General features: G+C 35.6%; 3 protein-coding genes across 3 annotated transcripts; 2 read left to right on the forward strand and 1 right to left on the reverse strand.

The window, feature by feature from the left end:
- The first annotated feature begins 11,730 nt into the window (after nt 1-11,730).
- LOC130465437 (uncharacterized) lies at nt 11,731-17,832 on the forward strand. Its single transcript, XM_056834190.1, has 9 exons — nt 11,731-11,793; nt 11,919-12,048; nt 12,662-12,747; nt 13,023-13,779; nt 13,868-14,050; nt 14,145-14,225; nt 14,310-14,405; nt 15,032-15,253; nt 17,797-17,832. Exons 3-9 carry the CDS (start codon nt 12,674-12,676, stop codon nt 17,830-17,832), a joined length of 1,449 nt encoding a protein of 482 aa, XP_056690168.1. The 5' UTR covers nt 11,731-11,793; nt 11,919-12,048; nt 12,662-12,673.
- LOC110801864 (protein FAR1-RELATED SEQUENCE 5-like) lies at nt 17,770-21,108 on the reverse strand. The gene is made up of 3 exons (XM_056834724.1): nt 20,679-21,108; nt 18,749-19,699; nt 17,770-17,875 (listed from the first exon to the last, which is right to left on the reverse strand). The coding sequence occupies exons 1-2, from the start codon at nt 21,008-21,010 to the stop codon at nt 18,754-18,756; spliced, it is 1,278 nt and encodes a 425-aa protein (XP_056690702.1). The 5' UTR covers nt 21,011-21,108; the 3' UTR covers nt 17,770-17,875; nt 18,749-18,753.
- A 36,513-nt stretch (nt 21,109-57,621) lies between these two features.
- Nucleotides 57,622-62,797, forward strand: LOC130465489 (uncharacterized). The gene is made up of 5 exons (XM_056834265.1): nt 57,622-58,200; nt 60,917-61,607; nt 61,692-62,233; nt 62,318-62,410; nt 62,499-62,797. Exons 1-5 carry the CDS (start codon nt 57,622-57,624, stop codon nt 62,559-62,561), a joined length of 1,968 nt encoding a protein of 655 aa, XP_056690243.1. The 3' UTR covers nt 62,562-62,797.
- The last annotated feature ends 9,292 nt before the right edge of the window (nt 62,798-72,089 follow it).

Consider the following 72,089-nt stretch of genomic DNA (forward strand, 5'->3'; position numbering starts at 1 on the left):
GTACATGTTAGTTTTGGTGAAACTCAACGATATAAGTAAGGAGTCCTTTTATGTCGTGGAAAAATCGATAGGTTTACCTAATAAGTCCTTAGACGTACCTATCAACCAAGAGTAGTTTCTAGATTATTAGCAAAAGGTTTTTGCTTACCTAAAATGTTTTAGAATTGAGTCAAAATACATAATGTGCTTAATTCTTCAATGGTTTTACGGTCTTGGAATCATTTTATTCACACCTGCCGGAACAATAAATTCGAATAAAATGCTAATAACTTGTTTGAATTGCATGATTGCTTTAATTTCAAGTTATTATTCATGATAAATGTTTAGATTTTGCATGCTTCGATGTATGTTTTAATTATTGTTTATAATTAAATATCTTGCACTGCGGTAAATCCTTTTAGAAAGGTAACAGTAAATTTCCTCGATTGGTAGTGAATCCAAGAACGATTCACGGAAATGAGAGAAAATGAGCAATTTAAAATGTACGTTTCTTATAGCGACTTTTATGGTTGTTTTCGAGTATCAAAGTCGAATGACAAACCGATTGGTGCTTGTGAATTCAAAATACAATGTAGTTTTGAGATCATAAAGCATTGAGTTTAAAAGCTCAGCTTTACCAATGGTTAACAACCTAAAATCTTTTTCCATTTAATTCTCGAATGAGTCTAGACCCTAGACATTCGAATAGATCGATGCTTAGAGAACTTTAGAAGCTTCTGGTAAGATCATCTAGTTGAAACAAAAATATTCAACATAAATGGTAAGAACTTTGTTGGAGTGACATTGGACATGTCTAAACAAAGTATAAAAGTCAACACTAGAGAATTCAATTCTTAGAGCTATTAGAAAGGGTACAAGAAATAGGAAAACAAAGGAACAAATGAAAGGAATTTACAATTCCGTTTCTACCTAAAAGTTAATGTTTAAAGAGAAGTGACCTAGCAATCAAACTTCCTTGGTATCATATACCTCTTGAGGTTCTTACTTCGGTAATAACTCAAACAATGGAAGCTAGGCTACACTAATGACCTACAAGTGGGAAATGAAGCATGGAAATGCTACATTAGTTGTAGGGTCATCTAGTTTGTTTTAAGTCCTTTCAAGGCTGGAACTTAATGGCTATTTTGTTCCATAATCAGCATACCTAAATTTCTGCTTCAAACACAGAAAGACTCACATAAAAGAAAAAGAAAAATAATGTTTGTTTGTTTATTTGAATGAAATGGTCATTTACGGGTTGAGTCAATATGCTTGATTAAAACAAACAACTCTTTAACAATAAGAACTTTACTAGGTTCAAATCAATCTCCTGATTTGAGTTCCACTAATCTTTGGCATTGTTGCTTAGACCATATCAACAAGTTAACATTCAAAAGCTCTATTTTGATGGACATTTGAAAGTTGATTGATTTAAGACAGCTAGTCTTACTTGTTGAAAGTAACAAAAGATATGAACTATTGTTAGAACGCCTAGACAATAGAGTTCAAAGCTAAAGAAAGGTTTTATGACTTTATTATTTCACACAGATTTGAGTGAATATAAGTTTATTTACTCAATGTGATATAAGTTTGAATCTGTTTGGCTAGTTCAAAGATTCAGAAGTATAAATCCTACTTGGTAAGAAATCATAAAGATCTAGGATAGATCATGTTAATGATTGCTTGAGACCAAAAATGATCATCAATGATTGTGTGTTGTAATTTCACAATCTAGCTCCATGAGATATGGCATATCTAAGTGGAATGATCGAAGTCAATTAGTACTTGATTCGATCAATGATGAATCAAAAAGACTTTTCCTATAATTTCTAAACAAAATGCTCAACTACCACCAAACTAAACCAAATTCGTCAAAGCTATTGAAAAATTAATTTCAGAATACTTTTTCAAATATATCTAAAGAGTTACTAAACTCAGTGGGAGCTTAGTGTTTGTTATTCAACAAACTAAGGCCCAAGTATAGATATATGTTTCATTGTGATTTATTCAAATGAGACACAAGGGTATTGTTTCTACCACGAATTTTTGAGAACATAATGTTTGTTTGCTCGAAATAATGTCCTTTTGGAGATTCGTTTCCAAAATGACAAGTGGGAAAAAATAGACCTCGAAAGTCTTCGAGGCGAACAACAAACATAAACGGACATTCCGGAGGCTTTTCGAAGTGCTTCAGAAAATCCGAACTTATTCTTTAAGGACTTTAGAAGTGGCTTTTAAAGAATAGACATCTCTTAGAAGACTTTACAAGTGCTTCAAGGAGAACAAATATTCAAAGGACTTTCAAGTGGCTATTGATATTCTATTGTTTGATGTTCTATACCCAAGTAGGCATAGAGTTCAAGTCACTAAAACTATGCGATTCTTCTATTAGATAGTGAAGAAACCTACAACTTGCAGTCAAACTATTATCACAAAGATTAATGAGTTTGTGACCTGTAAGAAAGCTATGACGAAACCCAGATTCCCTAAAATGGTTAGAGGCCACATATAGACTCAAATGTTTTAAATGGTTAGAGGCCATAAAACATACTCAACGTTTTGATGACAACATTGAAATTTTGTTGATTTGCAAGAATAGTTTCACACCTATTGGTTGCAAGTTTGTTTTAAGGATAAAAACCATCAAACATGAAATTGTGTTCACACACAAAGCTAGATTAGTTGCTAAAGGTTCCAAGCAAATTCACGATGTGGATTGTGTTGAAGCCTCATGCATAATCGTAATGCTTAAGTCTATAAGTCAAGCAATGATTGCATATTGGTACATATGGCAATTGGATGACAAAACAATTCCTCAATCAAATGTTGGAATAAACTATGTACATGGTATGTCATAGGATTTGTGGATCCAAATAATGCTTGAAATGAATTCTAGCTTATGAAATCTAAGTACAGATTAAGCAAGCAATTGGGAATTGGAAATGTATTTTAGTGAAGCTAATAAGTATTTTAGTTTCATAAAATGTACATGATTCTTATAGATATATAAGAAGTTTAGTTGGAGTACGTAAAACTTAATTGGTCCTATGTGTATCACACACATATCTCTCCATTGTAAAATAACATTCAAATGCTAATGACTTAGATTTGAAATTTACTCATCAATGATGGACCAAGGCGAAACTTAGTACATACTGGGTATTAAGATTTGGTTACAAAGATCTTATGATATTGTTTTAGATTAAGTAATGGCATTTACTAAATCAAACACGAAAGACTCCATTATGAGACATTCGACCCATGTGAATAAATCTAAGTAAAGAATGTTTGAACTATGTATAAGCATTTACTAAGTTAAACATCAAAGGATCCAAGTGAGATTCTTCACCTATATTATATGTCAAAGAATTTAGCTGCTTTTGGTATCTACTGAAACTAGATGAGCTAATGTTACATGAATAGAATTCAATTGAGAATAATTCTGCAAAAGAATTTATCATGTATGATATAATATGAGGATCGCCAAAAACGTATCGTATGATTTTAGGCATGACGAACATATATCAATCTCTATTGATCTAAGTGAAGATCAACTGGATTGAGATCAAGAATACTTATGGTACTTGAAAAGGTACATAGGAATAGTTCTTGATTCAAGGAAATAAAGTAATGCTAAATATTGATGCTACACGCATAAACACTGGCAAAGGATCAAGCAAGACCCTTTGGAGTTAACCATTGATAAGGACGAGCTATAGAGCATCGTGTTTTGAAATGGCAACATGGATTGGAGACCATGAGTTGTTGCGTGGGATATTAAAATATTAATGTTCTAAGATACAGCTGGAAAGTATTCCACATATCTGTGAACTTCTTGGATAAGTAATTCCAAACAAAGCATCACTAGCAACCTATAAAGTTGAAGTAAAAGTACCACTACAAGAAATTTATCTTTTCGTGGCGAATATTTAGTACCGAATTTATAATCGTTACAATAAGTCAATAACATGTGTGAAATAGTATAGACAAGTGTAGCACTTTATAACCATTATATTAACCCTCAATTAATCGAGACGAAAAACTAATTAGACATTATTCAAACTTTAAAAGTTCACCGCTCTACTTTTCACAATTTGCGCTTAACATTCGCTCAAAATTTTCAGTTCCCTCTACTCTCATTCTTTTCCTTCTTTTTCTCAACTTAGGGTTAAGAGATCATTTTTATTTTCATCCATCAAATTCCTCCACATCTAATACCAACCTTCTCGTTGCTGACAAACCGTCTTGTTCGCAAATTGGGGTTTCCATTATTCACCAGGAAAACATCAACTTCCTAGATTCTAAACTTGATTTCAGATTACTCCCTTCGCACTCGAGCTTGGTTTCACGAGAAGTTCCAGGTAATTCTCCTCCTTTTTATTTTATTCTTTTCGGAATTTAGTTAAATTATCCTAATTATTTTAAAATCAGGTTGCTAATATTGTCGAAATTCGGTTGAATTTACCCAATTCTTTTCAAATTTTGGTTGAATTTTTCTAAATCTTTTCTATATTTGGATGATAATTACATATTAATCCGATTTTCGTTGTTCCTTTCTCATCGCTTCTCTTCTACCCAAAGTTGAGGTATTCAGAGCAACCAACCATACATATATGTTCCGTTAAATTAATTTTCCTTTCAATTATATTTTTAATTGTGTCTGACTTATGAATTGTGAATATCTTTTCATATTATTGTTATGTATGTTTATAGTTTCAGTCATTTTATTCTGTGATTGGTGTGAAATTAGGCTGCTTGGGTTGCTGTTTCAGGTCATTTAGAGTTTTTTTTTTATTGCTGCTCAGTTGAGGTTGGGGTAGGGTGGTTGGTGGTTTGTGTTTTGACTTGTTTGGTTCTTGTGGGTGTCTTTACCCCTGTGTACATATGAAGGGTAAGATTTACAAAGATATTTTCTACTAAGCTAGTTTGCAACCATCATGGGTCAATACGTTGAGCTATACTGATTCTAGAAGTTGTGTCCTTGTTAAGCTATATGTTTCTCTGAAATTCATTCTTGTAAAAGGAGGTGAAAGTTATACATCAATGATTAATATGGATCTTAATACATCACTGCATTTAGCTGTCATTGGAAAGCACTCTAAAACAGTGAAGGAGTTGTCAAGTTTAGTTTAATGCTAGAAAATGAGCTATTTGGTTCATGTATTGTTCGGCACTCAAGTTTAATTATTTTGTGTTGAGAGCCACAAAGCCTTGTGCATTTTGGCCTAATTTAAAACGGTTTGGGAGTCTAGTTTTGTTGACGCTAGAAAGTGAGCTATTTGGTGATTTGGTCCATCGTTCATGTATAGGAATTGGGCTATCTGGTTCATGCACTGTTAGGCAGTCAAGTTTAGATATATTTATAGTGACAATACAAAACCTTGTGCATTTTCCAAATTGAAAGCTGTTCAGATACAAAATTTAGTTGCATAGAACTATAGAAGTAGGAGGACAAAAGTGTTAAGTCCTTTTTACCAGTGTGTTTCATGTGCGAACAGGCTTCCCTGTCTAGGAGAAAGATAATCACTTTTTGCTGCTGAACAACTAATGCTTGTCTTGAGATGATCATTTTGATTCTTTAACATGTCTTGATGTTGCCTGCTATGTACAGATCACATGAACTGGAAGATGTTGTGACGTTGTCAATTATGGACTTGCAACTTCCATCTTCCAAGAACCAACCTTAGCTCAGTTGGTACAGATGATTGTACATGAACTGGCCTAAGCTGATTTGCTAATTTCCGGGGTGGATGATTTTCTGGGTATTCTCAAGTCAGATTATGATAGTGCCTATTTTGTTACAGGTGAAGTTTTTCTTTGCTTTGTGCTTTCTTACCGATTTTACATTTCTATCAGTTATGAAGTTTGATTCAGGGAAACCTTTCCAAGAAACGGCTGAATTTTATGGAACATGTTAACACCACTATTTTCATATTGTAGTTTAGTGGACAAAGTAATAAATATCAGTTACAAAAGTTGTGATATTATCAGTTACAAAAGTTTTTTCTTTGCTTTGTGCTTTCTTACTGATTTTACAGTGCTATGTGTTATGAATTTTGGTTCATGTAAACTTTTCTTAGGAATGCTGAATTATATGGAACATATAACACCCACTATTTTCATATTGTTGTTTAGTACACAAGCATAATCTTCAGATACAAAAGTTCTGATACTAATAAAGGATCCATAGATATTGTTATTCTGCTCTTGAAATCATAGTTAATGTTTATAAGGATGATGAGATTAGGATACTACAGTTGAGAAGACTATATGCGTCAATACTGTGAATTTGGCAGGTCGGATTTCTAGCATATATGGTACATGACCTGCCTGAGATGTAAGAGTAGAGTGCTAGAGCACTGTTGTTCATTGATCCTCAAATAACCCGGTCCATATCTGGCGTTCGATGTCCATTGCTGCCCATTCTTGTCATGTTAGGTTGGACAATCAGAGATGTTGGAATTAATTGTATTTCCCTTGGTTATTATGATTATTAGAACATTGGTTGTGTGTTAAATGTTCTGAAAAGAACATGAAATTTAGGACATTTCTGACATAACTAGGATGTAGAAGCTTGTCTCTTTGCCTGATATTATCAGTAGGTTAGCCAGTATTGCTGGTGTAGGAGAGTAGGATGACACTGCACTTATTTTTGCTTCTTATGTTTCAATATTGGAACTATTTCAGTAATTGTTGAATCATGCACCGATCTTAGTCAGTTTGTCAGTTTGAGGAGTAGGGTACTCTAATTGGTTAGTTGATTATAATCAGGTCCTAGTCATAATAAGTTGGACATCTTTACCTCCTATTTTTGTCTATCCTCCTCATGTTATTTCATTTTTATTGTTAACATATAAAAACCAACTTTTGAGCATATATTTCTCCTTAGAGGTGGAAGATATTGTGATGTCAAATTATGAACTTGCAACCTCTATTATACAAGAACCGACCTTAGCTTAGTTTGTAGAGCGGAGGACTGTAGTTGGTAATTGACCCACAGATAATCGTTAGGTTGCTGTTTCGAATTCAATAGGTCAAACTTCTGTTGCTTCTGATTTTTATCTAGCTTTAGGAGAATATATGTTCTAAGCCAGTTGTATCAGTTATATCAAGGTCAGGACAGTTCTTTTTGTCTAGTATTTTTGTTTTGATCAATGTAATTAACAAAGGTAGGCGAATGTAATATCAGTTAAAATACTAGACCTTAAAATCAAGATCAGGCCATATCAGTTAAAATCAAAAATACTAGACAAAAATACTGGACCTTGATATGGAATATTCAAATCAAGAATAGACCTTAAAGGATTTTTGAAATGTGGTTCTATAGGTTATTCGGGTTAATTACTAGTGTTCATCAATGGAAAATGTTGACATTGTTGCTAGAACTTCCACCCACCGCATTTCCTTAACTGATGATGCTTATAATCTGGACCAAGTTCCATTCCGTAGTATGCTTGATGTTGAAGCCAAAGACACAATTATCGATTTGCTTGTCTTATTACTTACTAGTATTATTAATTATCGTACATTCTTTTGACTTGCAGATAACTCTTTATTTGGCAAACGGTGGAGTTGGACTTATTTTGGGAAGCACACGACGTTATCGATTTATACGGAGTACTATATTAGTTGTTTTGTTGTTACGTTGTAGTAGTAAATTAGTTATTTATCTTGTCATCGACAGATTATTAGACAACATTTTGTTAAGTTCTTAAGATTATTAGACAATTATATATCACATATGTAATGACTTATGACTTACTCTATATGAGTATTTATTTATAATATTATTTTTATCTTATAATTATCTAGGATTTCAAATTTATATTCATGTATAATTATAATTGTCAATATTTTCTCTTTTGTAGCGATTATAAAGCCTCTACAGATTGTCAATCTGGATTGTTAGTTTACCAAATGCATCAATTACGAAATGAATAGTATCACTTAAATACACAACGATAAATAACCTATAGTAGTGATTATAATCGATACGATAAGTATCCAATAGCGTCTATTGCATTCGCCACTATAACTACCAATAGCATCGATTCTTTTGCCGCTAAAACTAATATATTTGGTATGTGAAATTAGGAAATTATAGCGATTATAATCGCTACAATAATCGATACTATTATACATAGTATTTCGTATCGATTGTTTTGGTCTACCCCATTGAATGTACTAATCACTACTAAAGTCTATGGCAACGGTGGCTACCGCCTCGAATAGCTAATTGATGGGGAATGTTTTCGTAGCGAATATATTCGCTACTATAGGTCAAAATAATCACCACGAAAACCCTTTTTTCTTGTAGTGTATTTATTGCCTAAGAAGCAATAAAACAGGGTTGTTTATGTTAAAGAGTTCTTCACTGAACTTGGGTAGATCACATGTCTGCTGGCTTGATGGTTCTTCATTGAAAAATGCGTAGAACCACTCTTGAAGCAAGAAAAGACTAGATCACAAAATAAACATACTCAAAAGATCTTATCATCCTATCTCGAAAAACATTCGATGAAATGGATATTAAGATTGGCAAAGCATGATAACTAAACCTATGCAACAAGTGAGAAACAACACTCACATTGTGGCACTGGAAATCAAAGCATAGTTTTGAATTCCACTAGTTTTTTCAAAGATGGGTTCGAGGCCCATGGTTATAAAACATTAGGGGTTGAACATTTATCATATATGAAATGTATTTTCATATTCCATTTAATCTTGGTTTAGTATTAAATGACGAGTCCCATCAATTTGACGATATATTCAAGATAGACTGTTAGGACCAGTCCTGTGACTAAGAAATGTCTATCAAGTGAACTTGAATGTCAAAAGTTGAAAATGGTCCCTGGTCGGAGTTTTCTATAAAGATGGACGCATAGAAAACGTTAGACGACTAGAATGCAAGATGACTAGTAGTTCTGTTTCTTGAACTATGTGGACATAGCAATGTCGTAATCATTTGCATAGATACTTACTTTAGGAAGACTAGTATCGGACAGACCTATGAAACTTTACTGTAAGAGATGAAAATCTGTCATAAGTAAATTTCATTAAAATTATGAGACACTAAACCCTCAATACCTGAGTGATTTGAGATTACTTGTTTGAGAACTGGTTGCTTTGACGTTGACCAACCGTCGCACCGTAAAAGGAGGCTATAAAGGCAACGCTTAGGTAATCACCTATCAAACGAAGTCTAATCTCAAGATCACAAGATTGGGATTATCATCCCATAAATCGGGATGAGATGCTTAAAGGTTGTACAAGGCCACTCGGAGAGCTAGAAACTGTGAAATGCATGGCCGTGCTCGGATGAATCATAGGCTATGATTATCTGTTTATTTGATCAGTTGAACTCTGAAACCGAGAAACACCTCTGGACATAATAAGGATGACAACTCTTACCTTATGTTCAAGAGCAAGCATCGTGCGACAAAGGAATTAGGTAATCCACACTTGTCCCTAAGGACAAGTGGGAGACTGAAGGAAATAGTGCCCTTGGTCCAAGTATGCATTCAATGTTAAGTCTAATAAATGCGGTTCATTATTAATTAACAAGTTAATAATTCAGTGAGATCAAGTGAGCTGAATGCCTAGCTAGAGGCCGCTTCAGTTCAAGTGGAATTAATGATATTAATCCACAACTTACTCTTGAATGAACCCGTAGGGTCACACAAATAGTACGTAAACGGATCAAGTATTTAATGGCATTAAATACTCCATCTATAGATATTCGGAATCGACGGATCTTGGTTTCAGTTGGAGCTGAGATCGTCACAAGCAAGAAATGAATACTCCGGAAACGATGATATTGCCGGAAACGGAAATATGGATCATATCGGAAATATAAATATTATCCAAGTCGTAGATGTTGCCGGAAACGGAAACATGGTACGTATCGGAAAATATTAACGGAAATGGAAATATTGCCGGAATCGGAAATATTGCCGGAAACGGAAATATTGTCAGAATCGGAAATATTATCGGAATCGGAAAATAATTCCGGAAACGGAAATATTAAATATTTGTTCGAAACGGAAATTAATTCCGGAATCGGAAATATTAAATATTGTTCGTATCGGAAATGAACTCCGAAACCGGGAATTTAATCGGAAGCGTATCGTACGAATAAGTATTGGACGAGGCCTGCCGGACGAAGGCCCAGCACGAAGCCGGGCCATCGCCCAGCAAGCCAAACGCGCGCCACACGCCAAGCCAAGGCAGCGCCCGGGCCCACCGCAAGGCAGGCCCAGCGCACGCCAAGGCCATGGCTGCGTTGCGGGCCTCGTGGCGTGGGCTGAGCGCGCGCGCGCATAGGCGCCCCTCGTGGGCTGCCGTGCGTGTGTGTGTTCGTGTTCATGCACGATTCCTAAAGCTATTAGGATTTGGTATATGATTAAATTCCTAATCCTAAAAGGATAAATTAATTAATTAGAGTTCTTATAGGATTCTAGTTTAATTAATTCGTATCCTAGTAGGATTCCAATTCCCTTTCCATACCTCTATAAATAAGAGCCTATGGTCATAATTTATAGAGACAATTGAAGTATTCTAAAGGTAAGTTTTTGAAAGAATAATTCAGCCATACACTTGCTACACAATAGCCAAAAATTCCTAGTAACCTTAAGGGCGATTCTAGTTGGTCAATCTTGAGGCGGATCCGGACGTACTGTGGACTATCTACGGAGGGACGACACTTGGAGTCCTAAAGACTTGTTCTTGTTCGGTTCGGGCGCAGCTAGGGAGGGCACGCAACAAAGTGTATGCATCTAAACTTTGCTAAATGATTATGTGTAGATAATATGCTTTCCTGGCTTTATGGTTTTTCCGCATGATTTATGTTTTGTCATATGAATCATAACCTAACAGAAGCTTCATTGTGGCTCTATTTTTTTTGCCGGTGGCCGCGTCACAAAGGGATGAAGCCAAACGATTTTAGTCTTGGTGAAGCCCATGGTTGGCGGCATGGATAAAGGCGGGTGGTTGCAATCGTTGTGGTGTTTGGCCCAATTGAAAACCCTAGTTGGTGGTCGGATGATTGCGTAACTCTGCCTTGCTGCCTGCTCAGGTAGCTGCAAAGGCCAGCATGGTGCTACGTTGTTGCGGCTACAAGCAAGCATGCAAGCGGCGGTGAGGGTGCAGTAGTGACGTTGGTGTTTCAAATTGGTTGTGCTGTTGGGTTTTGCACACAAACCCGAACAAATTTGATTTGGGAGTTTCCTTTTGCGGATTTCTGGCCTGTTACCAGGATTCCCTTACTTTTGGAGTTTTGCAAATTGGTAGAGGGAAATTGGTTTTTTTGCTCACAAACCCGAACAAAATTGTTTTATGGGTTTCCTTTCCGGTTTTCAAGCATAACCTTATCAAATAAGCATAATATGTTTAATTTGATTAAAATCCATATATATATATATATATATATATATATATATATATATATATATATATATATATATATATTATAGAATTGCACTCAAATGAGAAGGGAGCTTAAAATGAGAAGAATGAGAAGCAATCGTGTGCGTTCATCGTGATTAAATCTAACCGCTGAAAACAAATCAATCGCGGTTTACTAATGGCATTTTCGTAAATATGAAAAAAATCAAATGAGCAAACTTCTTTCCTCATTTTCGCGTTTTACTTTTCTCTCTCCTCATTTCCAGAACTCACGTTTTCTCTCTTCATTTTCTCTCTCCTCCATTTTCACTCGCCACCGTGTTCTCCTTCGTCACTTGCTACAACCATCGCGCCGCCACCATCTCCAAATTTGTGACATTATCAACGCGTTGTCTTCTCTTCTTCAAATTTGTGAGTTTTTTTTGTTTTTTTTTGTAAATGTTAGGGTTTGCATTGATGATTTATTAATTTCGTTTTTAATTTTTCTCATTTGAAAAGTAGTTAACATCAATTTTATTCTTGTTTTATGTGATTAGGTAGTAATTGAGGAAATTGCGAACAATTTTTGGCGAAATTCACTGCTCCGACAACTCTTCGCCGACGGTCACCACTCCGGCGACTTTTAACTCATCGCCGATCGTCTCAATATCTTCGTCCTCTTCTTTAGTGAGTGATTTTGGTGTTTTCAATTTTTAGGGTTATATAATGTGTAATTGTAGTTGATTTTTGTTGTTTGAAGTGAAATTGTGTAGATCTAATTTGACATAGCATTTAGTTTTTTTTGTTTTTCGTGAATTATTTTTTTATTTTTAGTTTTATTTTTTAATAAATTTAGGTCATATTTAAATAAGCAATTACTATTTTGTGAAATTGAGCAAATAATTGAGCAATTACTATTTAAAATTAGCCATTTATATTTATTTTTGCTCATTTTTCTGGTTTTGGAAAATGTGTTCATTTATGAAAATGATCATTTTTCATATTGTTCTGAAAATCATGCTCGTTTATTTTGTTTTATAATTTGCTCATTTAATTTGTCTGGAAAAGTGCTCATTCTTGAAAATCTTGCTCATTTTATTAATGTTTGAATTGAAACATTTGCTCATTGTTTGTAAATGAGTAAAAATTATTGTTTCGGATTTTAGAAATTTGTTCATTTATTTAAAATGAGCAAATAAATAACTACTCATTTGCTTCCATTTTGCTCATTTCTGAATCAACAACTATGCCTACTCTAAAATTCCATTTTATTGACTTTTTTTGATATTTTTTTTAACAGTATACATGTAAAATGGCTGATAACACTTCAACACCGAAGTTGCCTAAAGATGAAAATGTCACTGCTTCAAAAGCTGCTAAACCGAGGTACTAAACTTTTCATTCTCTGCATTTTGAGACAATGAGCAACATAACTTATACGAGAAACTTTCTTCTTCTATTAAAATTTGCTCATTTGACCAAATGAGCAAAATTATATTTTCCAGGCAGTTACTGCTTGTTGCAAAATTTGCTCATTTGTCCAAATGAGCAAAATTACATATTCTTGGCAGTTACTGCTTCTGCCAAAGTTTGCTCATTTGACCAAATGAGCAAAATTTAATAATTGATTATGAATGTGTTTTTTTTTAATTTTAATGTAGCTTGCGAACAGTATCGTTCAAACATATTGCAAGGAAACCTACAATACCTATAAAGAAAGAACTACCCAAGTTGTTGACAAGGATGTCCCCGAATAGTATTGCTCAACTGAACAAGACGATTTCTGCTTCTCAACGAAGTGCAATCGAGAATGTAGGCTTTGGGGACCTTTTATCTTTGAAAATCTCCAAACTGCCACTACATCTAGGTTTGTTTCTTGTGGAGAGTTTTGATGCTAATACGTGTTGTTTAAGAATTCACGGAAATGAATTCTTCATCACTGAGAAGGACGTGCACGAGGTGTTGGGGCTTCCTCTAGGTGTTGAAGAGATCAACTTGGATAATGATTGTAAGGACGTAGAAATCTTGGATTGTTGGAAGAAACAATTCAAGAAGTTCATGAAGGAGAAAGCAGCGAAAAAAGCAAAAAAAGTTAAGGCAGTTAAAGGTGAAAATGTGAAGGTGAAGGAGACTTTCACTCAACTGATTCCTGTTGGGGTTCTTACTGATCATTTGAAGTCAAGTAAAGCATCTTCGGATATGTGGTTGAGGAATTACGTAGTTCTTGTTACTTCGACTCTTATTCATGGAGGACAGAACCAATTTGTTAACTGCTGGATTCTGCGTTATTTGAAGGAAATGAGTCAAATCAAAAATTTGAATTGGTGTAATTTTGTGCTTCAATGCTTGGTTAACAGTAAGATGTACTGGGAAGAGGTAGAGGGAAGATGGTTTGCTGGATCTTTGGTATTTCTTATGGTAATTACTTTTTTTTTCTTCTTTTTTTTTTTTATAAATTTCATTCACATTCTCTTATTTATCATCTAATCTTTTTTTTTTTTTGTAGCTGTTCTATGTGGATAAAGTTGCCTTAGAGGAAGTGCGTATTGAAAGATCACTGCCTATAATAAAAGGATGGAATTGTAATATGCTATCCACACGAGAAAAACTTGAGATCGAATTGGGTAGGATTGCATTCCACGGGATGAATGATGCAGTAGATAAGGGTGAAACATCTGGAACTCAAAAGGTATTCAATTCAATACCTTTTTAACTGCTTTTCCTTTTTTTTTTTTTTATTATTTTGAGCTTGAATAGTATTAACTTTTTATCACTTTATTTAGCAACAAGAAGAGGTTATTGAAAATGAGAATCCCGAACAAAATGTACCGACTGAACAAGAAGTTCCTGAATATCAATCAAAGGTTAATTTTTGTATATTTTTATTTCATATTGTTTAAGCACTTTATACCCCTATATTAACACGGATTGTTTTTTTTTTCTTGAAGGAAAACGCTTCTGCTTGTCCTGAAGAGAATGAAGCCCCTCAAATTGTAGAAAATGTCAACCCTCCTGTTGAGAAGAACAAGTTTCAGTTGAAACAAGTAAGTAACATTTGTTAAAATGAGCATTCTGAAACTTGCTCATTTGTTAAAATGAGCAAAATGTAACTTGCTCATTTTGACAAATGAGCAAAATTTGAATTGTTCAATTGTCCAAATGAGCAAAATATAACTTGCTCATTTGTCCAAATGCGCAATTCAAATGTAAGTTGTTCATTTGTCCAAATGAGCAAAATGTAACTTGCTCATTTTAACAAATCACCAAAATTTGGATTGCTCATTTGTCCAAATGAGCAAAATATAACTTGCTCATTTGCACAAATGAGCAAAATTTGAATGTAATTTACTCATTTATGCATCCCTGATTAAATTCGTATTTATCCTCTCGGGACTCGTGTACCCAATTTCCCACTCCCTCGATTTATGTTGATCTCATGTATACGTGCTTATTGATTTCTCAATCGTTCAAACGAGCAATGAAAAAATACAGAGGTTTGAGTCAAAAATAAGAAATCAACAATCCTCAAACTTCCTCAATTCTATCACATTGATTTCACCACCATCATAGGATTTGAGTTGAATTCCCTAAGCCTGTTTTAGTTCCTCGATCAGAATATTCTCATTTAAAGTTCGAGTTTAAAGTTTTGCTTATTGTGTCATGTTTGTAGGATTGTATTTTGGAGTTGGCTGTTGCTGCTAATGAACTTGCAATGGCAATGGAGAAGTTTCAGCTAAAGGCGCAACAAGCATATTCTGATTTCCCAGATGATCAAAGAATTCAGTCCTTGAGAGATTCAGCTTCAGTTGTGTGGGACAACTGTTCTTCTACAAACAACGTCAACCAAACAGAGAATGTTGTTACTCCCAATCCAAATATTGAAGGAAATAATGCCCTTGGTCCAAGTATGCATTCTATGTTAAGTCTAATAAATGCGGTTCAGTATTAATTAACAAGTTAATAATTCAGTGAGATCAAGTGAGCTGAATGCCTAGCTAGAGGCCGCTTTAGTTCAAGTGGAATTAATAATATTAATCCACAGCTTACTCTTGACTGAACCCGTAGGGTCACACAAATAGTACGTAAACGGATCAAGTATTTAATAGCATTAAATACTCCATCTATGAATATTCGGAACCGACGGATCTTGGTTTCAGTGGGAGCTAAGATCGTCACAGGCAAGGAATGAATACTCCGGAAACGATGATATTGCCGGAAACGGAAATATGGATCGTATCCGAAATATAAATATTATCCAAGTCGTAGATGTTGCCGGAAACGGAAACATGGTACGTGTCGGAAAATATTATCGGAAATGGAAATATTTCCAGAATCGGAAATATTGCCGGAAACGGAAATATTGTCAGAATCGGAAATATTACCGGAATCGGAAAATAATTCCGGAAACGGAAATATTAAATATTTGTTCGAAACGGAAATTAATTCCGGAATCGGAAATATTAAATATTGTTCGTATCGGAAATGAATTCCGGAATCGGAAAATTTAATCGGAAGCACATCGTACGAATAAGCATCGGACGAGGCCTGCCGGACGAGGCCCAGCACGAAGCCAGGCCATCGCCCAGCAAGCCAAGCGCGCCGCACAAACAGCCACGCCAGGCCCAGCGCAAGGCCAGGCCCAGCAGGCTGCGCGCAGCGCGCAGCGCGCACAGCGCGCACAGCACGCGCAGCGCACAGCACGCGCAGCGCACAGCACGCGCAGCGTGCAGCGCGCGCGGGCGCTGAGTGGGCTGCTGCTCGCGCGCACGCATGGGGCCCATCGTGGCTACCGTGCGTGTGTGTGCAAGTGTTTGTGTTCGTGCACGTTTCCTAAAACATGCAGAGTTCGGTTAATGATTAAAATCCTAATTCTATTTGATAAATTAATTAAATTAGAGTTCTTATAGGATTCTAGGTTTAATTAATTTGTATCTGAATAGGATTTCGATTCCCTTTCCATACCGCTATAAATATGAGGCTAGGGCTCACAATTTATAACACAAGTTTCAAAGTATTCAAAGTGAGTTTTTGAGAAAAAAATTCAGTCACACATTTGCCTATAAAGTGCCGAAAATAATAGTACCTTAAGGGCGATTCTAGTTGGTCAATCTTAAGGCGGATCCGGACGTGCTGTGGACTATCTACGGAGGGACGACACTTGGAGTCCTAAAAGACTTGTTCTTGTTCGGTTCGGGCGCAGCTAGGGAAGGCACGCAACAAAGAGTATGCATCTAATCTATGCTAAATGATTATGTGTAAATAATATGTTTTCCTGGGTTTATGGTTTTTCCGCATGATTTATGAATTGTCATATGTATCATAACCTAACAGTGGTATCACGAGCCCCTTATTATTTTCATAATCTAAATTTCATGAACATGGTTAAATATTACAAATTTGCAAGAATTAAAAGGGGTGATTAATTTTCGTAATTGTTAATTAATTGCAAATTGCGTTTATTTAATTATACGTACGCAGTTTTTCGGCAGTTTCTTCGTTACTCATCCGAATTGAGTGATTTTTGTGTCAATTCCGCATGTAAAAGGCATTCTAAAATTTTAAAGTTTGGAATTTAAACATTTGCTCATTAATACTACATGAGCAAATATTAAAGTTTCTAAATGAGCAAATACTAAATGAGCAAATAGGAGTCTAAACATTTGCTCATTTGTCTCTAAATGAGCAAATTTTAAATTTCGAACTTCGATATTTGCTCATTGATTGGAAATGAGCAAAATTTGGAAGTTAAAAGTTAAACATTAGTTAATTGTTTTTAAATAAGAAAATTTTGAATTTCAATTTAATATTTGCTCATTGTATTTAAATGAACAAAAAATATAGATTAGATTCTAAATATTTGCTCATTATTCTAAATGAGCAAATATTTAAGTTTCGAATCCAAATATTTGCTCATTTGTTTATAAATGAGCAAATTTTAATATTCCTTCTGTTTTGCACTCCTCTACTGAACAATGCAGTTCAGATCATCAATGCAGTTCACAAGAAATAAATAGAACACTGAACTAAGCAGTGCAAGATGTAACACAAGAAATAAACACAGCAAAAATATTTTCTCATTTGTTTCCAGTGCCAATTGTATTCCACAATAATTAGTTGTTACACTTAAATACGTTCCAAAATGTACAAAATTGTACTCAAAAAGAATAACTAAGCAGGAAATGTTTATGTTGCTTTTGCTCATTCTTCCCAAAGCTTCCCTTGCTAAGTATTCAGCAGCTTCTTGACGATCATCTACGTGCCTAAATATGTCCACTGCTTCTAGATTCCTAGTTACCTGAGAGAGCCAAAGAGAATGTTTCTAGTAAATAATGTCCACTGATCCGGAAAGAGCATTACACAACTATGAATGAATACTGATCGAGTGAGTACATTATTTACTAACCTGTGATGTTGATGTTGATGTTGTGGCATCAGATTAAACCAGACAGGAGATTTGAGAGGGGTTTGTAAGTTGGGGCATTGTGAAAACAAGGTTACCCTATCATCTAGTAGGCTGTAACCAAACAGAATTACACTTCCAGTCAGAGGTTTACAATAACCAAACAGAATTACACACAGCAACTATAACAGAATAGAGATGGGTGGGTGATCAAGAGATCACGAACGTAACATTAATAGAGTAACCATTCTGTTATCTTTGCCACGTGAAATAAATAATTCTAGGTTAAAACACTTATTACTAGTCACACTTTCTGATCCGCAAAAGAGACAATATCTTCCCCTCTAGCCCTTACAGTAATATCGAGTTACAGAACCGACAACAATAAATGGTTACTCCATCTTGCAGAGTGGATTAAGATTTTGAGGTTTTTACTCGTGATCATTACCCCCAATCAGCACATAAAATTCAAAACCGCACCCAGTAATCCAGGAATCTATCATAGCTTACTTTATACTTTACCCGACCCCGACCCCCCTCCTCCTGACACACCTCTCCTTCAACCCTCTGTAAATTAATTCTAATCCCTCTCCAAAAGGAAAATGCAATATGTTGAGCTAACAACAATAAACAACTAGGCAAGAGTATATATTGACCATCAACATTTAGGGAAAACTTGCCCACCAGCAGAAAATCAGGAGGAGACTTACAGTAAGAAGGTATTAAAAGAATAATTGTGTTGATGTTGATGGTCAATATATACTCTTGCCTATCATCTAGTAGGCTGTAAGAAGATACAAATTTGAGATCATCATCATTAACAAAGTAGACACAATTCCCTTGGACTCCATGAAAACACCACACATCAAAACTTAATCTTAAGCTAGAATTCATGTAAACCCCATACATCAAAACTTAACTGGTGAAAAGGTGCCAAAAACACAGATTGACAGAAAGTAAATAAGCTGAATTTAATTTGGCAGTTACCTTGCTTAGGTTGTAGTTTTGTTCGGGCAGTTACGACTGTCGTGATAATCATATGCCCCACAAGCTTTACATTTTCTTTTGGGTTTCTGACTTTGCTCAATTGCTGCCTCCTTTTCTCCTACTATTCTATGTCTCTTGCCTTTATTCTTTGATGGTATTGGATTTTGGATATTGAGGTTAGAAGACGCACTAGGACCAACAAAAAGCTCCATCTCTTGAGTTTTTGTCATTGGCACACACTTTCCTTTTTCTACCAAATTCTTACTAAAATCTCTAAGATTATCGAGAAATTGTTGCAAATTTTCCTCATTTCCCTCTGCAAGGCCTACATAGTTAAAAATCTCCGACCAGACTTCCCCTAACATTTTAGTTGTTGTGTTCATCTTCCTACATTCTTCAAGGAAGTTACCATGCATATCAAAAATTGGCCTTTTGGTTGCCTCTTTTGTCCATCGATCAAGAATGTAGTACTCTGGAATCTTTGTAACTTGTCTTGCATTTAAAACACATATTGCATGTTTACATAAAATCCCCAATCTCTCAAACAATTTGCAAGAACATGATGTCATGAGATTTCCAGAATTAAATGTTACCTTACTTGTTTTCTGTCGAGAATGGTCCATGACTTGTGCGATTTCAATATTTTCTTCCATTCTAATAGAACTAATCCCACATCTGAAACAAGCCTTGTACACCTCATCCTGGAACATGTAGAACATTTTTCTGGTATACACCTCAGCTGCATGTTTCTCCAAAGGCAATGGAGTTATAAATTGAGGAACAGAGTGAATGGATTCTGTATTTAGCTTATCTTGCTTGTGCCTTTGTGCATCCATTGCACTTTCAAAACGCATGCAGAATTCTACAAGTGTCACATGCGGATTGGTGAAATTATTGAAAAAACTATTCTCACTTTCTGATCTAGAGGTAGTTCTTAAAATGCCTCCTAACCTGCATTCAATAGCTTAACATATGAAATTTATGACATTTAAAACAAAAAAGTAATCAAAAAATTTTCTGCTCATTTGCACAAATGAGTAATATTTTTGCTCATTTAGACAAATGAGTAAATTTTCTACACAAGTAACTATTATGGTTTGGACAGATTTCTGCTCATTTCCAAAAATGAGTACCTTTTTTGCTCATTTAGCCAAATGAGTAAATTTGTTTTGCTCATTTGTCTAAATGAGTAAATTTATTTTACTCATTTAGACAAATGAGTAAATGAATTTTGCTCATTTGCAGAAATTAAAGTTTCTGATTTTAAATGAGTAAATTTATTTTGCTCATTTGTCTAAATGAGTAAATTTATTTTGCTCATTTGTCTAAATGAGTAAATTTATTTTACTCATTTAAACAAATGAGTAAATGAATTTTGCTCATTTGCAGAAATTAAAGTTTCTGATTATGAATGAGTAAATATATTTTGCTCATTTGTTTAAATGAGTAAATTTATTGAGATGAATGCAATTCCAAAACCCCAAATCAAACCAAATTTGAATTACACAAAATGCATACATCATCTGAACAATAAAAAAACAACACCCCAATTATAGAAAAGGAGCAAGAATAATTAATAAAAAAAACAAAAGTTGTACCTAATTAATCAAAAAAGGCACAGAAAAAATCAGAAACCCACAAATCTAATAAGGCAGGATTCAAGAAGACAGGATACAAGAAGACTTCAAAAAAGTGAATGCAGGACGTAACTGATCTGGAAAGAGCATTCTCAGCAACTTAATCTTAAGCTAGACTTCAAGTAAACACCATACATCACAACTTAACTGGTGAAAGGTGCCAAAAAAAACAGATTGACAGAAAGTAAATAAGCAGAAATGATATCAAATTTTTGATGAGATTAAATTAGATTAACAAAATAACAAAATTTGACATCAATGCATATTAATAAAGAGAGAAAATGCTGCCATACCTGAGATCTCTAAAGTAGCATGGTATCCAATGTTCTCTTATTGAAAACATATGTTGGAACCAACCATTCTCCACAAGGTTATATTGAACCATAAGCGAGTTCCAAGTAGCTTCAAATTCCTCGGATTCTTGTTCCATGTCCCACACACACTCATTTAACAACTTAAGAAAATCTTCATCTTGTTTGAGCTCAGGGCCTACTTTTTCAGGAACTTTTTTCATTATATGCCACAAACAAAGTCGGTGGCGAGTGTTAACAAACACCTCATTTATGGCAACTTTCATTGCCGGATCTTGATCGGTTATCAAATATCTAGGCTCACAATTTCCCATAGCATTAAGGAAAGTCCTAAAAAGCCATTCAAATGATTGAGCATCTTCTTTAGAAAGTAAACCAACCCCAAATGTTATGCAAGACTTGTGATGGTCTACTCCGGTGAACGGAGCTAAAACCATTGAGTATGTGTTGGAGTCGTAGGTGCAATCAAAGGATATCATCTCTACAAACAATGAATAATTTTTACGGCTAGTTGCATCCGCCCAAAACAGATGGGAAACATGATCATGTTCATCTAGGGCATAATCAAAGTAGAACCCATTGAAAACATCTCTTTTTCGTATAAAATTCTCAATTAACATCTTAGCATCATCACCCTTGATGTGCTCCTTCAAATCTCTATGAAAGTTCATAAAGTCTTTCATTGTGGCTCCAACATTGTCGTAACTACCTACATTTTCCTTAAATAGCCGAAAAGATTTCGTTGGTCCAATGTTCATTCTTGTATTATTATTCACAAAATTCTTGTGAACCATCGTCATTTTCCTTGAACTTCTCAAATATGGCATGGATGTAGGAGAGGCTAGGCAATGGTTATGAGGCTCAAAAAATTTGGTAACTTTGTATTCTCCATCTTCATTGATAAGATTCCAAATGATTCTAGCCTTGCAACCAACTCGCTTTGAGTTTCTTTTACGGCGTCGCTTCCCTTTTTCATCATAATTACCTTCGGATTCTAAGATACCTTCTCTACTACAAAGATAATACTTTTGAATGATACCTTTGCTATTCTTGTATACCGTAGCTGAACGAACGTCAAAACCACATATTACAGCATACTCCTTATCAAATTCGATAGCCTTTTCTAAAGTTTTGAATACCATTCCTTCACGTGGTTTCTTATCTTCAACACAATATGGAATCCATTCCCTAGTTCCATCTTGAGTCAGATATGTTTCTGCTCTAGGACTTCGAATATATTCGATTGGTGTAGGTTGTTCTGTAGGCACTGTAGAGACTGGTGTAGGCGCCGTAGGTACTGTTCTATGCTCCATAGGTTCTGTTGTAGACTCCATAGGGACTGTCGTAGGCACTGTAGATACTCTTGTAGGATTTGCAGGCCCCTCCTTTGCAGGCTCTGTAGGCTCTGTTGTAGGAACTGCAGTAGGAACTGAAATAGGCAATGCACAAGCCAAAAATAATTACATATATTAAATGAAAGCAGTAACAATCAGATTCAAGCAAAACAAAATTAATTTGCTCATTTGACCAAATGAGCAAAATTTAATATTCCAGGCAGTTACTGCTTGTGCAAAAATTTGCTCATTTGACCAAATGAGCAAAATTAAAATTAAAATTAAAATGACCAAATGAGCAAAATTAAAATTTGCTCATTTGACCAAATGAGCAAAATTAATTTGCTCATTTGACCAAATGAGCAAATTTACATATTTCAGGCTTTTACTGCTTGTGGTAAAGTTTGCTCATTTGACCAAATGAGCAAAATTTAATATTCCAGGCAGTTACTGCCTGTGCTAAAATTTGCTCATTTGACCAAATGAGCAAAATAATTTCTTCCACACATTTACTGATTTTGTCCATATTTGCTCATTTGAACAAATGAGCAAATAATTTCCAAAAAATCAGTTTTGCTTCCGTAATTAGCATAAATGAGCAAAATTAGCATAAATGAGCAAAATTGATTCACCCTAAATAGTTGTAACAACTTTGCTCATTTGCTCAATTGGGGGTTTACACTCTAAACAGTTGCAACAATTTTGCTCATTTGGTCAATTGGTTCACACCCTAAATACTTGCAACAATTTTGCTCATTTGCTCAATTGGTTCACACCCTAAATACTTGCAACAATTTTGCTCATTTGCTCAATTGGTTCACACCTTAAACAGTTGAAACAATTTTGCTCATTTGCTCAATTGGTTCACACCCTAAACAGTTGAAACAATTTTGCTCTTTTGCTCAATTGATTATCAGTTGCACTCTCTTTTTTGTTTCTTCAAAAACCAAACAGCAGGGACTTTAAACCCCTCCTAAAACTCAACATGAGTAATTAAAAATTTATGCAATTTACATACCTAATTTTCGCAATTTTCATTCAAAATTACTAATCAACTCTATTCACTATAAATTAATTATTGTTTCATTTATTTTAATATTTTCGCAATTAAAAACAGGGGTTTACTCTCCCTTTCAATTTCTCATGAACAACCAAAGACACAATCAAAATTTATGCAAAATTCATTCAAAATTAACGCAATTTTAATCAATTCATGTTCACAATTAATTTGTAATTTGTTCAATAATTTCGAAAGTTTAGTTTTAAAATTAAAGCTAATTAATTTCAACTAAAAATTAAAAAAAGTACCTTCCATTATGGACGACTTTGAATAGCTTAGCAAGAAGGATGATAAAAACGAGTTGGAAGAATTAATTCTTGGTTTCAGCCATGGACGAATTGCTCATGATTTCTTTAATTCTTGTTTCTTGGATTTCCTAGGTTTTCTCCATTGAAGAATTTTCGAAAGAAGAAAGAGAATTGTCGGGGTTTGGGGGGAAATTATGTGGCGTTATTTCTTGGTTTGGGGGGTTTGTCGCGTTTTTTTCACGCGCGAGATCTACGGCTCAGAATTTCGCGAGATCTACGGCTACGATGGCTTCCTATTCTTCCCATTTTAATGTCCTTCTCATTGGAGGGGGACCCTATATATATATATATATATATATATATATATTAATCATAATTTGTATCAAAATAACAAGAAATTTGTTTTATATTATGTTATTTTAATTTAGTTAAGATAATTAATTAAAATTGATTATTATTAATATGATTAATAGTTAATTAGGGAATATTTTGATATTATATGACATGCATGTATGGAAATATATGATATTTTTGTTACAAGCAAGTTACTAGTATGGCCCAAAAATAGGATATAAATTACAATTTGTGTATTGCTTTGTATTCTTGTAAATTTTTAAATACGATATGCGCATCGTTTGTATTATTGTAATTTAATTTTAAATGTTCAAATAGATATATTATACATACCTCAATGTAAGAACAATGGAAAAAGAAAGTCCAATTAAGATTCAAGGATGGAGATCCAAGAAAGATGAACAAGAACCTTTGAATATTTGATCTTAGAATTTAGGTGTCATACTAGGATCACATTTAATTTTATGTATTTTATATTGCTTTAAAATGCTTATCTAAGTTTATGTATGTTGCTAGTGTATGCCATTAGTTCACTAGTAAACGAACCAACATAATAATACTTAGGTCCCTTAAAAGAAAATCGAGGTAATGTTTTTCCAAATCATAACCTATAAGGCCTTTGGAATATGGAGAGTAGTTTCTGCCAAAGCGAGGTATCTCTTGGTTGACCTTAGAATAGTACGAGTAAATCTATATAAGGTATTTATAGCCTTCATTTTGTTGCACTAAACGAAATCATTAAAAGATAAATTTTTGGATTCTTGGTAACCTATTAACCAAGAATTATAATTGTTATAATTAGTAAAGGGGTTTACTTACCTTGACCATAATGAATTTAGAGAAGTGCTAAAGTACGCTTAAAACTTTGTGGAATAGGATCTTGGAATCAATTCATTCTAAAGGGACAAACCTGATTGAATAAAATGTACATTAGCTTATTGTGTTTAAAGCATGTTTTGTTTTTGTATGACAAACATAATTTATACTTTGCAGTTGTTATAATTATAGATTTGATTGTTACTATTATTATGCATCTTAAAAGTGTATTCAAGTTAGTGAATGACATTGAATTCTTCGATAGGTATCGTAATTTGAGAAAAGTTCTCAAATAAAATAAGAAAGAACATCTTGACAACACGATTCCTAATCTATCTCAAGGTGGTGCCACAAACACTAAGAGATTTGAGATTTTTATGGCAAATTTTGAGTTTATAACTTGAGAAGTAGTTGGATTTTATGTCCTCAAAATCAAGGTCATTTTGAAAACATAAAAGGATGGGTAAGACTCAAATTGTCAAAAGGTTGACTACCAACATTGTTCACTCTCTCCAAAATGAGTCTAACTCATAAAAGTTGAATTCAATTCAATATGAATGGAGAGTATAAGTTTTAGATGAATATGATGCTCGAAAATATAGAACATAGTATAAAAGTCGAACCGAAGAAGAATGTTCTAAGGTTGTGAAGGAAAAGTGTAAACAGGAAGAAATAAAAAGAAACGCACAAAATAAACGAATTAAGAATTTTGTTTCTATTATGAGCATTTACGTTAGTAACTTAGTGTTTTACTTATTGGGTATGAGATACTCGTTGTTTCTTCACACAAATTAGAAATGTGAAGACAAGAAGTAAATAATTGGATAAAGAAAGGTAGGCCTACATGTTAAAATCAATCAAAAGTTGATGGTATAACTATGGTAGCTTGTACTATATCCTTACCTTATGGTCTAGCTTTGGATTTGAATATTGTTACTTGTCCTTTTCTATCACTAAAACATATCATAAAAGAAAAATCGATGTTTAGTGAATGACATGTCATATGCCAATGCTAACTTAGTGGATATAAATGCAAGATTTAGATTGTCACATTTATATCATAATTTCAAATGATTCGAAACTCACTTATCTCTAGAAATGTCTTTTATGTCATATTAGCACGAAAATATGCAAAGAAGCTCCAAAAGGATGGAATTCTAAACATCATTTGATGATGAATTATTTCTTGTATGTGAATCTATCTCAATAAGGATAAATGACAAGACCACCTTTTACGGAAAAGGAGAAAGATCTATTATTGAACTTTTGATCTAACACATATCTATGTGGTTAGACTAACGAGTTTATAGCTAGATGAATAAAGTGTACTTCATATAGAGAGAGAGAGAGAGAGAGGCTCTCGTAAGAACACTTTACTCGGTAAGAACACTTTCTGGTAATGACATTTTTGTAATTATTATTAACAAATACCCCCAATTTTTATTTCAGGCCATTTTTTTCATTTCAGATTCTCTTTATCTCTCAAATTCTTCCCTTTCTCTCTCTCCAATTCTCTCTCCGGTCGTAGCCACCACCAACGCTCGCCGGTCTACGATCACTTCTCGCCGGTCGCTGCTCGCGGTGGTGGTTCCTTCGCAGCAATACGGCGACGTCGCAAACACCTTCCTCCTCCAATTCATCAATCGATTGATTCTCAAATCTCAATCGCAAATTCTCAATCAGCATTCTCGATTTGTTAATCGAACAAAATCGCACCAAAATTGAACGAAATTGAACAAAATTTTGAAAGGTGTTGTTGGTGGCCGCGAATCAGATCGTCGGTGTTGCTGGTGGCCACAAATCAGATATGAGAATAAGTGCTAGTGATTTTTGGGGGCCTATCGTCGCTGCCGCCGTTGCTGCTCGATGCTCGCCTCTCGCCGCCGTCGCTGCTCGCAGTAATTCAATCGTTGCCGCTGCTCGGTTAATTCAATCGCTGGTGTTCTTAATCGATTTCAATCGATTTTAAAACCAATACGATCGGCAGTTTGGTAAGATTTTCCAAAATCGAAATTGATTTCAATCGGTTTCTCAATTCGAAAATAAAAATCGATTTCTCAATTCAAAAATTAAAATCAATTTCAATTTTGGTGGCCGTGAATCAGATCTTGTTTGAGCGTATTTCAAGATTTACATCTTTGAGCATATATCAGGATTAATATCTCGTTTTATTCTGAATTTGCTTCAAAATTTTAGCTATTTTGAGTGAATTTTGGAAAAGCTCGATTGTGTATTAAATTGAAGAGATGATAGAAATTGCTGAATTTTGGAGATCATCATGGTTTTGCTGTATATTCGAATGCTAATTTAAAGATTTACTTCTAATTTCTCATGCAATTTCTCATGTGATACAGAGTAACTCACTCCAATTGCAAAATCAAGCCGAAAATAAAGTTAGAAGATGCTTGAATAAATTTAGAACAGTGTTGGATGAAGTTAGAACATGCTTGAATAAATTTTGAATACGGTTGAATAAAGTTAGTACATGCTCGAATAAATTTAGAACATATTTGAATAAAGTTAGAACATGCTTGAATAAAGTTAGAACATGCTTGAATAAATTTAGAACACTGTTGAATAAATTAAACTTGAATAAATTTTTAACATGATTGAATGGATTTAGATCATGCTTGAATAAATTTAGAACACTGTTTGAATAAAGTTAGAACATGTTGAAAGCTTGAATAAATTTAGGACATGCTTGAATAAATTTTGAACATGCTTGAGTGGATTTAGAACATGCTTGAATAAATTTATAACATGTTTAATAATTTTAGAACATGCTTTAATTAATTTAGAACATGAGCTTGAAATTTAGAACATGTATATATGTATATGTGTTGACTAGGTTCTCATATTCTGAATTTAGAACATGCTTTAATAAATTTAGAACATGGTTGAACAAATTAAGAACATCGTTGAATAAATTTAAAACATGTTTGAATAAATTTAGAACATGGTTGAACAAATTTAGAACATCGTTGAATAAATTTAGAACATGCTTGAATAAATTTAGAACATGAGATTGAAAATTTAAAACATGATTGAATAATTTTAGAACATGCTTGAATTAATTTAGAACATGAGCTTAAAAATTTAGAACATGGTTGAATAAAATTAGAACATGCTTGAATAAATTTAGAACATTGTTGAATAAATTTAGAACATGGTTGAACAAATTTAAAACATGGTTGAACAAATTTTGAACATTGTTGAACAAATTTAGAACATGTTTGAACAAATTTAGAACATGGAGAGTGTAAAAGTGTTCTTACCGTAAGAAGTGTTCTTAAATAAGGAAATGTTCTTACCGGATCCCTACACAATATCGTAAGAAATGTTCTTACATAGGACCAGGTTCTGGTGAGAACCTCCCTTAAGATGAGAACCTCCCTTATAATGAGAACCTCTGATAGTTGTTGGATTAAAACAAAACGGACGGAAAGTAAACATAAGATCAAGAAAAGTAAACACAATATCGACAGAAAGTAAACAAAAGATCGGAAAAAGTAAACACAACATCGAGTAAAAGTAAACACAATATAATCAAAAGTAAACGCACTATCGACAGAAAAAACACAGGATCAAAAAAAGTAAACACGACATCGAGTAGAAGTAAACACAACATAATCAAAAGTAAACACAATATCGACATAAAGTAAACAAAAGATCAGAAAAAGTAAACAAAAGATCAGAAAAAGTAAACACAAGATTAGAAAAAGTAAACACAACATCGGATAAGAGTAAACAAAAAATAATGAAAAGTAAACACATCATCGACAAAAAGTAAACACAACATCAGAAAAAGTAAACACAACATCAACAAACGAATAAGAACTAAAAACCCTAATTTCACTTGTTCGAAAATAAAAATTGAAAAGGGGGTTACATGGGCAACGGAAGAAACGAAAAAAAAAAATACCGGGATATGAATTTAGAAGAAGAAGATATTAGAAAGAAGGAGGAAGAGATTGAAAGAGAGAGAGAGTGAGAGAATTCGCAGGGGAGGAGGGAGGAAGAGAGAGAAAGAAATTCTGAAAATTAAGAAGTTGGGGGAGGTCATTCAACGCGGGTCATTTACCATTTTACCCTTACTAATTTAGAAATTTCGGGTAGCTTTACAGCCATTGGATTCAATTGATCGACGCCTGAGATTAGTTCTCAGCCATTGGATTCAATTGATCGATTCTATATATATATATATATATATATATATATATATATAATCGGGATCTGGTGAGAACCACCCCTTAAGATGAGAATTGAGAACTAATCTCAACCCTCCGATCAATTCAATCAACGACTGTCATCTCACCCGACCAAATTAAAAATAAGGGTAATATGGTAACTTGACATCCCTTGAATGACCTCCACTCTTTCTTCCCAAATTTCAGATATTCGTTCTCTCTCTTCCTTCGGTTTTCTCTGTCCTCCTCCATATCCTCTCTACTTTGCGATTCACCTCTTCAACCTCGCCGATTATTGCTCGTCGTGCAAATCTTTTCACATCATCTTCTTTAATTTTTCGTCAGGTACGTATTTAAGTTACTTCATATATGCGTTTTGTTTTATTAAATTTTGATTCAAGTATTTGTGATCGATTGTTGAAATTAGGGTTCTTAACTTATTTGATTCAACAATTTTCGATTTGGATTGTTCAAACGAGGGAGTTTGAAATTGCGAATTTGTTTCAAGTTTCCTTGTCTTGATTTCTAATATTAGGGCTTTTTAAATTGTGATTTTGTTACATTTTCTGCGATTTTGATTTATAAAATTAGGACTTATTGCGATTGCGATTTTGTGAAAATTAACTTTGAATAGCTACAATTGTGGTTTGTGGATGTGAAATTGTGAATCATGTGTGATACTTCGTGATTATATGATTAGTATGGATGGTATCTTTGTGGAAATAGAGATGGGTTACTTGATTATAAGTTTACTGCTAATCATCTTAAATTATCCATGTAGTATACAAGTATTTCAGTTTCAATGTTCAGTAGTTTAGAATCTGATCTTTCATATCTGTTTTTAATTGATTCTTTATGAATTGTTATGTTGGATTTGAGTTGTTAATCTCAATCTGAGTAATTGGTTATGAAGAATTGCTGGGCAAGTTAACTTTGGCAGTGAAATTAATCCTCCATTTTAGTTTGACAAACTGCATCAGAAGTGGGTTTGCCTGCCAACGAGGTAACTGCATCATGTTTGGAAGATACGTGCCTTGCTTCTGTTCTGATATGGTAATACGTATCAGGACACTGCTGGATGTGAACATATGTAACGTTTGTTTCAGTTTCCTTGGCATAAGCTATCACTATTCAGTCTTTCATATAAGGACACCTGTTTTATGTACTTAAGCTTCTTATTATGGTCACTAAAATGTGATGTACTATTGTTGTCCTAAAATGCTCTAACTCATTGTCTCTAACGACAAAAATACCCTGATATCATTGTCTCTAACGACAAAAATACCCTGATATCATTGTCTCTAACTTACCCGAGAAGATGACTTTGGAGAAAGTTACATCTAATTATTCATTTGTGTTTAAAGGAATATGTTTATGATTCAAGCTTTTATCTGGCAGTTTTGGAGTTCAACACTTGAATTTTTTTCAGTTTTGTGAGTTATGATGGAAGAATATTGTAGACACCTACTTTTGTCCCCATTCCCGAAAGGGAAGGTTCGATGATGAAAGCATAAATCTCCACTTGACAACGCATCTCCTATAAAATAACGAATCTCAATTCCCCCTTTCATTTCACCCGAAACCTGCTATTTATAGAAACCTGCTATTTATGGAAACCTGCTAAAAATAGTAACTGTCGTAATGGGCAGTTGTTAAAAGTGGCAAGTCATAAAAGATAGAAACCTGTCAGAATTAGGTGTTGCACTCCAACATAAATCCTAAATGAGATAGAAATTGCGAGAGAATCCTATTCCTAATATGATTCGAAAGTAAGAGTTACGTATTAATTAAACTCATAACGAACCTAGAGTTCGTAAAGGGCCCAGACGCATTCCGTCGTAAATTGATACGCACCAAATAACTCGGATTAAGTCTCTTAATGAACTCCGTACTCTAGAGTCCAATCTGACAAAGAATTCTGCCAGACCCTATTTTCAACGCCCAACCCTGGGCGCCGAAATCTTTGACGCCCAGAGCTGGGCGCCGAAAATACCTGGGACGGATTATTTTCCTAATCCGTTTCGTATTCAAATTCCTGAAAAACTATCTTTCTACGCCACTCTTTCCTATAAATAGACCCCTAAAACCGACGTGAAGAAACAACACACAATTCATATTCTGAGTATTGACTCCAACCCCTAGCCTAAGCCTCACGCTGCGAAATTGTTCACGCGTTCTGTCGCAATCGATCCATAAATCGAACAGAACGTATCCTGTCCCATAATTTGAGATTCGTTAAATAAAAAGGAGAAATAGCAAAGTTAAAGTGGTAAGTTTTCTGAGAACCGTGACGCACCTCTCAAGGGTGCGTCGTAATGTGTCCATTTTCCATGGTTTAATTGCTTTCCTCGCCCTTTTATGAACTATTAAACTAACTAAAATCTGATTGTTCTATCACGCTTAATAAATATAATATTTTTGGGAAATTGGATTATCATGCTAGGTCCCTTAATACAATCTAAATCAGATAATCGCGATCGATCTAGTATTATATGTTGCATATTGCTAAAATCAACTCAGATTAGTTTAATAGTTAACGCATGTCCCTTCAATTATTTATGCTGAGCTAGTAAGGATATCCTGCCTCTGGAGTTATCGAAGAGCGAGTACTCCTCTCGGTAGTTACAGTCCCCCGAACCCTCAATCTCTACCCTGCGGGTGTACGTTGAGCGATCCCCACCACCAGGGATCACAAGGGAACCTACGGCCGTCGTGGTCAAACATAATTGCACTCCCTTTATATCACGATAACCGGGTTTTGTCAGTTTTTCTCATTGTCGTTAAAAACTGAATGGCGACTCCTATATTACTAGTCAATTGGGTGTAAACTCACAGGAAATCCAATTACACTTGATTGAATAAAAAGAATCATCACACCCACGAGGGACGAGGTCACGCATTAGCCTCGTGCTTTTTCGACCTCCTCACAGTGGCGACTCCACTGGGGATAGTGAAGGAAATACTCGTGCTTGTAGGTAATCAAAATAGCCGAAGGGTGAAACGATCCGACCCCGCGTTTATCTCCCTATCAAGTTGGGACGACCTGAAAATCAGCATATTAATGTGAACGGACAGAACCGCATAACGAATCTTGGCTCCCTTGGTGTTTCATCTCGGGAGTTGGGACTAAGGATACGCATCGCCAACCGGGGGGTGCATAAGCTTCGAATATTGTCCACTCGGCACTTTCGCTAGTAGTACACCCGTCCCAAACCCAATCGCTCGCCCGCTAGGTCCCTCTCGCCTGCATGCCCCCTTGGCTTGCACTTGCGGGTTGGCCTTCTGGGACGAAATTCGTCTGTTGAAGACACTACCTCGACCGGGGCATGTGTTGGATCTGCGATAGAAGCGGTACCAAACCAGGCGCAAAACTATCCATAGAAGCCTATCATAAACTACGCGACATATTATTATTGCTTCATGATGTGATGTTAGTAATGTGTAGCGAAATATGTGATCGTGTGACAAACAATGTTAGCAAACCAACGACCTAAAAAAAAAATTGCCCAAACATTTATACCGAAATACGTGTTCCGCAAGCCCGAACGATCGCCACAAAAATAAGCGACGCTCGGGATGGCCTGTAACGAATCCCACAAACGCTGCACAACGCGTAAAGGACGTTATTAGGCAAGCACGCATAATCGAAGTCGCATAAACAAAAGTAGACGCAAACAGAAAACGAGAACCAGCCAGGGACGCATTTTCAACGCCCCTGGCTGGGCGCCAAAATTTCTCACGCCCTACCCTGGGCGCTGAAGTTGCTGCCTGGCCTTTTGGTCAGGCACAACAGCCTCGGTGCCCACGCGTGAAGAAAATACGTAGCAAAAAAAAAAAAAAATTGAAAAAAATTGCTGCGAGGGCGTATGAAAAGGCACTCGATTCTAAAAGCGACTTGTAAAAAATAAAATAACTCTTTGTGTCGTTGTTAGGCCTCCTACGACGACAATGCTCGGCACCAAAACCGAGCATGCTAATTAAACGACCTTGAATGTCACATGGGAAAAATATTCAAAAAATAATGTTCAAATGAAGTTTTCAAGGAAAAATAATGTTCGAATAAAAAAAATAAATCCGAGTCTAGACTAGGGTATGCCAAAGTACAATCTAAATCCTAAGTCTTAGTTGTCTTATCCATAGAATCGGTCCTAATGCTTGGTGTCGTTCTGCAAGTTAAAAGGTTAAACCATATTGAGTCTCCCTTCCTAACATTTAAATCAATAAGCACCCATATGTAATTGTCATCCCTTGCTAAGAATCCACGGCCTCAATACTCTCTCTCACCAACAAGAAGAATATATTATAGTATTTGCAAAGTGGAAACAGTCACATTCTGAAAATCATTCCTCCATAGTCGCACAACCCCCAAAGTGAACCTAAGGTGTCAATACCATTAGCAAAAATTAATGGCCTCAAGGCTTATGATCACATTGGGTCACGACCATCATAGTCCTCTCGAGCCACTCGCTCCTTTAAATACTCCTAAGTACGGACTAAAAGATTTTCCATGAATGCAACATGACGAACCATGAAAATACCCAAATCGGCATACCATAAGGCTACCATTGGGGTAAAGCAATACACACTAAGAGGGAAGCCGCACTAATGATTCTAGTCTTGCAAAAAAAAAAAAAAAATATTCGATCTCCCCGATTAACTACCTTGCCAATATTAAGCAAAATGGCGCATGACAAATGAACACCCAAGGGTTAAAATCTAAAGTGTCAACCAATGAAAGTTATGGTCCAATTAGCCTAAGTCTGAGAGTTGCTTGGTCAAGTATTATAGGCTTACGCCACGTCATTATTTTGAGTCTAGGCCACCTCCTTGTATTCATACACGGGTTATTATCAGAAAGATTAATGAAAGTTCGAGTCTAAATCACAACTTCCAACTAAATCCAGAAAACTGTAAAACATTATTTTCGATGTAATTCTTTCGTTAAATTTCAATAAGGTAAAAACGACATTTTGAATCTACGCTATTTGCACATTTTAAGAAACGACTAAATACGCTTGCAAAGTAAGACAATTTAAAGGTCCACCCTAGGCCTACTAAAGCTAAAGGTCCATCCTAGGCCCGCTAAAATTAAAGGTCCACTATAGGCCTACCAAACGAGGCTCACTCAGTCTCGCCTCGTGACTCAAAGACCACAACCATCTACCTTTTAGCCCAAATAAAAAATTTGATTGAAGGACTTATGTTGGGGGGAAATCCCGAGCAAAAAGAAAAAAAATAGAAAGAGAAAAGGGAGAGCGAAAAGAGCAAGCCATGAAATACTTAAAAAGAAAGAGAAGAGGGAGAGCGAAAAGAGCGAACCATGAAATACTTAGCCCGTACCTCCCAAAGTGCGAAATTTACCCAAGTAAACGAAGGAAAAGAATTGAGTCAACCAATCCAAATCATAAAGTTCTACGATGTCTACCCTTTCCAATCCTTATGTTTCTTAGACGCCTTCGCTCTGGGGCCCTTGTTCAGCTCATTTAACCCATCCATGTTCTCATTGCCATAACCCAAGAAACCATTACCTCGACTCTTGTTCTTGAACTTGTTGTCAACCGCAAACCATGCACGGCCATTGACACGTGCGTCATACCCATTATTTCCAAAGCCCAAACCAGTTCTTACGCCACCATTAGCATAATGACCATATAACTTGTGTGGATACATCCTATACCCTTGAGCTGTCCCCATGCTATTCATTGGCCTTGGTTGATGTAATCCTCGTGCCTGACTAATACCTATACAACTCATTCAACCCATCTTTCAAACCGTCTTGAGTCACGAATAAAAAAGAAAACAAATGAAAAGTACAATAAAAAATAAAATAAAAGAAAAAGGAACTTTGCAAAGCGCCTCTAAAAGTTAGTCTAAAAAGAAAAAGAAGCATTTAGCGCACCAAAAAAGATACGCCCAGAAATCATTTTCAGCGCCCACAGCTGGGCGCCGAAATCTTTAGCGCCCCAGCCTGGGCGCTGAATCTCTCTGCTTGCTAAAATTTGTCCAGAAGTGCTCGTCATTTTATCCGCACATGCACGGAAAAATAACGAACACTTGGAGGGGTATAACACGTATTCAGATATACGTACCACCAAAAAATACAGATATACATACCACCAAAAAAAATACATGTACTCAAAAAAAAATATAAAACAAATTTTTGGCTTACGGCAAAGCGGCAGATTAAAATAACAATAAACTTCACTTATTTCACCCTATTTCAAACATTACGATTCCACTCGAACGTACTTGTTTAAAATCAGCATTCTAAAAAACTATTTTCTAGGCTAAGAACTACGCAAGACCTGATTCCAAATTAAATCTATTTAAGGCGGATACGTAGGCAATCCATGATTCGGTCCAACCAATTTGCAAAAATATTAAAGCCTATAGAAAAACAAGAATATTGAAATTTAATTACTTGCAATCCAAGTCGAAAGAAAAATTGAAAGCACGAAGAAGAATCCAAGTCGCCAAGATGCCAAAATTAATGAGCACACATCGAAAAATAATAAGGGCACGTACCCTTGCCAGAAGGAGCACTCACACTCCTAGGCACTTAGCCAAGACTCAAAAGATCGCTCTGCCTCAATTGAATGGGGGCTAGCGCAAGCGTCCATGACCTCTAAAGTACTCGACTTGACCCTCCCTAAAGCGAACTAACTCACTTAAAGAATTTCTTTCACCACTAGACATAGTCGTTCAGACCTTCTTTCACCACTAGACACAGTCATGATCGCCAACAAGTAGTAAAGGCAGTAAGCTTGCAATAAAGAGGATTGTTCTACGGCATCGCCCCATCGTTCATTCGAACTCATGGCACCCGTTCATGGTAATTCGAATGCTTGCGAATCCCCTTTGAAAAAAAAACAGACATTGTCAATAGGACTCGGCACTTAACCAAGGCTCACCCTACTCAGACATATGACACGGGCATCTAAAATCGAAATCTAAAAGCATCATTAATGAGAAGACATAATAGCAATTGGGGGCTAAAAATTGAAATGAAAGAGCTAGGGAAAGAACTAAATATACCTTGACCTTTTGTACAGACATACACCAAGTAAATCTAAGTCAATTTGAAAACGGCTTATATTCCCGCAATTCTGGAAAAGATAGCCCTAAAAGCCTAAAGCATATGCCAAACGGACACAAGTATATCTTGACGCCTGCACCCTGGCTTCCAGCAAATCCTTAGACAGCATTCCAAAAATCGTAACAGTATTTTTGATTCACTCATGTAATCCTGTACGAACCCTTCTATAAGTCAACCTACTTAGGACACCTCGGATTGTACACAGTAGGACTCGGATTTTAAATAATTTTCAAATGATTTTTAAAAGACTTCTTCGAACATAATAAAGTGTCGTTGGTTTAAGCTAAGTATGCGTTTATCTCGATGTTGCAAGTGAGTCAAAAGATTTCTAAATATGGTTATGGGTAAAGAAAGACACCAACTTTTGGTCAAGGCACACTTCAACATGTGACTACCTTGACCATGGCAATGTCGCACAATACGACATTTACAAGAGAAGTAGCAAATCACTACTCGAACGTGCCTCGCACTAAACGAGTCTGGTTCAAACTGTTCATGATCCATGTCACCATGAAACCATAAAAACGTATGCCAAGCATTATAGCACCAAGCCAATCCCGTAGCTACAATTGGGGGCATGAGAAAAACACTCTAAAAATGCTCGAAATGACGATTTTATCGCAAATTCTCGACGCTAATGCTATACCTACATAGGGGCACAATCCTAAGGTTTGATCGTGTAAAACGAACCTTATAATGGCTACAACCCCTCCCAATTCTAAGCACTACTTAGAATATATAAAGTCACCCCACTAACAAGGGTAACTGAAAATCGCGAGTCACCAAAACTCCGATCAAACTACTGCACCTAACGCTCGCCCTATAAGCGCCCGTTACACAGTCTACGTCGTTCCAAAGCAAAAGCGAAAGAAAAATCAAGGATAAGAACTGTCAAAATATACCCAGAGATAATTTTCAACGCCCAGAGCTGGGCGCCAATATCTTTAACGCCCCAGCCTGGGCGCTGAATATCTCTGCTTGCTAAATCTTGCCCTGATATAAAAACAAGAAAGAAACATTTATAAATCCTCGCATCGAACGAAATAATAAGCCGTGCACGCCCATGCAGAAGGTGCTACACTTGTTCGAGCACCTGAACGATTCAGCGCGATGAAGTACTCCAATGCAAAAAATAATAATGATATCCCAACACTTGGAGGAATGTTCTAAGACATGCCGTTAGGCCACACAAGCCTACGTTGCACCATAAGTTCAACCATCCCACAGTACAAGTCTAAAAAAGGTAAGGCACATTGCACTAATGCAAGCACGACCAAGGGTAAGAGGCAAAGACTACTTATCGCCCAAATGCAAGCCACACGACTTCTACATTAAGGATTAAAGGTAGCAAAACATTACCTACCACGGAAGGGATAGCTCGCACCTACACGAGCGAAACCCCAAGGCATCTTTCTGGAAAGAACCTACGAAAATCGTACGCCAAAAGGAAGCATCCCAACATGCATACTTGGGGGCTCCAAGCTACGAAACAACCATAGAAAAATAAAAAATCTCGAAGCAAATGTTTGAACAAACGAAAGGGCACGATGTTTGAGCCCACTTCATAAATGGGCCTGAACCCTATCAAGCTTCCAAGCAAACTATTCAAAATCAGTCATTGCTCAAAAAAAAAAAAATGATTCAAGTAAACTGATTAATGGACCGCACACAACGGCCATTCTATGAACGCTCGTTCGCACATACATATCATCATTCTAAGTAGCGAACAATCACGAACATGTTCAAAAGAAAAATATACGAGCGATCAAAGTCTTACGCCTCAAGGTATGTTCCTCGGGCCATATAGACTCGCCCAATTATCGCAATAACTGTACGCCTTAAGAGCAACAGTTCCTTAAAATAATCGCCCCAAAGCGACAAGCACCGTAGTCCACCAATCGGCTACGGCTTCTCAAAAAAATCATCACGTTCTAAAAATAAAGAAAAACACAAAAGAGAAGAGAATACATAGAACTTCCGAGTGAAATAAACGAATGAACGAGAGGCCAATTGTGTCATCAAAAGACTAGCCCAAACAACACTTTCAACGCCCCACCTGTGCGTGAATTATTTCAACGCCCAGTCCTGGGTGCCGAAAATGAACCCAGGCTCAAAAAAAGGCCCTAACTTCTAATGGGCCCTGCCATATTCATTCGACTTTAAAATTGCCGAAGGTCGCACCTCACGACTTCGTCAAAATAGCATACCACTTCAAAGATCGCTCGCACTTACGAGCACAATCCCCAAACACGATCAAGGACACTACAAAATGCATATCCCCAAGGAACCTCTTTAACAAGAAATGACCGTCAAGCACGAATGCTTGGGGGCTCGAAAGAAAATATATATTTCAAAAGAGAGTATGAAAAGTTAAAACAATACTCCCAGACTACGTTGTACGAAGTCCCGTGTTTGGATGTCTCAAAAAAAATAAAACCAGTTTACGACCTCAAGACAAAGGTCGCCGTTGATACTTGTACGTGGTCCTCTGATCAAAGACCCAAGTAGTGAAAAAATTGAGCCGTAAGGACTAGCTCAAAACCATGAAGGAAGATGACCACAAGACAATGGTCCGTCTAAGCACGTTGCCAACCCACATTCAGGTTGCAACTAAATTCGAGCATCCCTCGAAAGAATTCGCTCCTGCGAGAATGAATAAGAAAAGAAATTCTCAAAGAAATCACAAGAACAAATGAAATAAGGACTTGCCCACCTCAATCGGGCAAGATCGCGCCACGAACCGCGCGAGTTCCATATAGAAAAACAAATTCAGGGACGTCCACCCTCAGCGGACAGGACTCGCTCACCTTCAGCGGGCGGGGTCTGCGTCACTAGCCGCGCAGATCCTCAGTTTTCGAAAAATAAAAATCTTCAAAACAAAAAAACAGGCTCGCCATCTTCATCCGGCGGGGTCTACGTCACGAACCGCGTAGGTCCTTATTTTCAAACAAATTTCAAAACAGATTCGTCCACTTCTATCGGACGGGGTGTCCACCCTTAGCGGATAGGCTCGCCATCTTTAGCCGGCGGGGTCTACGTCACAAACCGCGTAGGTCCTTATTTTCAAAAAAAAACAAACAAACTTCAAAACAGATTCGTCCACTTCTATCGGACGGAGTGTCCACCCTTAGCGGACAGGCTCGCCATCTTTAGCCGGCGGGGTCTGCGCCACTAACCGCGCAGGTCCTTAGTCGCTGCAGCGATAACTTTTTTTGGTTTTCCGTTTTTCCCAAAAAAGAACGATGTGAGTAGCTTTTGGTTTTCCGTTTTTCCAAAAAAGAACGATGTGAGTAGCTTTTGGTTTTCCGTTTTTCCCAAAAAAGAACGATGTGAGTAGCTTTTGGTTTTCCGTTTTTCCAAAAAAAAAAGAACGATGTGAGTAGCTTTTGGTTTTCCGTTTTTCCAAAAAAGAACGATGTGAGTAGATTTCCCTTTTTCCAAAATTTAAAAGAATGGTTTTCCGTTTTTTCCAAAGAAGAACGATGTGCTGGATTTTCCTTCGTTTTACGTCCCATAAAAACAAGGGGGTTTTCTCGTTTAGCTAGCCCTGAAAATGAGAATCTTTAAAAATATTTTTTACCTCGTGATTGGGCTTGGCCAGGCCCAATTACACTTTATAGCTTTGATTTCAAAAACATCTGTAGCTACTCCCAGTGACAAAGTGAGGGATTTCCTACGCCTCTTTAGATACTTCCAATGACAAAGTGAGGGAGTATTCTATACTATCCGTTGACAAATCCAAATGACACGTGAGGGATATGTCGACACTTCAAGTGATGACCCTTAAGTCAAATGTTATCACTCGGGGGCTCGTGAGACCCTCGCAAAAGTAGGTCACCATGACTTGTGTGGCGCACTCCGCCTAATACTTTGACCATCGTCTTACTCCAAGACTCCGTCAAAGTGGGGGCTAACTGTAGACACCTACTTTTGTCCCCATTCCCGAAAGGGAAGGTTCGATGATGAAAGCATAAATCTCCACTTGACAACGCATCTACTATAAAATAACGAATCTCAATTCCCCTTTTCATTTCACCCGAAACCTGCTATTTATAGAAACCTGCTATTTATGGAAACCTGCTAAAAATAGTAACTGCCGTAATGGGCAGTTGTTAAAAGTGGCAAGTCATAAAAGATAGAAACCTGTCAGAATTAGGTGTTGCACTCCAACATAAATCCTAAATGAGATAGAAATTGCGAGAGAATCCTATTCCTAATATGATTCGAAAGTAAGAGTTACGTATTAATTAAACTCATAATGAACCTAGAGTTCGTAAAGGGCCCAGACGCATTTCGTCGTAAATTGATACCCACCAAATAACTCGGAATAAGTCTCTTAATGAACTCCGTACTCTAGAGTCCAATATGTCAAAGAATTCTGCCAGACCTTATTTTCAACGCCCAGCCCTGGGCGCCGAAAATACTTGGGACGGATTCTTTTCCTAATCCGTTTCGTATTCAAATTCCTGAAAAACTATCTTTCTACGCCACTCTTTCCTATAAATAGACCCCTAAAACCGACGTGAAGAAACAACACACAATTCATATTCTAAGTATTGACTCCAACCCCTAGCCTAAGCCTCACGCTGCGAAATTGTTCACGCGTTCTGTCGCAATCGATCCATAAATCGAACAGAACGTATCCTGTCCCATAATTTGAGATTCGTTAAATAAAAAGTAGAAATAGCAAAGTCAAAGTGGTTAGTTTTCTGAGAACCGTGACGCACCTCTCAAGGGTGCGTCGTAATGTGTCCCTTTTCCATGGTTTCATTGCTTTCCTCGCCCTTTTATGAACTGTTAAACTAACTAAAATCTGATTGTTCTATCACGCTTAATAAATATAATATTTTTGGGAAATTGGATTATCATGCTAGGTCCCTTAATGCAATCTAAATCAGATAATCGCGATCGATCTAGTATTATATGTTGCATATTGCTAAAATCAACTCAGATTAGTTTAATAGTTAACGCATGTCCCTTCAATTATTTATGCTGAGCTAGTAAGGCTATCCTGCCTCTGGAGTTATCGAAGAGCGAGTACTCCTCTCGGTAGTTACAGTCCCCCGAACTCTCAATCTCTACCCTGCGGGTGTACGTTGAGCGATCCCCACCACCAGGGATCACAAGGTAACCTACGGCCGTCGTGGTCAAACATAATTGCACTCCCTTTATGTCACGATAACCGGGTTTTGTCAGTTTTTCTCATTGTCGTTAAAAACTGAATGGCGACTCCTATATTACTAGTCAATTGGGTGTAAACTCACAGGAATTCCAATTACACTTGATTGAATAAAAAGAATCGTCACACCCACGAGGGACGAGGTCACGCATTAGCCTCGTGCTTTTTTGAACCCCTCACAAATGTCTCAATGATCCAAGATATTACAAGGAACTTTTGGAGTTTAAGGCATTAATCGGATGTGTAAAGTCCAAAGACTGAAAGTCTACAGATGCTAACTATGCTGATTGTGTTCATTAATTGTAATTTCTTCAATCTACACCATTTTGTGATATTTTGGAAGTTGTATTTAGGCATACATACTGTATATCTGCTACATAGAATTCTGAAACACTTTTGTTATTCATATATAATATGCATTTTACATCAGTCAAGTACAACAAGGTTTTGGTATTCCTTTCCTAAAAGGGTTATTCTCATTACATCCTCTGCTGTTGTGACTGACTTGATTTCCGCAGATCTCCCGACATCGATGTTGTCCAGGAAGAAGGGAGACTATCTTCTTGAGAAACCATTGATTGTCAGCAATCTGTTATAGAAAGCAGCCCTTATTTTGGGTGGACTATCATTACAGCCTTCATTGTTAAACTACATCCCTTGCTCTCCTAGCTGAATTAACTTTAGTTTTCAAATTCCAACTGTCATCTGTGCCAACTTATATAGTGTACGATTATCCATTTCAAAGTATGCAGTATGTTTATCTGCATCTCTGTTGGCGTATGATATATATCGCGATGTTATTCGCACCACTTGTTCAGTTGTTCTTATCTTTGGAGTAGTAGTGGTTGTCAATGCTTGTTGATTTGGGACAATGCCTATTAGCTCAATTGGTAGAGCTTTGTGCAATGCACAATGATGTAGGTTCGAATCCTACATAGGCCACTCTTTGTCATTCCGTTTATGATATTAATTCTCCTATTTGATTATTCTTTACTTTTGAGTCAATTCTATTTACTTTTACAAGTTTTTTGTTTACTTTTGAATTGAACAAAAGGAAAATTCTGTTACCTATTTTAGAGCAAAGAGACAAACTATCTTTATCTTTATCTTTAGTCCTTGTTGGTTTGTTTTATAGAGGTGACTGGAAATCTGACATATTCTGCCCGTTCTCAAGTATTTTGGTTGTCCCTCTTATGCAAAATTGGCATAGATTCCCAACACTAGGTCCGGTGTAGTCAGGCGTGTGCTGGACTGCAGTGCCAAGAGTCTTGTTCCTGTAGGGAGGGGGAGTGGGTACCGATGCATATTTGGTTTAGCTTGGTTTCCTAGTTTCAGTTGGTTTGCTGGCCAGAATTCAAGGCAAAACACCAGCTGTTGTGTTGTTGTATGTTACAGTAATCAGTTGGTAACTTGGCCCTTAGTTGACTTTGGTCTTTGTTACAGAAACTACGTTTTCTGCTCTATCGGTGCTGTAATTCTACCGAGCATTTCTATTTCTATTTTTGTTTACTCTTTTTATCGTTTTATTTACTTTTAAGTTAAAAATATTTACTTTGACATTCAACCATATTTCTTTCTTATAGTTTGTTTCATATTGTACAGAGATGAAAATTACAATTGAAGTTTCATTATTGTTTTATTTACTTTTAAAGGGATTTAGTTGACTATTGGAGAGATTTAGTTTACTTTTGCTCAAACTTGTAGAACTTTCCCACTTTTCCTTCCTTCACAAAGTTCGATATTCATCATGTATACAAGGTAAATCAACTCAAAGCTTAGAATCACAATTAAGATGTCAAATATGCCATTTATGGAAAAAGCTTATACGAATTCATAATTAGCTTAATGAATTTACTTCTTAGACAAATTCATTTACTTTTCTCAAATTTTGATCTACTTTTTCATTAATAGAAGAATACGATAATTCTTTTACACATAGTAATCGTCAACCTATGTAGGATTTGAACCTACACCCATGTGTAATGACACATTGCTCTACCATTTGAGCTAATAGGTTTTGACTTTATATTTAAGAAAAAATTAAAATCAAAGTTCCATTATCTTTTATTTTACTTTTAGAGAGATTTAATTTACTTTGAGAGATATTTAGTTTACTTTTAGAGAGAATGTATGTACAAGTGGGAAAATCATCCACCAAAAAAACCAACAACCAAATATAACAATCCTGCCAACAAACAAGCACAAAGACCTAGCAAGAAAGCACAACAAAACAAACCAATGGCACAGTCAACGGAGGTCAACTATGGCACAACTGACTGACAGATCTCTGAGCTTGACTAAAAACCTACACCAACATCAGACTTATCACAATACCATAAACAAGCTGCAAACTAGCACCTGAACCCCATAGCCAGACCCAACCAAACCCAAAACCACCTGCTGAAATACCGCAATAGAATGTAGATAACAGCAGCATACTGAGATGGATGCATCTCTCTCAATGAACTACGCAGGCAACATAGAAGCACAATCAGCAAAAAAACAAAATACCAGCAAGACAGAGACCAAGAAGTCTATTCAGAAGCATACATCTGATATTGATTCATCAAGTTGGAAGAACACTGAAGGTGCGGCAGGAACTAAGCTACTAAGATGACTTATAGAAGTAACATAATATATATTATTTCTGTTTACTTTTTTCGGTTTGGGAAGGGTGGCTTATTTAAGGATAAAGGTCATGAGTTCGAGTTTCAGTTTTACCATGACAAAGATCGTAAAGACTTGGATGATGGCTTCTTTTCTGTGAAACCCCCTGTTATACAACAACAACAACAACAAGAACAATAGGTGGTGGAAGGGGAGGTAAGTACCAGTATTCCACTCAGCGCATTTGACTTGATCACCTTCGCTTCAGGACTTATCTTGTCAGGGTTGTTCAACCATAATTACAAACCATGCTAGAAAACAGACCCTAGCAGACCATATAACACGCTCAAGACCATATACTTGCTTGCGACTGCCATACTTTTTCGACTAGCTATTGCTGAATTGACAGAAGGAAAAGACGAAATATTAACTATGTTTCTCCTCATTTTTTAAATATATAAAAAAAAAGACCTAAAAAGTTCAAGTTGCTACCACAATGGTAAATTTTCAATCACCCAAGTTGAGTTAAGAACTCAGGACCTTAATCAAATATTGTAACCTTCAAGTTGCCAAAACAACCATCACAACAAGTCACCCTTATAGATTTAGTTTACTTTAAGAGGAATTTAGTTACTTTTAAGAGATATTAGTTTACTTTATTCAGATTTGAATTGCTCTGCTGTATTAGAAGCTGAGTATATTTTACTCTATAGGAGTCATTATCTTACACACTTTTACTTCTAACCTGACTAGCAAGGCTCTTATCTTACACAATGTTACTTCTTAACATATTTGATTTACTTTTACTATCTTTCTATCTACTTTTCTAAATAAGAGCAAAATAATACTTTGGAGTCTAATTGATTTACTTTTACTAGATTTCTATCTACTTCTATAACTTTTAACTTCAGCAGAACTTGTAAGCAACAATTTTGGACAAATTAAAGAAGAATTAAGATACCTAAAAACAATCAAGACTGAAACCTGATTTTGAAATCAATTCGATCAAATCAAAATCTAAAATTCTGTGAAGTAAATTCGCATCCCTTACCAATTCACACAAAATTGACTAAAAGTTCAAGCGCAATAAACCTCGACAAAATTGACTAAATTACTTACCTCATCATGTTAAGGAACTCGAGTAATACCTTATTTTCCGCTTGATTTTGCGATTGGAGTGAGTTACTCAGTATCGTATGAGGAAGCAAATCTTTAAATTAGCATTCGAATATGCAGGAAAAAACCACGAAGATCACCAAAATTCAGCAATTCCCATCATCTCTTCAATTTAATCCACAATCGAGCTTTTCCAAAATTCACTCAAAAATAGCTGCAATTTTGAAGCAAATTCAGAATCTACGCTCAAAATTAGTTCGCGAACAAAATTTAAGACATAAAATGCTTATAAATCGATCTAAATTCGCATGTTTACCTTTGAATTTGATAAAATTGGCAGCAAATTCACCAAATTATACAAACTAGCTTTCGAATTTGAAATTTATTTATATACTCGAGTGAGAAATCGAACAATCTCATAACAATTTGAAGATTGTAGAGAGAATATGCGAATTCGAGATCGAATTTGGGAACCATCGGTAGACGAAAATTCGAGGAACCAGGAGGAAAGGAAATTGGTTAGAGAGAGAAAGGGTCACCCAGATTTTTTTGGAAGGTAGAGACAGTATGCGTGTGAGAGCAGAGTGAGATGGATCTGCTGGAAAATTCAATCGCAGCCGTTAATTTTTACATGATCTGACGGTGCGTAGAGGTTCTCATTATAAGACAAGTTCTCATCTTAAGAGAGGTCCTCACCAGAACCTGGTCCTATATATATTTTTTTTTTTTTTGATGCGAATGAGCCACAAGGGCAATATAAATTACAAATGGGGGCGGGGGGATTCGAACCTGAAACCTATCGTACACAGGCCCTCAGTCTTAACCACTAGGCCAAGACATCATTGGTCTATATATATATATATAGAGAGAGACCAGGTTCGGGCGAGAACTTATATCTCTAGATATATAAATAGACATATATCTCTAGATAGACCAGGTTATAGCGAGAACCTACCTTAAGATAAGAATCTCCAATATAATGAGAACCTCTGGGAATCATAGGATTTAGATGGAATGGACGGATGAGTTTTAATCTCACAAAATCTTATTCGCCCAAACACGTATTTCTCTCTCTAGTCTCTACTATCCAAACTATCCCATAGTTTCTCTATCTTCCTCAAAAAAGTGACGCGCAATTTCTGGCTCTTCAAAAGAATTTGTTCTTCAAATTCCAGAAAATTGCTTCGATTTTGAACTCGGGTATTACTCGATTCAATTTCACTCGATTTTGTGCAAAATCTAATTCGGCGACGCTAAATTTTTCACTTGGATATGCATAATTGATCTCGAACTCATGTATTATTTGCAATTTCTTTAGTTTTTAGTTAAATCTTTTTAAATTATTCAACAAATCTTTTCATTGCAACTGCTTCTTTTGTTGTTGGATGTCTGTTGTCGTGATTCTGCAGTGTGTAGTGTGAGTGTGTGTGTTTTTTGCAGTTGTTGCTTCCCATTGTTGGGTTGTTCAGCTCATTGCAGGTTGTTTCAAGTGCAACCATTGCTTTTGTTTGTCCAGCAACTTCTAGTTGTTAGGGATGTTGTTGTGGAGTGACTTGCTGTTTGCAGGTTCTGCTATGCTCTGCTGCAATTTGGTCATGTTGTTTCTTGTTTTTGTGCAACTGGCTGCTCTCTCGCATCTGCTGGTTGTGTTGTTTTGTTAGGGTTGCGGTATGTGCACCCTTATCTATTGTTTGTTGTTTCTTTGCGTGAATCCTGCCTTTTCTACCTTTTGGTACTAAAGTTCTCTATTTTACCCCAAAAAAACTAATATGATCATCTATTTTTATCTTCTAAGTTTTTCTTTGATTAGTACACCAGATAAAGAAAGAAAATAAATAATTAGTAAAAGTAAATAAATTAACTGAAAAGTAAATACTTCATATTCAAAACGATATAAGAAGATTGATTAACATTGTGTTTTTGTTCCAACACAAACCCTTTGTTTTTACCCTGTTTTGCAGAAAATAAATGATGAAAGGCTTGCCAAAAGGTAATTTTTTTAACCCTTGAATTAGTAAACTAAATATATCCTTTAATTAATATGACAATCACTAAATATAGATTAGGATTAATAATGGAGATTAGTAATCCAGTTATTTAGGTGGTCATAATGTTTGCTAGAAACCAATTATGATCTATGGGCTAATTAATGTTGAGCTACTCCTAGTATAGTCGGGTCCTATAAGGTCACACACAATATAGTATTGGATATGATCCACATGACCCAAGGCCCATGATGGGCTTAGTGTTGGATAGGATTTTGGAGTAGTTAAGGTTACTAGGATTACTAGGTTTTCTAGTTTTACTAGGATTGGTCGTCAAGTTATTATAAACGTTATAAATAGATTTGATGACCGGCCATATGATTAAATACAAGTTGAGTAACTCATAAACCCTATAAAATACTCCAAAACCCGTCCTTTCCTTGTGAAAGTGAGAAAGATATTTCCATCTTTTCCATCCGTTCTAGCAAACAACGCAAGGAGATTTTGATCCGTGCTTGTTTGGACTAAGTAGAAGAATCACACGTGGGATTCTATCTCCGAATCGGTCCTTGTTCGTATACTAGGGAATCACGCATCAAAGGTATATTTAACTCCTATATTATGATTCATATTAATATATGCATGGGGTTCCTGTTAGATATGTGAAAAGTGTTTTATGCAATTCCGTTATTAACATCTAATCCTACAATGTAACTAGTTTTTAGGCATATGTGACGTCCCGGGTTACTGCATTAGTAACATTTATATTATTCTTATTTCAAAATGCTTTTAGCTAATTCTTTTTTTATTATATTTATTAGCAGTTTTTTTCAATGATAGCATGTAATGTGTTATAGCTCAAAGGTAAACACTCAATTGTTTAAACATGGGGTTGCGGGTTCAAATCTTATACATGCTCGATTTCTAAATTTTTAAATATATGAAATGAAATACTCATAAACAGAGCACCACGTGACCTATAGCTGTCAAAAACTGACCCGGCCTGAAAACCCGACCTGAACCGACCGAACCCGTAACCGGCCATGACCCGAAATTACAGTAAACAGGTGACCCGAAACCCGACCTGTACCCGACCCGAAAAAATCGATAACCGATTTTAACCCGATGCTGCAACACCCGAACCCGAACCCGAACCCGAACTCGACACCCGACCCGAAAATGACCGATAACCGAACTGACCCGACCGAACAATGACCCGAACCCGATTCGATACCCGACCGGATATCAACCCGTAACCGATTGTAACTCGATGAAACCTGCTATTGACCCGACCTGTGACAACCCGCTACCCGATTTACCCGAGTTATCAATGACACGACCAAATATTAACTTAAAACGATAAATCTATTTTAATTATTTATTGCTAGATACTGAAAAATTTAACTCTAAAATAAATTAAACAAAATTTTTTAGAATATAAAATAATTAAAATGTATAGGTTAATTATCAGACCCGAGTTTGACCCGTCCCTGAGAGTGACCCGACCTGAATTCTATTTGATCTGATTATTATCCGATCCAATCTAAGACCCGAAACCGAAAATAACTGTGTTGCAAACCGACTTAAACCCGACCCGATAAGACCCGAACCCGAAATTATCTGCTACAAACCGACTTAAACCCGACCCGATAAGACCCGAACCCGAAATTAAACCTGACCGAAATGTGACCCGACCCAAACCCGACCTGAACCCGGGATAGGAAAAAACCCGGCATGACCCGACCTGAAATCGACCCGACCTAACCCGAGCTCAACCCGGATAGAATATTGACCCAACACGACCCGACCTGATCATGACCCGAGACCTGGGATAACCTGACCCGATGACCTGTTTTGATAGCTCTGACGTGACCCATATACTTCTTAAGAAAGCATTTAACATGTAGTATAAATGTTATTCGTCTTATTATCCTTGAGAATAATATGTTATATTTTCCTTAAAACGTATGGTTTTTATTGAAGGGTTTTACTTCACTTCTAATCATCCAAAGTGGTCCGCCTACAAAAGCATAGAAGTGGTCGAGTGGGTCCTCTATAACTATAAGCCATAGGCCCATAAAGGTGTTTTGGGATGATTCTACACAATGAATGATGATGAGCTTGTATGAATCGTCATGGCCTCATCATGGGTAACTCATGAGTTTTTATGCGTCGATGTTAATTAACTTTGGCTGGTAAAATTAAGGCTAGATCAGTTTTAGAACACTAGTTGAATTTGAATTTGGAATTAATAAGTTGATTGAAATAAATAAATTAACTGAAATTGATAAGTTAGATGCTGAGATCGATAAAGTAGATGTTTATTCTACCGATTTCTTAGAACTTTTTTTTAAGCACCTGAAACTTTTAATATTTTTTTTTATTGAAATTCTATATATTTTAAAAAAATAAACTACGAAGTATAAACTTTTAAATTGAGACCAACTTCTATGTATAAGATTAAAGTTTCATTTTATGATTAAATAGTTTTATTCTATAATTGGAAAGTTACATTCTTATTGCTAAGTAGTACTACTTCCGTTTCTAAATAATCTTTACATTTATTATTTGCACAAATATTAAGATAAAAGATAAAGAATGTGTAAAAATATGGATAAATATAATAAAATATGCATAAAATAAGAGAAATATATAAAAATGTGGGTGGGTAGTCTAGATACTCAATTATTATTACAAAATCACAAATATTAACTTTTAATACAAAATAATACCAAACAAATTATTTTTCTAGTTATACAAATAATTATCGTTAGTTTTAGGTTAATAGTTATGACTTTGTATTAAAGGTTATGATTTTTGTGTTAATAGTTATGCTCTTATGAGTAAAAGATGATATTAGTTGCACAAAACATACGCGTATCTAAATTTGGAAACTCCTATTTCTTGGATGGTGACTTGGTGATGAGTTATGTGCGGGGAAAAAGATAAACGTCATTCTAACTTTTTCAAATACACATCAATTTTTTTCCTCCATAAGTATGTGTAATGTATGGATCAATAAAGTAAAATTAAAAAGAGGAAATGAATATTTATTACTTTTTTATGGGGCAAAATTGTGTGTTAGCCAACATCTACAATACTAGGCTTAAATGCACGCGATGCGTGCGAATATATTAAGCTTGACATAACATGTAAAAATTATAATATAAATGCGATGTGTGCGAATATAAGAAAAATATAAGTTAGAGCCGAATGCATATAAACAGATTGATTAAAATGGTAAGAATTTATTTAAGGAGCTAGATTGATTAAAATGTTTCTTTGGGCTTTTCCTATTTGGTAGGTTGTCGGCATATTCTCTATTCTATAAATGTGGAGGGTATTTTAGTAATCCAAGGGGGACATTAAAAGTGGATTTACTAAAATAACCTCACCTCTTCACTTATGTAATACTAGTCTTATATGCACGCGATGTGTGCGGAAATATATAAAAACTTAAGTTGTATTACAACACATATTAGATAAAAAAAAAAAGTTCACAAAGTTCATATTTAAAAAACCAAGTTTATACTACACCATCATACATCTAAATAGTGAAACAGAGTAATCATGCATTTACATGAAACAATCTAAATCTTAATATCAAAATATAAATTCCAAAATTCTATCATATACCTAAGAGTTACTCCATTTTGTTTCATTAACGTCATTTATGAACTTCATCAATCAAACTATTTGAAAAACTTTCTACAACTTTTTTCACAACCATTTGATGAGGAGATACACAACCAATGCTCTATTCATAAACTTGAGTCCTAATCCATATTATGAAGGACCTTGGAATCAAACCAGAAGAGCAGATGTCAGAAGAGAATGGAGTTTATTCCAACAGACATTCTGGAGGGTATCCGTATCACTGACTATCTGTAAAAAACTTGCAAACCTGACATAAGAAACAAATCACCAGTCACACATGGAACATATAATTGAATAGGGTTGAATAACATAGAACAACAATTTTACCACTGAAAGATTTCAGGTGAGAAACTTTAAAGCAAACTAGAAACAGGAAGTAATCTAAGAACGATGACCAGAGCAAACAATATTTTCCATATCAACCCTATTACTTCCTGTTTTCAGTAAGTAAACTTCTTGTTTCAAGTTTGCTTGAAATCAATGAAAGACTTCAGGAGAGAAACTTTAAAGCAAACTAAAAATAGGAAGTAATCAAAGATCGACGACCAGGGCAAACAACATTTTCTAGATGATCTGTTAAGCAGCTTATACTATTTAACATTTCTAGTTTGAACCCGAGGGGACATAAGAAAGACATTAAGAGACCTTTCATCGAGGGATCTAACTGAAAACAGGAAGTAATCAAAGATCGACGACCAGAGCAAACAATCAGTTTGCTTGAAATCACTAAAAGATTTCCGGAGAGAAACTTTAAAGCAAACTGAAAACAGGAAGTAATCAAAAATCGATGACCAGAGGCCTAGAGCAAACAATATTCTCTAGATGATCTGCTAAGCGGCTTATATTATCAGCATTTCTAGTTTGCAACCGAGGCGACATAAGAAATTCCTTAAGAGACCTTTCATCAAGGGATAATCTCAGGCGAGGCAGAACCATCTGGCGAAGGAGACCTACTTAACACACATCATCCACCAAAAAATTAATAAAGAAATGAATTTAACATAAAGTATAACAATTGAATAGCTGCTAAAAGATGTACAACCACCAAATTGTTCATAAGAATTAAAACCTTAATTTCGAAATTCATTTATTCTCTAATTTCAAAATTTATTTCACCAAAACAAACCAATTCATTAACAAAATCAAAACCAAGAAAATGATCTTACCATCAGTCCATCAGTAGGCGCGTTCGACTATTCCAAGGTAGATCAACCCTATTACTTCCAGTTTTCAGTAAGAACGACGACCAGAGCAAACAGGTAAACGTAAAAAAAAAAAAAAAAAATAAAAATTGTTCCAGCTGCACAGAGTCAGCAACATAACCAAACCAGCCTACAACGAAAGAAACAACAGCAGATTAGCATCCAGCTGCACCGAGTCAACGGATTCTTCTGCACAGAATCAACCATTTAAGTTAATTTTTGTTGAACAATTTGTCATAGAAATTCTCAACCTTATAGTAACAAAAATAATCCACATAAACCACCTTAACACTCAAAATCCCTTACCAAACCTATCAAAACAGAGTAATTTGCAGGAATAAAACATGTGAAACAGAAGAATTCTGAGATCTAAACTTTTAAAAGGGATCAATATATTGATACCTTGAATTTGGCAATCTCTTCCCTAACTTCCTTCAAATCACCCTTGTTAAAGATCAACCCAACATTTCCCTACAAAAATCCAAACAAAATCCAATCATCACGATCTACTAAATATTGTATTATTACCTAAAACCCATGAATAATGTAAGTAGGTTCATTTAAGTTGATGGGAGTTCAGTTTAAGTTAGTGATTAGGTAATAGTAATTCACTTACATGTAATAATGTAAGTAGAGTCTTATGCCAAAGTCTATGGTAATGCTTATGGTTATCCACCTCCAAAGATCTGCCATTTATTCTGTAAAGTTTCACTACCACTCAGTCCATATGCCACCTCGAAACACATGTTTTAGGATAGAATTGCATTAACATATACTTTGGATGATATTCAATTCATGGGACTTATCTTACAAAATTAGATATTACCATATTATTCATTTTACTACCTCATACAGGATTAGCCATAAAGTCATATAGGACTATAGGAGTATTAGATTTAGTCTTTAAATTTATACCTTGTTGCAGCAAGGAATTAGTTCTTGCTATGCCTTCATCTTCTCATTAATCCTCTCACGGTGCCTCTGCAGTCCAACACTTGAACTATTAGAAAGGGAACTTGAAGAATACAGTACAAAACACTTACAAAAAGGTAAGCGTTTCATATCCAATCATCTAAAATGAAAGATAAAAAACACTCACATATCTCTAAGCACATCAGTGACCAGCAGCATGTAGCAATTAGCACAACACAGAAAATCATTCAGTTGCAATCACAATTTGAATTACTCAATCATATATATCCCATAGATTAGACAACACCTTAGAAACATAATTTCCCCCAAATCCAAGCAACAAAAAATCCAAATTCAGAAGAAATAGTACCGAAGTTGACGATCGTATCGCCTCAATTCCCTAGCTTCTTCCCCTATCTTCACTTGTTTGTAGACATAAAGCAATTGCTCAATCACCTTCACATATACGCCATATACGCTTTCATGAAGCAGCTAAGAAAATAGAAAAGGAAAAGAAAAACAGAGGAGCGTGCGTGAGTGTCTCTTACATACTACTCTTGTGAACTGAAACCTGTCATTCAATAAACATATACTATGTAATTACCAGCCTACGGCAGGTTGTACAGAGCTGACCAGCTGTATCAACAGCCGCAAAGACAACACAACGAACCAGCTTAGTGTCAGCATCATCCATGACAATTATGGAATTATTTCCACTCAATTCAAGCAACCATTTTCCAAATCTTTGAGACTGGACAATTCTTTCTGCAAAATATGGAAAAAATCTCAAAAGTTTAACTCTCTAATCATCAAAGTTTCACAAATTAATCACCAAAGTCAACATCTGTATAACATAATTACTCACTCTATTAAACAATCCAATGATAACAACATCAGAAGACTAAAACCCTTTTGAATTTTCAGGTCAATTAAACTTCCGCACATCAAAAGCAACCATTTCAAGAGAAACTCAAATCAAGCAGTTTCCAGAAATTTCGTTCACAAACCAATTCAATTAAATTCCATATCACAAACCCAAAATCGAGGACTATCCACAAACATAATGTGATACAATGGCATCAAAAATCGTAATTAGTCATCAAAATGAAGTAAATAGTGAAGGAAAAACAACTTACGCAAGATTAAACCCCAAATCTTACAAATTTGAAATCGATCTTCAATCAATGGAGCTGGAAAAAATTAAACCCCAAATATTACAAATTTGAAATCGAAACAATTAAGAAATGAAAGGAACTGAGTGATTTACTTGAGAGAGAGAGAAAGAGCGTGATTTGGAACTCCATTTCTTCCCCAAATCTTAAAAAATTGAAATCGAAATAACTAAGAATTGAAAAAACAATTGGAAAAAAACATCAAATCAACAAAATATCCAGAATCAATTGGAAAAATTTTGAACAAATTGTTGAAATCTAACCCGGATCTCCAGAAGATCAGATGCTGGTGGTGATGGTGACGGCGAGAGGCGGATGAGAGAGAGTCTACTTTTGCGGTGAAAGAGACACGAAATATTTAGGGTTTAGAATGGAAAATGGGGTTTGGTGGAAGACGATTAGAGGAAGGAGATCCATGAGGAAGGAGAGAGAAAACGGGAGGAAGGAAGGAAGGTTAGGGCCATTACTGGAAGGGTCTGGCATACACTGTTTTTGAAGGGTGTTATTGTAAATTTATTGGGGGACACGAAAAGTTAATTTACTAAAAAGCCCTCAGGAGCTGGCTTATATAATAGAGATAGATAGATAGATAGATAGATAGATAGATAGATAGATAGATATATTAAAAAGCGCTTGAAAGAAAGTTTGCGTGACATGTGTTGCTCTATTTATGAGTTTTTCACTCTATGTAATCTGTATATACATTAAAAAAAAGGTTAAAAATGGTTTGTATAAGATTTGAACCTTCGATCTTGAGTTTAAAAAACAAAGATTTTACCACTAGGATATGACATGTTTCATATTATCAGAAAATAAATTTAACTAAATGTGAATGTTATTAATGTAGTAACCCGTGGTGTAGCCCGAGCCCAAAAAATAGTTATATATTACATGGTAGTTGACTGATATTAAACTTTTTTCTTATTATCTTTTACTAAGTATTTATTTATCGATTTTGACTCCTGCCAAAATTTATCTCTTTTATCTTTTACCAGTAGTTGACTCCTAGTAAAATTTATCTCTTATTTTCTTTTGCTGAGTATTCAAGTCTTATATGTGGCAAGCCACACCATATTGATGGTGTGAACTGTTCCCACTAACCAACCAATATTCTCTATATAAACACTATGATAAACTTGGCCCACGTTAACTTAGCGTGAACCAGAGAATCTGAGTTATTTTGGCTTGGCAACATGTGTAACTATCACGTGACAGTTATTTTACGATTTTAAATAGTAATTTTATGAGTATTACAGTAACTATGTGATTTAAAAGAGTAACTATGTGATTTTTAGAGTTTTTATACGATTTGTGCCTATCCCACTTTATATACGTTTTATTTTTTTTATTTTTCAAAAATTCCAGATTTGCATTCTGTTCATTTCTATCTCTTTATTTTCTCTCTATGCTTTTCAAATTTTTGTCTAAATTTTTTATGGTTTGTTCATTTTTGTTCGATTTTCTTCTTAACTATCTTACAATTCTCATAATTGGATCTACTAGAGGAGGAAAAAATGGAGGAAGTAGTAGATCAAGAAGGAGGTTTGCCGTTACCAAAACCAAATCGAAGAATTTGCGCTCGTCTACAAAACATCGCAAGAATTTTGAGAGATCACATCTCGGTTCATTCTATTTTTATTTAAATTTAAAATGTTTGTTGTTTTGAAGAAATTAATGTTTGTGTTTTGTTGAAATACCCTTTTTACTTCGCGAATTCGATCAGTGACTTCGCGATTTTAAATAATAACTACATGAGTTATACATTAACTATATGATTTAAAGTGGTACTATGTTTTTTAGAGATTCTATGCGATTTTAACTATAACTATATGATATATACTAACTATTACTATAACATTTGCTTACTGTATGTTTATATTTATTTATAGACTATATTTGACTATAAATTTCATGATTAAGTGACTATAATAAATAAATAAAAGGTTTGCGCTCTTCTACGAATCGACGCAAGAATTTGGAAAAATTATGTCTCGGTTCGTTATTTTAAAGGAAAATTTGTCATTATTAATCCAACCTTTGTCCGGTTTTCTTTAATTAAGCCTACCTTTGGATTATTTCTAAATAATCCAACCTTTATGACCCATCTACTATTATTAAGCCTCGGTAACCGGTAACCTGCTACGAAGTCAACATAAAAAACGTTGACAAAATATATTTGGTTTCCCTCCTAAATTAATGGACACGTCATCACTTGCCACCTAATTTTTTTTTTCGAAACCCTTAACTCTTCTCTGTTGTTTCTCTGTACCGCGTTTTGAAATTCTCTCTCCTCCATTACTCCTTCTTCAACCAGAATTGTACTGCTTCTCCATGACATCATCAGCGATTATCTGACGGAATTAGGTGACTGTGTACCAAGCGCAGTCAGAGTTCTTCTCCATAATCGTGCAATTGCAGTAAGTATTACGAGTCCTAGCGAATTTTCCTTTTTTTTGTTAAATTTTGAATTTCGTGGTTCCTTGATGAATTTTGGGGTTCCTTGATGCATAATTTAGTTTTTTTAAAAAAAAATTTGTGGAAATTTGGTTATTGTGGTGTTTTTGAAAATTAAGGGAAAAAAATCGTGTAAAATTGTTGTAGAATTGTTGTTTTTGCTGTCGAATTTGTTTGAGTAGGGTTCATTATAGGTTAAATTGAGTTGAATTGTTGTTGAATTTACGTTTTATTATTGAAAATTGGTAGGATGGCTCCAGTTACTCTAAAATTTTGGCATGGAGGTGTGTTTAAAAAGATTGCGAATGGTGAGACAGTGTATGAGGGAGGACGAGGTGTAACATATTCTGTTGATGTTGATGGGTTATGTTGGTGGGATTTAGAAGCCTTAGCCAATAAATGTGGGTATGACAGAATTAAAGGGCTTTACTACTTGATTCCCGGGTATAGTTTAGCGAATGGATTAAGGAAGGTGTATGAAGATGCAGAGGTTTTAAAGATGGTTGATTTGGTGTTAAAGTATAGGTGTATTGAGATGTATGTATGTCATGGAGTGGAGTTACCAAATCAAGAAAACAAAAACACAACAGGAGATGCTGCCACCTCAGCTAAAAGAATTTCTGCCACCTCATCATCACCCAAAAAAGATGCTGCCACCTCATCAGTAGTACCTAAAGCTACCATATCCACCAACAAACTGTCTCCCACCCCTCTAACCCCTACACAAACCACAACAGATCTTCTTCCCCAACAACCTCAGTCCACTCCAAAAGGCTTCACTCAAGCTACTGAAAATGCAAGAAGTAGCCAATTCATAGAAAATTATGAATGGGAAGATCCAAGACCTGACAGTCCATTGAAGCACAATGATTTATTCAGTGACATAAGTGATGAAGATGAAGATCCCAACTGGAGTTCAGGTAGTGAGTTCAGTGAGCATATCAGTGACGACAATCTGGAGAGGGAAATACTGAATGAGGAGATATTAGCTGATGAAAAACTGTCTGATTCAGATGAAAGTGATGAGGAGTATTTTGCAACTAGGGCAAGGATAAAGAGTTTTAACAACAACCTATTTGAAGTAGCTGAAAAACTTCAAAATGATTTAGCCGCGGGAAAGTTGGGTGGGGTTCAGTCAAAGGATATTACCGGGGAGGGAACTAGTGCTGCAAGTGGTTATGTGAGTGAGTACGAGGATAGTGAGGATGATATACACACGCCCCCCGACAATGGTGACGAGGGTTTGGCTATCGGTAGGAGGAGAAGGCAAGCTATTTTAGTAGGTGAACACACTGATTTTTCTGTGTTCAAGTGGAAAGTGGGGCAAAGGTTTCCCAACAGGGCTGCTTTCAAAGAAGCTGTGGCTAAGTATGCTGTTTTACAGGGGAGAAATTTGTTCATACAGGCTAGCGATATACGTAGACAACAAAGATTAGGGGTGAAGTGTGTAAAAGGTTGTCCGTTCTACTTGTATGCATCTTGGGACTCTAGGAGAGCAATACTAGTTGTGAAGAGGGTAGAGGGTTAGCATACTTGTCATAGAAATATGAAAAAGAATCGACAGTTGAAGACAACTTGGGTTGCAAAACAGTTTCTCGAGGTGTTCAAGGCAAGACCTCATTGGCCGGCTAAGGAAATAATGGAGACCATAAGAAGGGCATTTAAGATTGTAGTTAAGAAGGAGTTCGCGTATAAGGTGAAGTACGCTGCACACGACTTGTTACATGGGTCGATGCACGAGCATTACAAGAAGGTTGGAGGGTATGTGGCAACACTGAAGAGTAGTAGTCCTGGTACTGTGGTGGAACTAGTGACTGATGTTAGTAAACAAGCATTTCTACCTGTTTTCCAGAGGTTTTATACCTGTTTTGAGGGGTTGCAGAAGGGCTGGAAGCAAGGTTGCAGAAAGGTGATAGTTGTTGATGCATGTTTCCTTAAAACTTTCTTGGGTGGGCAGTTGATGAGTGCAATAGGAAAAGATGGGAATGACCAGATGTACCCTATTTGTTGGGCAGTAGTAGAGGGGGAGAATAACCTGTCTTGGCAGTGGTTTTTTCTTCTTCTTCAGAGCTCCCTCGATCTAGGTGAAGGAGAGGGAATTGCCATTATCTCCGATGAGCACCAGGTTTGTTGCTTGCTGTTTTGTTCTGATATCTCAGTTTCTTGGTGTTTTGTTCTGATCTTTCTGCTGCTTGCTGTTCTGTTTTGTGTTGCTGATCTGATTTTTGTTGCTGCTGGCTGTTCTGTGTTGTGTTGCTGATCTGATTGTGTTGATGTGCTTGATGTTCTGTTTTGTGTTGCTGATCTGATTGTGTTGTTGTGCTTGTTGTTCTGTTTTGTGTTTGTGGTCTATAATCTGATTTTTTTTTTGACTTTTCAATGTAATAGTGCCTGTTACACTTGCAGAAGTACTAAGTGAAGTATGTTCAATTATTCCTAGCACACATCGACTTAACATGCCTAAATTTGCCTAACTTTGCCTAAATCGACTTAAGTTGCCTAAATTTGCCTACCTTTGCCTAAATCGACTCAAGTTGCCTAAATTTGCCTAACTTTGCCTAAAATCGACTTAACATGCCTAAATTTGCCTAAATCGACTTAAGTTGCCTAAATTTGCCTAACTTTGCCTAAATCGACTCAAGTTGCCTAAATTTGCCTAACTTTGCCTAAATCGACTCAAGTTGCCTAAATTTGCCTAAGTTTGCCTAAAATCGACTTAAGTTGCCTAAATTTGCCTAACTTTGCCTAAAATAGACTCAAGTCGCCTAAATTTGCCTAACTTTGCCAAAATCGACTCAAGTTGCCTAAATTTGCCTAACTTTGCCAAAATCGACTTAAGTTGACCTTATTTGACCTAAATCGACCTAATTTGACCTCACTTGCCTGAATTGACTTAAGTTGACCTTATTTTGACCTTATTTGACCTAAATCAACTAAATTTGCCTAACTTTGCCTAGATCGACTTAAGTTGCCTAAATTTTCCTAACTTTGCCTAAATCGACTCAAGTTGCCTAAATTTGCCTAACTTTGCCTAAATCGACTCAAGTTGCCTAAATTTTCCTAACTTTGCCTAAAATCGACTTAAGTTGCCTAAATTTGCCTAACTTTGCCTAAAATAGACTCAAGTCGCCTAAATTTGCCTAACTTTGCCTAAATCGACTCAAGTTGCCTAAATTTGCCTAACTTTGCCAAAATCGACTTAAGTTGACCTTATTTGACCTAAATAGACCTAATTTGACCTCACTTGCCTGAATTGACTTAAGTTGACCTTGTTTTGACCTTATTTGACCTAAATCAACTAAATTTGCCTAACTTTGCCTAAATCGACTTAAGTTGCCTAAATTTGCCTAACTTTGCCTAACTTTGCCTAAATCGACTCAAGTTGCCTAAATTTGCCTAACTTTGCCTAAAATCGACTTAACATGCCTAAATTTGCCTAACTTTGCCTAAATCGACTTAAGTTGCCTAAATTTGCCTAACTTTGCCTAAATCGACTCAAGTTGCCTAAATTTTCCTAACTTTGCCTAAAATCGACTTAAGTTGCCTAAATCGACCTAACTTTGCCTAAAATAGACTCAAGTCGCCTAAATTTGCCCAACTTTGCCTAAATCGACTTAAGTTGCCTAAATTTGCCTAACTTTGCCTAAATCGACTCAAGTTGCCTAAATTTGCCTAACTTTGCCTAAAATCGACTTAAGTTGCCTAAATCGACCTAATTTGACCTCACTTGGCTGAGTAATCTGATCTGATCAGAATTATGGTAATGATGCTTGCTGTTTTGTTCTATTTTGATCTGCTGCATGTTGTTCTTTTTTGATCTGTTGCTTGCTGTTCTTTTCTGATCTGTTCTGTTGCTGTTCTCTGATCTGTTCTGTTGCTGTTCTCTGATCTGATCTATTGTTGTTCTCTGATCTGTTCTGCTGCAAGTTTTCTGATCTACTCTGGTGTGTTGTTGTTCTGTTGCTGACTTGCTGGTGTGTTGATGTTGTCATTGTTGTGTTGCTGTTGTCATTGTTGTGTTGCTGTTGTGTTGCTTCTGGGACTGTAGGGCTGTGCTGTGTCTGATCTCACACAAGAACCCACTGCAGGCATGCATACGGCACTGCAGGGCTGTGTTTGATCTCACACAAGAACCCACTACAGGGTTGTGTCTGATCTCACACAAGAACCCACTGCACTAACTTTTCCTAAAATGACCTTAGTTGACTTAAATGCGTCTAAATGGACCTATTTTGACCTTAGTTGACTTTAGTTACCCTAAATGACCTTAGTTGACTTTATTTTACCTAAATGACCTAAGTTGACTTTATTTGACCTTAGTTGAACTAACTTGTCCTAAATTGACCTAAATTGAGATAAATTTGCCTAACTTCGGCTTCGTTGACCTAAATTGACCTAAGTCGACCTAACTTGACTAGATTTTCCTAACTTTTCCTATTTTGACCTTACTTGACCTAAATGGTTCAAAATGGACCTAACTTTTCCTATTTTGACCTTAGTTGACTTTATTTTACCTAGATGACCTAAGTTGACTTTATTTGACCTTAGTTGAACTAACCTGCCCTAAATCGACCTAACTTGAGATAAATTTGCCTAACTTGAGATAAATTTGCCTAAATCGACCTAAATGGTTCAAAATCGACCTAACTTGACTAGATGTTCCTAACTTTTCCTGTATTTCATTTGTTTCTTTTTACTGTTTTGCAGTAGGTTTCTGTCTTGGATTTGTTTTCTTTTTTCAGTTTTTTGTTATCTGTTTTGATTTTGTTTTATGCCTATAATATGTTTTCTGTTTTCTGTTTTGACATTTAATTCTTTTTACTATTTTATCTCTATCGTAGGCTATATTAAATGTTGTCGCGGCTGTTCTACCAAAAGCAGAGCACAGACATTGTGCGAGGCATATATTTGCTCATTGGCATAAGGCTTATAGAGGTGATGAAATGAAGCTTCTATTCTGGAAAATTGCAAAGGCGTACAACCTTGCTGACTACAATGATGCCATGGATGAACTAACACAGCTGAATGTGGATGCTGCCACTGCATTCAAGGGATACAAACCAGAGCTTTTTTGTCGAGCTTTCCTAGATACATCAATGAAAACAGACGCAATAACCTCCAACATAGCAGAGACATTCAATGGCTACATTATTCAAGCCAGAACCAAACATCTGATTTTCATGTTAGAAGACATCAGGAACAATTTGATGCAACGGTTAGTGTTGAAAAGACAACAAATGGAGAAGTCGACATCAGTCCTCTGCCCAAGAATCCAACAAAAGCTTGAAAAGGAAAAGACAAAGGCTGCAAACTGTGATGTTATACCCTCAACGGATACCTTGTTCAATGTCAATTACTATCTAGATCAGTTGGTGGTTGATTTGGAAGCTAGGACATGTTCGTGCAGAAAGTGGGACATGTTTGGAATTCCATGTTGTCATGCCATTGCGTGTATCTTTTTCCAGAACAAGGAAGCCAAAGAGTTTGTTGACCAATGCTACCGGAGAGAAGCATACTTAACTGCATATGCAGGTACAAGTCTTGTCTCAATAACTTTCTTTTTTTATTTCGTCCCCACAATTGTATATGCGTAACATTCTGTTTGTTTGTGTAAAGGTTCTATTCCACCTATTGACGGGGAGAGGTATTGGCCAAGAATTGAATATCACTTGGATCCCCCTCCCATCAAAATAGGCCCAGGCAGACCAAGGAGAAATAGGGTCAAGGATCCATTTGAGATCTCGAAGAAGCCTGGTCACCTATCAAGGACCGGGATGGAAATGACTTGTAGTGTGTGTAAAGTCAAGGGGCATAATAAAAGAAGGTGTCCTAACAGAAACACTACGGTTGTTGCAGAACCAGCCCCAAAAAGGCCTAGGGGTAGACCAAGGCATGATGGTCAACCCCCCCACTCTCGTGCTCCGTCTGTTACTGCCCCATCATCTACGGTTGCTCAAGCTACAACACCTACACCTAACACAACCACTTGTAGTGCTGCATCTTCTCGAAATACTCGAGCGAGTAATACTCATCAATCTTCTTCATGTCAACCTACGCAACTTGGTAGAGGTGGGAGGATGATTCTAGGTGGTAGGGGTTCTAGGGGTGGAAGTATTGGAAGGGGAAGGGGTAACACCGGAGGAAGGGGCAAAAACAAAGTAAGTTGGTGTTTCCATTTTCTACTGTTTTTGGTTGTTTGTTTGCAATTTTTTTAATTTTTTTTATTCCAACTCATCTAACAGGTACCTATTGGTGTTGGAATGTACGTTGCCTCTGATGGGACAGCAATGACAAGTGGAGGAAGAGGGAGAGGGAGAGGGAGGGGTAAACAGAAGGTACAACTCTTGTTAAGAGTTGCATTATTTGTTCTTTTGCTGATTTTGTTAAGTATTTTTACTTATTTTGTGTAATTTGGTGACACAGGCAACAACACCTATTGGAACACAGTCAAGCCAAGTTTCCAGTTGTCATCAACCAACTCAGTAGGACCTCTAACGATGTGCGAACCAAGGGCAAAATCTTTGTGCAGCATTAATTGCTAATTTAAAGTCAGCTATGGGCTTATTTTGTGTAGTTCATAAAACAACAATTAAGCTAGAATTAAGTTTGCATTTTGGTAGATATGCACACTAAAACAACAATTAATTAGGCTACTATTTTTGGCAGGTTTTGCCTTCTTATTTTGCGTAGTTCATAAGATATGTGTTGGAATTTAATGAATGAAATGAAATTGATTTTGATAACTAAATGTTAAAGTTAACCCCTCTGCGTTCATTTAAAGTCAAGTTGCACAATTCTCGTCAACTTAAGTCCACCTAATGTTCAATTAAAGTCAACTCTTGCTCATTTAAAGTCAACTCTTACTCATTTAAAGTCATTAAATTGCTAATTTGGTCATAACATTAGTATTGTTTGAAGTAAGACTATGCTCGTAATTTAGGGAAAATAATTAGGTGATTGAATTGAAAAACTCCGTAATTTGAAGTAACAAGCTTAATCGTTTTATTGATGGTTAAATTGCCAACATTAAACAACATACATGGAAATATTCCTACTGTTAACTACTTTAACCAAAATACAACAAGGGCAAATAAAACCCATGAAAAATACAGAGCCATGGTACAATTCCTTTCGCTTCTTGAACTCTTCATCATTTCAATACGCATTTGGCAAAGCTTGTTCTTCATTTCTTGTACATCTTCCTCCAGATTATCCTTTTTTGCCTGCAACTTTTTAATTTTTTCCTCCATCAACTTCTTCTCATACTCCATCTCAGCAACGGTAGTATTAGCTTCAAATATTTGAAGTTGAAAGTTGTCAAGTTCATTGTTATCGGGAATCCACCTGAAAAATTCACATTTCGTATTCTACAATACGATCACAACAACAATTTTAGTCAACTAAACATGAAAAATTCGCACTTCGTATTACAACAACAAATTTAATCAACAAACCATGATAAATTCACACTCCATATTTTCGTGACTTTGGGGAAAACAACCCAAATTCACACTTCACATTCACACATCATATTTTCGTGAAACCACCTGAAAAAAACCCTAAACCAACAAAACAAAAAATGCACATAATTCCTGAATTTGGGGAAAAAACCCCAAAATCATACTTCATATTTTCAAGCGACAAAAAGTTCACTTAAATCCTAACTAATTACGAAAAATATATCCTTGTTCACTAAATTAAAACCAATTGCAACGAACCAAAAACCCTAAATCATTCGTGAATTTGGGGAAAAAAGTACAAAAATTGCCAAGAATCACAGAATCTTACCGGCCATAAAGGACAACCATGAAACTTCATTCCAATGTTTGGCCCTCGCTTAACAGTCCGCACAACTGAGTAATTTCCGCACTCACGTAAAATTGTGGCACCATTCCTCCCCTTGAATTTGAAGAAGACCCAGATCCAACAATTGATTGGTTTAACCCAGTCATAGAAATTAAATGATGAACAGAGGAGAGTGGGTTTAAAAATTGAATGATGAACGATGAATTGCGATTGAATAAATTGAATGAGGTAGAGGATGAATGATGAACAGAGGAGAGAGGAACGAGATTGCAGAGAAACCAAAAAAAACGCATAGGAGAGAGAAGAGTATTAAAACAGAAAATTAAAAGGAGGAATAAAAGAAAACGAGGAAAAAAAATGTAACGGTTATAAAGCCACGTAAGGGTGGTAACCGGTTACATCAGGTCATTTATTTGTTAGGCTTAATAATAGTAGATGGGTCATAAAGGTTGGATTATTTAGAAATAATCCAAAGGTAGGCTTAATTAAAGAAAATCGGACAAAGATTGGATTAATAATGACAAATTTTCCTATTTTAAAAGTATTTTAAGCTTATTTTTATTTAAATTTGAAATAGTTACTATGTGTATTATTATGTTCTTTATATGTTCTTTTCTCTACTTTATACTATTATAGTGATAATATCATGTATCATAGTAACTACGTGTTTGAAATAGTTACTAACTTAATATGTGTTTTATTATGTTCTTTATACGTTCTTTATATGTTCTTTTTTCTAATCTATATTATTATTAATAAGTGTTACTATATTATGATGGCAATAACTATATGACTATAACAATAACTATGTCTGCGACTCAGCAAGTGTATGACCATCATTAATAGTAAGATGTTACTATATCATATATAATAGTAATTGTATGTTTTAAATAGTTACTATGTTATTTTTTCATATTTAAACTATAAATTATTAACATAGTTAATATAATATTTATTATTTCCAAGTATTCTTTTGATACACAATGTTCTGGTGGTACATTGTATAAATTAATAAAAGATTTTACACTATAACAGAAGGAAGCTGTTGAAGAAATTGGTTTTAGTGGCTTGCTATCTCTTCAATTAGTGAGAAAGAATACAAATATAAATCCAGCGATTTATTGTAGCTTGAAAAATGCCATAGAACAATTTTAGTATCACGGGAAGTCATCTACCACTGATTAACTTCTTCAGTTAACAATGTATTATTCCCATTTAATATATCAGGTGTTACCTGGATTGTTTACACCGCGAAGCTCGTAATCCCCGGTTAAACGTTAACGCGCCACACCATTAGTTGATGATGTGGCGCGCCACACACAAGACCAGCTGATTAGTTATATATTTGATGACATTAAAATCCTACGTGCCATAATGCTCTTCAAAAATCTCCCCTTTATCTATATATATTAGATTTCCAAAGTTTTTCTTATGAATAAAGAAACAAAATAAAATTATAATCTCCCCTTTATCTATATATATATATATATATATTAGATTTCCAAAGTTTTTCTTATGAATAAAGAAACAAAATAAAATTAAAATCTCCCCTTTATCTATATATATTAGATTTCCAAAGTTTTTCTTATGAATAAAGAAACGAAATAAAATTAAAATCTACCCTTTATCTATATATATTAGATTTCCAAAGTTTTTCTTATGAATAAAGAAACAAAATAAAATTAACTTATAAAACTACAAAGTATTTTTTAAATGTGGCAATATTCTTTAGGGTGAACTATTTCAATTATCTCTAGTTTATAAGGGAGTTTATGCGTCATTTTTGCAAATGACATTTTGTTAACCCTTATGGAGTAGAATAAAATACCTTGGGCAACTTCACAAATTAAAAGCGAAATAGTAATTATTTAATGCAAATTAGGAAAACCAAATAATACCAAGCATAAAATATTCCTCATAAACAACGTGACACCAAAAAAAGAAACAACAAATTAAATAAGTTTTTCAACAAACATAAAAGCAAGTAAAGAAATAAAAAATTATGGAAATTTGTCCCGTAATATCTCATTTTCTTTCAGGAAAACAATAATACCCAATACCCAATATTGAGCTTATGTCCAAAAAAAACCCAATAATATCCAATAAAAGTCAAAAGAAGTCAAAAGAAGACAAAACATTCACATAATGTTACAAATTTATTGTAATTGCCAAAATCTCTATTCCATATATGGTAAACTAAAATTACTCAAAAAACATTTTCCATTCGATTTACTGTAAAAGTAATAGGAATCTAAACAATTCTAAGAAAAAAGGGTAAATCAAACAACGAGTTCATCCCAAAAATGCCACCAGCATTTTTCTTAAAGTCGTGTTGATACATGTGAGTATATATATTGTTCTTCTGAATCCACACACAAATTAAGAAAATAAAAACAAAATTATATTACTGAGATTTATTATTTTCAACTATAAAAATCACACATTGGATTGCTATAGATCTTTTTAACATTTTCTTACCTTCTCGATCAGTCATTTGTGATGAAATCTTAGAATCAATACCTAGTATTTAAAAAACATAACCATCATCATTTCAATGACACATAAGCAACCCCATCATGAAGACACATGTCCAAACCTTATTAGTCTTTCTATTTACTTTTTGTTATAAAAAAAATAATGGTCATTCATTATTCCACTTTATTTCTATTAGTTTTCATGTAGAATACTACTAATCCCCATCTCTTTAATTTAGGATTTTTTGGTATTTACTACCTTAAAAATACACCACTTTTGTATTTACTACCTTATGAAATTTTTATTATAAATTACTACCTTAAAGTATGATTTTTTTGCAATCACTACCACTTTACGGTTTTCTCATTTTAAAATTGAGATATCTCATTCGTTTCTTAATCATTTTAAGTGATTCAAAGCCCATTCTTCTCGTTTATGTGTAACGATTCCATAGGGATCTTGCTTTTAACATTTTGTAAAAGGTTAAACATATTAAATATTATCTTTAAAACTTAAAAATATTTATGAATCACCAAACGAATTATTTTGAAATGTCGTTCTCAATTAAATCCTTATAGAAAAAGGAAAATAATGAACTTTTAATCACTTTAAACGGTTAAGAAACGAAAGAAATATCCCAGTTTTAAAATGAGAAAACTGTAAAGTGGTAGTAAATGAAAAAAAATTGGAACTTTAAGGTAGTAATTTAAAATAAAAATTTCATAAGGTAGTAAATACAAAAGTGGTGTATTTTTAAGGTAGTAAATACCAAAATTTCCTTTAATTTATTAGAATTATACTCCCTTTGTCCCATATTATACCCTCGTTGACTAAAGACACGGGTTTTATGGAAAATGGAATATAGTACACAAAAAATTGGAATATAATACATTGATCATTGATTTGTATGAGAATATATTACATAAAGAATTGAAATATAGTACATGAGGAAGTTTTGTTGGGTTTTCAATGCATATTAAATTAATATAGTACATGGGAAAATGGAAACGTTAATGGCCAAAAATAGAAACATGCATTACTATAATTTTGGGACGATCGAAATAGAAACAAAATTATAAATTGGGACGGAGGGAGTACCAAAAATTAGGATCAACACTCAACTTGATTATGCCTAATAACCGTCCCCTATTTTATATTCCCCATTCTTCAACTTCCCATTAACTCTCCAACCTTAATTATTTTCAATGTCAATTTAATTCAATCCCCAAATCTTCTACCCTTCTCCTGTAGCATTCATTCAAAAGTTAACCTCCCACTAATACACTTTTTGACTGGTCCGTTTTAAAACGATAGGAGATTATAGTGTGTTTTAATTCAACATTTCAATTGTTTATTTTCATGCATTCAATTCAAGTTGTAGTAGCACCCCCCCCCCCTCCCTCTTTAAGCACATTATTCTTGATTTTTCTTAATTCTGGGACGCTCGAAATAGAAATATGACTATAGAAATGAGACAGAGGGAGTACCAAAAATTATGATCGATACTCAACTTAATTATGCCTAAACAACCGTTGTTAGGTTATGATACATATGACAATTCATAAATCATGCGGAAAAACCATAAACCCAGGAAAACATATTATTTACACATAATCATTTAGCATAGATTAGATGCATACTCTTTGTTGCGTGCCTTCCCTAGCTGCGCCCGAACCGAACAAGAACAAGTCTTTAGGACTCCAAGTGTCGTCCCTCCGTAGATAGTCCACAGCACGTCCGGATCCGCCTTAAGATTGACCAACTAGAATCGCCCTTAAGGTACTATTATTTTCGGCACTTTATAGGCAAATGTGTGACTGAATTTTTCTCTCAAAAACTCATTTTGAATACTTTGAAACTTGTGTTATAAATTGTGAGCCCTAGCCTCATATTTATAGCGGTATGGAAAGGGAATCGAAATCCTATTCAGATACAAATTAATTAAACCTAGAATCCTACAAGAACTCTATTTTAATTAATTTATCAAATAGAATTAGGAATTTAATCATTAACCGAACTCTGCATGTTTTAGGAAACGTGCACGAACACAAACACTTGCACACACACGCACGGCAGCCACGATGGGCCCCATGCGTGCGCGCGAGCAGCAGCCCACTCAGCGCCCGCGCGCGCTGCGCGCCGCGCGTGCCGTGCGCGCTGTGCGCGCTGTGCGCGCTGTGCGCGCTGTGCGCGCTGCGCGCAGCCTGCTGGGCCTGGCCTTGCGCTGGGCCTGGCGTGGCTGTTTGTGCGGCGCGCTTGGCTTGCTGGGCGATGGTCTGGCTTCGTGCTGGGCCTCGTCCGGCAGGCCTCGTCCGATGCTTATTCGTACGATGCGCTTCCGATTAAATTTTCCGATTCCGGAATTCATTTCCGATACGAACAATATTTAATATTTCCGATTCCGGAATTAATTTCCGTTTCGAACAAATATTTAATATTTCCGTTTCCGGAATTATTTTCTGATTCCGGTAATATTTCCGATTCTGACAATATTTCCGTTTCCGGCAATATTTCCGATTCTGGCAATATTTCCATTTCCGATAATATTTTCCGATACGTACCATGTTTCCTTTTCCGGCAACATCTACGACTTGGATAATATTTATATTTCCGATACGATCCATATTTCCGTTTCCGGCAATATCATCGTTTCCGGAGTATTCATTTCTTGCCTGTGACGATCTTAGCTCCCACTGAAACCAAGATCCGTCGGTTCCGAATATTCATAGATGGAGTATTTAATGCCATTAAATACTTGATCCGTTTACGTACTATTTGTGTGACCCTACGGGTTCAGTCAAGAGTAAGCTGTGGATTAATATCATTAATTCCACTTGAACTGAAGCGGCCTCTAGCTAGGCATTCAGCTCACTTGATCTCACTGAATTATTAACTTGTTAATTAATACTGAACCGCATTTATTAGACTTATCATAGAATGCATACTTGGACCAAGGGCATTATTTCCTTCAGTCTCCCACTTGTCCTTAGGGACAAGTGTGCATTTCCTAATTCCTTGGTCACTCGATGCTTGCTCTTGAACATAAGGTAAGAGTTGTCATCCTTATTATGTCCAGAGGTGTTCCTCGGTTTCAGAGTTCAACTGATCAAATAAACAGATAATCATAGCCTATGATTCATCCGAGCACGGCCATGCATTTCACAGTTTCTAGCTCTCCGAGTGGCCTTGTACAACTTTTAAGCATCTCATCCCGATTTATGGGAGGACAATCCCAATCTTGCGATCTTGAGATTAGACTTCGTTTGATAGGTGATTACCTGAGCGTTGCCTTTATAGCCTCCTTTTACGGTGCGACGGTTGGTCAACGTCAAAGCAACCAGTTCTCAAACAAGTAATCTTCAAATCACTCAGGTATTGAGGATTTAGTGTCTAATAATTTAATGAAATTTACTTATGACAGACTTTCATCTCTTACAATAAAGTTTCATAGGTCTCGTCCGATACTAGTCTTCCCAAAGTAAGTATCTATGCAAATGATTATGACATTGCCATGTCCACATAGTTCAAGAAACAGAACTACTAGTCATCTTGCATTCTAATCGTCTAACGTTTTCTATGCGTCCAATTTTATAGAAAACTCCGATTAGGGACCATTTTCAACCTTTGACATTCAAGTTCACTTGATAGACATTTCTTAGTCACAGGACTGGTCCTGACAGTCTATCTTGAATATATCGTCAAATTTGAAGGGACTCATCATTTAATACTAAACCAAGATTAAATGGAATATGAAAATACATTTCATATATGATAAATGTTCAACCCCAATGTTTTACAACCATGGGCCTCAAACCCATCTTCTAAAACAATTCATGGAATTCAAAGCTATGCTTGATTTCCAGTGCTACAACGTGAGTGTTGCTTCTCACTTGTTGCATAGGTTTAGTTATCATGCTTTGCCAATCTTAATATCCTTTTCATCGAATGTTCTTCGAGATATGATGATAAGATCTTTTCGAGTTTGTTTATTATGTGATCTAGTCTTTCTTACTTCGATGGTGGTTTTACTCATTTTTCAATGAAGAACCATCAAGTTAGCAGACGTTTTTCTTGCTTCAAGAGTGGTTCCACGCATTTTTCAATGAAGAACCATCAAGCCAGCAGATAGGTGATCTACCCAAGTTCAGTGAAGAACTTTAAACAACCCTGTTTTATTGCTTCTTAGGCAATAATTACTTTTACTTCAACTGTATAGGTTGCTAGTGATGCTTTGTTTGGATTTACCTATCCAAGCAGTTCATAGATATGTGGAAGACTCTCCAACTATATCTTAGAACATAGAAATTAATATTTTAATTTCCCACGCAACAACTCATGGTCTCCAATCCATGTTGCCATTTCAAAACACGATGCTCTATAGCTCGTCCTTATCAATGGTTAACTCCAAAGGGTCTTGCTTGATCCTTTGCCAGTGTTTATGCGTGTAGCATCAATATTTAGCGTATCTTTATTTCCTTGAATCAAGAACTATTCCTATGTACCTTTTCAAGTACCATAAGTATTCTTGATCTCAATCTAGTTGATCTTCACTTAGATCAATAGAGATTGGTATATGTTCGTCATGCCTAAAGTCATACGATACGTTTTTGGCGATCCTCATATTATATCATACATGATAAATTCTTTTGCAGAATAATTCCCAATTGAATTCTATTCATGTAACTTTAGCTCATTCAATTTTAGTAGATACTGAATCCAGCTAAATTCTTTGACATATAATATAGGTTAAGAATCTCATTTAGACTCTTTGATGTTTAACTTAGTAAATGCTTATACATAGTTCAAACATTCTTTACTTAGATTTATTCACATGGGTCGAATATCTCCAATGGAGACTTTCGTGTTTGATTTAGTAAATGCCATTACTTAATCTAAAACAATATTATAAGATCTTTGTAAATAGATCTTAATACCCAATATGTACTAAGTTTCGCCATGGTCCATCATTGATGAATAATTTCAAATCTAAGTCATTAGCATTTGAATGTTATTTCACAATAGAGAGATATGTGTGTGATACACATAGGACCAAATAAGTTTTTATGTACTCCCACTAAACTTCTTATACATCTATAAGAATCATGTATATTTTATGAAACTAAAATGCTTATTAGCTTCACTTAAAATACAGTTCCAATTCCCAATTGCTTGCTTAAATCTGTACTTAGATTTTATAAGCTAGCTTTCCTTTTCAAGCATTTATTTGGATCCACAAATCCTATGACATGCCATGTACATAGTTTATTCCAACATTTGATTGAGGAATACTTTTGTCATCCAATTGCCATATTTACCAATATGCAATCATTGCTTGAATTATAGACTTGAAGCATTACGATTTTGCATGAGGTTTCAACACAATCCACATCGTGAATTTGCTTGTAACTTTTAGCAACTAATCTAGCTTTGTGTGTGAACACAATTCATGTTTGATGGTTTTTATCCTTAAAACAAACTTGCAACCAATAGGTGTGAAACTATTCTTGCAAATCAACAAAATTTCAATTTTGTCATCAAAACATTGAGTATGTTTTATGGCCTCTAACCATTTAAAAACATTTGAGTCTATATATGGCCTCTAACCATTTTAGGGAATCTGGGTTTCGTCATAGCTTTCTTACAAGTCACAAACTCATTAATCTACATGATAATAGTTTGACTGCAAGTTGTAGGTTTCTTCACTATTTAATAGAAGAATCTCATAGTTTCATT

The sequence above is a fragment of the Spinacia oleracea genome, chromosome 1, assembly GCF_020520425.1.
Source record: "Spinacia oleracea cultivar Varoflay chromosome 1, BTI_SOV_V1, whole genome shotgun sequence".
NCBI classification, from domain to species: Eukaryota; Viridiplantae; Streptophyta; class Magnoliopsida; order Caryophyllales; family Amaranthaceae; genus Spinacia; species Spinacia oleracea.

What these genes read in the sequence shown, in the direction of transcription:
- LOC130465437 (XM_056834190.1), top strand. Translation starts at nt 12,674, where the DNA reads ATGGCTGATAACACTTCAACACCGAAGTTGCCTAAAGATGAAAATGTC. An exon ending in TCAAAAGCTGCTAAACCGAG is followed by an intron (nt 12,748 to 13,022) that starts GTACTAAACTTT and finishes ATTTTAATGTAG; the next exon opens with CTTGCGAACAGTATCGTTCA. An exon ending in ACAAGTTTCAGTTGAAACAA is followed by an intron (nt 14,406 to 15,031) that starts GTAAGTAACATT and finishes TCATGTTTGTAG; the next exon opens with GATTGTATTTTGGAGTTGGC.
- LOC110801864 (XM_056834724.1), bottom strand. Translation starts at nt 21,010, where the DNA reads ATGGGAAATTGTGAGCCTAGATATTTGATAACCGATCAAGATCCGGCA. An exon ending in TGCTACTTTAGAGATCTCAG is followed by an intron (nt 19,700 to 20,678) that starts GTATGGCAGCAT and finishes TATTGAATGCAG; the next exon opens with GTTAGGAGGCATTTTAAGAA.
- LOC130465489 (XM_056834265.1), top strand. Translation starts at nt 57,622, where the DNA reads ATGAAAAAGAATCGACAGTTGAAGACAACTTGGGTTGCAAAACAGTTT. An exon ending in TTATCTCCGATGAGCACCAG is followed by an intron (nt 58,201 to 60,916) that starts GTTTGTTGCTTG and finishes TCTCTATCGTAG; the next exon opens with GCTATATTAAATGTTGTCGC. An exon ending in ATACTTAACTGCATATGCAG is followed by an intron (nt 61,608 to 61,691) that starts GTACAAGTCTTG and finishes GTTTGTGTAAAG; the next exon opens with GTTCTATTCCACCTATTGAC.